The sequence below is a fragment of the Schistocerca cancellata genome, chromosome 8, assembly GCF_023864275.1.
Source record: "Schistocerca cancellata isolate TAMUIC-IGC-003103 chromosome 8, iqSchCanc2.1, whole genome shotgun sequence".
Lineage (NCBI taxonomy): Eukaryota > Metazoa > Arthropoda > Insecta > Orthoptera > Acrididae > Schistocerca > Schistocerca cancellata.
In genome coordinates, this window is record NC_064633.1 from 122,193,339 (window position 1) to 122,265,427 (window position 72,089).

The 72,089-nt window shown below is 42.7% G+C and overlaps 1 protein-coding gene across 1 annotated transcript; it reads left to right on the plus strand.

Moving 5' to 3' along the window:
- Window positions 1–14,801: 14,801 nt before the first annotated feature.
- LOC126095414 (uncharacterized) lies at window positions 14,802–59,173 on the plus strand. The gene is made up of 4 exons (XM_049910212.1): window positions 14,802–14,915; window positions 16,041–16,225; window positions 49,215–49,322; window positions 59,005–59,173. Exons 1-4 carry the CDS (start codon window positions 14,802–14,804, stop codon window positions 59,171–59,173), a joined length of 576 nt encoding a protein of 191 aa, XP_049766169.1.
- Window positions 59,174–72,089: the final 12,916 nt, after the last annotated feature.

Sequence of the window (72,089 nt, forward strand, 5' to 3'; positions counted from 1 at the left end):
TAGGGAGGATCTTGACGAAGCGGAATATTACCGTAATTTACAAGCCCACCAGGAAGATACAGGAATATCTTAAGCCTGCCAAGGACGCTCGCAAGCCATTGGAAAAAGCTGTGGAGATGTTTATGTGGGTACCACTAAAAGAACTATCGCAAAACATTTGGAAGAGCACAAGGCCAATTGTAGAAGAGGATAAATGGAACGATCAGCTGTTGCGGAGCATGCTTTCCAGCCAGGGAACCACAATATTTGTTTCGAGGAGACGCAAGTACTAGCGGCCACGAGCGGATATTACGAAAGGCTCTACAGGGAGGCAATCGAAATCGCCAAACACCCTAATAATTTCAGTCGAAAGGAGGAGGGCGTGAAATGAAACGGTATATGGATGCGGGTGTTGAAGAAGTTGTGTACCACCCGTCCACCACTGAGTGATGGCAACGGCGATCGACGGCAGCGGACAGCGGCCAATTGCACTGACATTTTCAAAACACGTGACGTCACGCCTCGGCGAGGGAGCGCGCGGACACGGAATTTAGCGGCAATCAGTAGCGAGCCAGTGGGTGTGTTGGACCTTCCATCCAGCTACAGACCCCCTTGAAGATGTCCCCCGCAGACGGGTATGAAACGTTGGGAAATGACACAGAATTAATCAACCGACCACGGCATAACACCCCGGATAATTATAATGGACATGACATTTCCGGCAGTGAAAGTCTACATTTTAGATGCGGAATTTGCTGTCGAACATTGCGGAATATTCCCACTTCGGCCCCTACGCTTTGATAAATTTCCGATTGGTGGCAGCGCGAAACGTAGTCTTCAAAATGTCGTGTAGAATGGTGATGCGTCCCAAAAGAGAGTTGTCATTGAATTTCTTTTGGCGGGAAACCAGATCATTGCGGATTCTCGTAGGAGCTTGCAGAATAACTACGGAGATCTGGTAATGATCAAAAGCACAGTGAGTCGTTGGACGAGGTCGCGTAAGCCTGTGCGATCTCCCGCGTGCCTGCGTGCAGCACGCACCTGTGTCTCCTGCAGTGTTGGAACATACGGGCGTTCGCATTCGAGGTTATCGACGGATCAGAGTCAAACACCTCACTGTTCACTTGGACGTCTCCGTTTAAGTGTTGACACACTCGTCCACCAGTTCGGGTAATCAAAGGTGTATGCCCGCTGGTTTCCTCGCCGCGTAACAGAAGACCATAACCAGCAACGAAAGACCATCTGTGAGGAATTGCTTGAACGTTACGAGACTGATCGTAACAATTTTTTTTTTCGAATTCGTATCGAAAAAATGGCAATCCATGGAGTGGTACCACACCATCTCTCCTCCGAAGAAAAAGTTCAGTGCCAGACTGTAAAACAGTGGCGACGGACTTCCAGGACTCTTAGGGGGCTATTCTGTTTGATATTCTCCGTCATTGCGTAGCGATCAACTTTGAAGTGTATTGTGATATCGCCAGGAAACTGAAGAAACGACTTCTGCGTTTTCTTAGACACAAAAATGCAAACAGACTTCTCCTTCAGCATGACAACGCAGGGTCTGACGCAAGTCTGCACATCAGAGAGGACCTCACAAGACTTAGTTCAACTGTTCTTCCTCAGCCTTTCCTACTGCCTGGATCTCGCAGGTTCCATCTGTTCGTCCCAACGAAGAATGTAATCCCCGGTAGCAGTACGTCGATGATGGGGAGATTATTGATGCAGCTCCAACGTTGACCAGTAGAGTGGTACCTACATCTACATCCACATCTACATTTATACTCCGCAAGCCACACAACGGTGGGTGGCGGAGGGCACTTTACGCGCCACTGTCATTACCAGGGTAGCGTTCTCGCTTCCCACGCCCGGGTTCCCGGGTTCGATTCCCGGCGGGGTCAGGGATTTTCTCTGCCTCGTGAGGGCTGGGTGTTGTGTGCTGTCCTTAGGTTAGTTAGGGTTAAGTAGTTCTAAGTTGTAGGGGACTGATGACCATAGATGTTAAGTCCCATAGTGCTCAGAGCCATTTGAACCAATTTTTTTGTCATTACCTCCCTTTCCTGTTCCAGTCGCGTATGGTTCGCGGAAAGAACGACTGCCGGAAAGCCTCCGTGCCCGCTCGAATCTCTCTAATTTTACATTCGTGATGTCCTCGGGAATTATAAGTAGGGGGAAGCAATATATTCGATACCTCATCCAGAAACGCACCCTCTCGAAACCTGGACAGCAAGCTACGCCGCGATGCAGAGTGCCTCTCTTGCAGAGTCTGCCACTTGAGTTTGCTAAACATCTCCGTAACGCTATCACGCTTACCCTGTGACGAAACGCGCTGCTCTTCTTTGAATCTTCTCTATCTCCTCTGTCAACCCGACCTAGTACGGATCCCACACTGATGAGCAATACTCAAGTATAGGTCGAACGAGTGTTTTGTAAGCTACCTCCTTTGTTGATGGACTACATTTTCTAAGGACTCTCCCAATGAATCTCAACCTGGCACCCGCCTTACCAACAATTAATTTTATATGATCATTCCACTTCAAATCGTTCCGTACGCATACTCCCAGATATTTCACAGAGCTAACTGCTACCAGTGTTTGTTCCGCTATCATATAATCATACAATAAAGGATCTTTCTTTCTATGTATTCGCAATACATTACATTTGTCTATGTTAAGGTTCAGTTGCCACTCGCTGCACCAAGTGCCTATCCGCTGCAGATCTTTCTGCATTTTGCTGAAATTTTCTAATGCTGCATCTTCTCTGTATACTACAGCATCATCCGCGAAAAGCCGCATGGAACTTCCGACACTATCTACTAGGTCATTTATATATATATTGTGAAAAACAATGGTCCCATAACACTCCCCTATGGCACGTTAGAGGTTACTTTAACGTCTGTAGACGTCTCTCCATTGAGAACAACATGCTGTGTTCTGTCTGCTAAAAACTCTTCAATCCAGCCACACAGCTGGTCTGATATTCCGTAGGCTCTTACTTTGTTTATCAGGCGACAGTGCGGAACTTTATCGAACGCCTTCCGGAAATCGAGGAAAATGGCATCTACCTGGGAGCCTATATCTAATATTTTCTGGGTCTCATGAACAAATAAAGCGAAGTGGGTCTCACACGATCGCTGTTTCCGGAAACCATGTTGATTCCTACAGAGCAGATTCTGGGTTTCCAGAAATGACATGATACGCGAGCAAAAAACCTAAAATTCTACAACAGATCGATGTGAGAGATATAGGCCTATAGTTTTGCGCATCTGCTCGACGATTCTTCCTGAAAACTGGAACTACCTGTGCTCTTTTCCAATCATTTGGAACCTTCCGTTCCTCTAGAGACTTGCGGTACACGGCTGTTAGAAGGGGGGCAAGTTCTTACGCGTACTCTGGGTAGAATCGAATTGGTATCCCGTCAGGTCCAGTGGACTTTCCTCTGTTGAGTGATTTCAGTTGATTTTCTATTCCTTGGACACTCATTTCGATGTCAGCCAGTTTTTCGTTGATGTGAGGATTTAGAGAAGGAACTGAAGTGCGGTCTTCCTCTGTGAAACAGCTTTGGAAAAAGGTGTTTAGTTTTTCAGCTTTACGCGTGTCATCCTCTGTTTCAATGGTATTATCATCCCAGAGTGTCTGGATATCCTGTTTCGATCCACTTACTGATTTAACGTAAGACCAAAACTAGGATTTTCTGTCAAGTCGGTACATAGAATTTTACTTTCGAATTCACTGAACGCTTCACGCATAGCCCTCCTTACGCTAACTTTGACATCGTTTAGCTTCTGTTTGTCTGAGAGGTTTTGGCTGCGTTTAAATTTGCAGTGAAGCTCTTTGTTTTCCCAGCAGTTTCCTAACTTTGTTGTTGAACCACGGTGGGTTTTTCCCGTCCCTCACAGTTTTACTCGGCACGTACCTGCGGACATGTAGACACAGTAAGGTGGCGTAAGGCCGTCACATTCAATGGAGATGATGTTGAAAACTAGTTTTTTGTAGCCAAAATAGTGGGGAATAATAATGCGTATTGGAATCTTGCATAAAACCAACCTACTTTCAGAAAAAAATACGTTGCATTACAATTTGAACACCCATCGTGTCATGATCACTAACTCGATGTACTCGATGACGTTTGGGGTGTGCAGCTGGTCCTCGTTCGCTACCACGCACGATGTTTCAGTTGGGCACCTGCTAGACATCGTCAGAGTTCGGAAACAGAAGAATGTCTTGGACGTCTCACCTGAAGAAACCTAGTGTGTGTCCAGATGAAACTTGGTGCTTGTTGGCAAACTGTTGCGATAAAATGGGTAACAGCGTACAATGAAATATAATGAGCAGTTACAAATACGGTCAGATATGTATTTTATATTGCGTTCGTCTAGTGACCGCATTTTCTACAGCTGGCAGATGTGACGTCAGGCTGTGGGAGCAGAAAGGGCTCTCTCAGAGCTAGCAGCGTGCACTCTGATTTTTGTGATCAAGAGAGCTACGTCTTTCGGATATAATAGGAACCTATGACTTCAATAATGCGTTCACCACAGATGGAACTTTTATTTCGGGCAGCAGTTATTATTTTAAAACTCAGAACTTGATACGATAGCTGACTGAACTCCTGATATATCATCGAGTATTCAGAACGCCAGAAAATTTTCAAGATTCACACTAAGTCAAAATGTTAATATACAATGTCTATTTGTGGCTTTTTATGTCTTTTTAATACTGAAATTTAGATTATCATTAAGTTACCTTAACTGTTGTTATGCGAAGAGCCACGAAGATTACATTTACGTACGTCTGTACATCTCTTTATATTGACTGTGTTATCCGTGCGCCTCCGACTGGTCATTCGTCTTCCCCTTTTAAGAATAGTGTTGAGACAGGCACAGCAGTTCAGTTTACACAACGTATTCACCTATATCTACATCTACATCTACATGCATACTCCGCAAATCACACTTAAATGCGTGGCAGAGGATTCATCGAAACCACCTTCACATTAATTCTCTATTATTCCACTCTTGAAACAGCTATGCTTCTCCTTGTTTTATTGTGATGATCGTTTCTTCCTATCTAGGTCGGCGTGAACAAAATATTCTCGCATTCTCAATAGAGAACTGATCATTGAAATTTCCTGAGAAGATCCCGCCGCAACGAGAAACGCCATCCCAAATCCTGTATCAAAGTGACACTCTTTCTCCTATTTCTCGATGATACAAAACGTGCTGCTCCTTTTGAACTTTCTCGGTGTACTCCGCTAATACTATCTGGTAAGGATCCTACACCGCGCAGCAGTACTCCAAAAGAGGACGGACAACCGTAGTGTAGCCAGTCTCTTTAGTAGATCTCTTGCATCTCCTAAGTGTTCTGCGAATAAATCGCAGTCTTTGATTCACGTTCCCCTCCACATTTTCCAATTTAAGTGTTTTTTCATTCTAATTACTAGGTATTTAGTTGAATTTACAGCCTTCAGATTTTACTGATTTGTCGTGTAACCTAAGTTTGACGGATTCCTTTTAGCACCTACGTGGATGACTTCACACTTTTCATTGTTTACCGTCAATGGCCATACCGATATCTTTTATAAATCGTTTTGCACTTTGTTTTGATCTACTGATTATTTTACTAGACGATAAGCAACAGCATAATCTGCAAACAACCTAAGATGACCGCTCAGATTGTCTCCTAAATCGTTCATATAGAAAAAGAACAGCAGAGAACCTATAACACTACTTTGGGGAACGCCACAAATCACTTCTGTTTTACTCGATGACTTCGCGTCAATTATTATGAACTGTGACCTCTCTGACAGGAAATCTCTGAGCTGATATTCCATAAGCACGAAATTTGGTTTCAAGCAGCTTGTGAGGTACCGTGTCAAAAGCCTTCAGGAAATTTATAAATACAGAATTAATTTGAAATCTCTTGTCAACAGTGCTCAACACTTCGTGTGAGCAAAGAGCTAGTTGTGTTTCACAAGAACGATGTTTTTTAAAACCTTTTTGACTGTGTGTCAATAGATCGTTCTCTTCGAGGTAATTTATAGTTTCCGAACACAACATATGTAACAAAATCGTGCTGCATATCGAAGTTAATTATAAAGACCTGTAATTTAGTGAATTACGCTTATTGCCTTTTTTAAATATTGGTATGACCTGTGCAACTTTACAGTCTTTGTCGAGAAAGCGGTTGTACAGAATTTTTAAGTATGTAGCTACTGCATCAGAATATTCTGGAAGGAAACTAGTTGGTATACGGTCTGGACAGAAAGACTTGGCTAAATGTGTTACTGCTTTAATAAGGCTAAGTATGTTTTCCCTTTTTTCTCTCTTCTTTAGTTCAAGTTATTTTTCATAATGGTGACATTGTGTAATTAGTGCTGAAAACCTTTCTAGTAATTTAACCTGGGAATTCATAAGAGAATATGACTCTAGTTTTATTCCCTGATATGTTACTACTTTATGTGATAACTGACCTGCATACGAATAAAATCAATCTCATTTAATTTATTTAAGTTTCGGAATACCGAAAGGAGGGTTTGCCATAATTAGTGAAGACAATACTAAAATTAGAGTCCTCACTGTAGACCGAAAACGGGGTACATAGGGAACATAAGTTACCTATAAGTCGATTAACCGTAAGCTCAACCCAGGTACGGTTTCTAGGGGTATTATCAAGATTTACTGATTTGTCTAATAACACCTAGATAGTAGTATCCATCAACTTCACTGGCCATCATGCTTATCACCCATTAACACGGGTTTGAATCTAAGAAGCGGCCCTTAAATCAGCGTAATTTCAGCGTTTATTAAATGCACCGGAGAACTCGGATAATAAAGGTTGACTTCCCGACAGGTATGCGAGGAATTGGAAAGATGACGCACCAAAGGGCAATCAGTTGGGGAATATAATAAATTGTTCTCTCTCATTGCTCGAAAAATTACATTTCCATATATCACGGCATGTAGAAAACAGGGTGCGTTGAATGGGAACTGAGATTATGAATCTTGACAGCGCATTAGAATACCTACAGATTTAGAAATCGACTGTGGATGTATTTCTCGACAATACCTATAGATTTACGAATTTCTCGACAAAGAGAATCACTATTATACATATAGTCGCAACGTATTTGTGAAGCTCAGGATGGTATCTTTTTGTAATTATCAGGACTCTATAATCAAACTCCTCACGGATAATTTCATTCATGAACACTCGTTGGCACTCAAGGCACGCAGGGAAGGCTAACGAACAAAAAATGCACCGTCTCAAGAAAATTAAGAAATATGAAACATTTAACAGGCATACAAGCAGTTATTCTATTTACCAGTTCCTTGCCTACATTTTAAACTTTGTGGTTTTACTCTGGCATCGTTTGGGGAGGACACGTGATGGACTGAACTTCAAATTCTCTTTTACTCAGGAAAAATCCAAAAGTGGACATTTAGTGGAGACATCTGTCTCTACCTTCTGAAAAACACAGCTAAGCTCCACTAGCACATTGGGGCCACGTGACAGGCAGAAGAATTTACATTAACTCGGAAAAAATCTGAAAGTAGACAAATAAGGGACTTTCTGCCCCTTGTCAGTGTTCGTCTGAATCTATAAACCGTGATCTACCTTTCTCACAGCACAGTTAAGCTCTAATATCTCATCACAGCACGGCTTGAAATTAAATTGCGTGCTTATGGAATATCGTGTCAGTTGTACGACTGGGTTCTTGGTCAGAGAAGTCTCCTTTCGTAGTTACTGAGCGAAGTCATAGACTGAAACAGAAGTGATTTCTGGCCGTTCCCAAGGTAATGTTATAGGATATCTCCTGTTCCTGATCTATATAAACGCCTTAGAAGACAATTTGAGCAGCCTTAATAGGTTTTTTCCAGATGATGCTGTCGTTCATCGTCTAGTAAAATCATTAGAAATTCAAAGCTAATTGCAAACTGATTTAAGTAAGATGCCTGTATGTTGCGAAAACTGACTGTTGACTCTAAAAGGGAAAGTCTGAGGTCATACACATGAATGCTAAAAGGAATCCGTTATACTTTGGCCGTAAATTCAACTAAATACCTAGGAATTACATCTACAACAACTTAAATTGGAAAGAACACATATAGAATGTTGTGGAGAAGGCGAACTAAATACTGTGTTTTATTGACAGAACACTTAGATGGTGCAACATATCCTAAAGACACTGGCTACACTACGCTTGTTCGTCCTCTTTTGAAGTACTGTTGTGCGGTGTGGTATCCTTACCAGATAGAATTAACAGAGTACATCCAGAAAGTCCGAAGAAGGGCAGCACGTTTTATATTATCGAGAAACAGGGGAGAGTGTCAAAGACATGTTACAGGATTTGGGGTGGAAATCATTAAAACAAAGGCATTTGTCATTGCGTTGGGATCTTCTTACGAAATTTCAGTCACCAACTTTTTCCTCCTACAGTGAAAATGTTTGTTTTGATGCCGACCTACATAACCAGAAACGATCATCGTAATGAAATAAGGGAAATCAGAGCTAGCACGGAAATACAAAGCGTTCGGTTTCTCCCCGCGCTGTTTGAGAGTGGAATAATAGAGAATTAGAGTGAAGGTTGTCCGATTAACTATATTTCAGGTACTTAAGTATGATTTTCAGGGTAGCCATGTAGATGTAGATGTAGAGGTATACGATATGGATCCCCAAACGCACAAGCAAAGACCTAATGTTTTCCACGTTAAACATGACTCCAAAATGAATCATGGCAATAAGTCTAATACAACATAATCTGTAAAGCCACATAATTTGCTGTCCCGTATGTGCTGTGCAGATGAGCAAAGCCAACTTATCTCACCATCATTCAGAATGAAGTTGGACGCATATGCCCATTTCCATACAAGTCTATATTTCTAGTCAGGTCGGTATGTCGTCATCACCGCAGGAGGAAAAGAGAGTGTGTCTGCAAGCTGGCCACGAGGGCCACGCGAAAACGAACTCTTCCGCCTACTTTCCTTAGTGGCTGGTTTGCGTCAAAGATAACACGAGCGGTCAAGACAAAACGTGCAGTTTCCACACGGAGGTGTATTAGCTATGAATCGCTAAAATCAGTGCGGTACAATTGGCGTTAGGTTGAAATCAGTCGATTTGGTTGTGGTTAACAGACTGATTTGTAATGTATCTTGAGGCCTACGTTAGGCGAAGCCAACGAACGTGAGTGCCTGACAAAGGCTGATGTATCGGATTGACCTGTAGTCTAGATCATGTTTACACTTGCACGCTATTTAACCACTCTATTTCAGCGGAATGATAGTTCTACCAGGGGAGACTGGGGCTAGTTGTTACACGGGATGACTTGTTACACACGAACTTTGAATTAACTACTGGCAGTAGCGCTCTTTCCTATGGTAGCACCTGATAGTACAGTTCTCCTGCCGAACTCGGGTGCACGGGCTGTCATTATTGGAAAGACTGCAAGAGAAAACATTTTCTCTCCGTTTATTTGTAATTTTTTTCTTCCATGAACATTTTTTAACACTTTGAAGATCGGCTACTTGCAGGCATATTGGATTAAGAGGACCGGCCATTTAATGTCAATAATTATAACAATGTACAGAGGACACAATTGTAGTATTAGAACACCACTGGGGAACTCTGAATATTTCGAAATAAGAGAAAGACTTAAGCAAGGAAGCATTCTATCTCCTGCACTTTTTAATGTTGTGATGGAATGAATAGGGCAGTTAAAGATATAGTAAAAGAAAAAGACAATAAGATGATTTTTGCTGATGATATAGTAATATGGAGTGATAAAGAGGTAGATGTACCGTTACAACTTGATGCATGGAAGGAAATAATGGAAAGGTATGGATTGAAAATAAATAAAGATAAGAGTGTAGTAATGGTATTTGGAAGAGAGACAGGGGTCAACGGAAATATTAACTTGAATGGAGAACCCCTCAAAGTGGTCGAAAGCTTCACTTATATAGGGAGTGAAATATCTAAGGATGGAAGAATAACCAACGAAATTAATAGGAGGTTGCAGAAGGGAGGCAATTTCTACCAAACAATAAAACACCTGATTTAGAATAAGGAAGTTTCAGAAAAAGCAAAACTCCTTATGTATAAGAATTATTACTTCCCTATTGTCACCTATGGTGGGGAAACATGGACAATGACAGAAAGGGACTGGAGCAGTTAAGGGAAATACAAGAATGGGCAGAGTAAGGGATGCAGAGATTAGAAAGGACCTTAAACAAGAAAGTATGAGAGAAGAAATTGAAAAAAAAAGAGATTAAGACGGTATGGGCATGTTAAGAGGATGCATGGGTAGAGACTCCCCAAAATTATGGAAGAACTAAAGATGGATGGAAAAAGGCCTAGAGGGCGCACAAGAACACGGTGGAAAAAGGGAGTGAGAATATCTGTGGAAAGGTTATGTGTGACCTGGCAGCAAGTGGAGGAAGAAAAGTGGTGGGAGGACCGAGCGAAATGGAGAGGACTCGTCAGCACCCAGGCCCGGCAGTAGCTGGAGCGGGATCCGGATATAGATAGAGAATTATAACGTTACTGGCACATGTTTAATTAATATATCTTCAAGAGTAATACGTACTAAAAAAAGGACCAAATTTCAAGATTTATTTTTCACATTCACTCTAGTTCTTAGATAGGTTACAAAGTTTAGAATAATCGTTGCAGAAAGAATAATTATCCACCAAAAAGAAAGTATGAGGCAATTTATTGAGGAGAGTGTTACTGTTAGGGGTCCAAAATTTCGTGCTCACTCAACAAACGTGATGCATTTGTAGCAGAATTACGGCGGACTGAGAGACGTAACATAAATTATGTCAGTGTGACCGCATTTTGGCTCAACCATCATGACAGCAGCTCTTATATTCGCTAACATTTCTTTCGAAATTATTCTAGAAACTGACAACAGAAGGCAGTACCTGTCAAGGGGCAGGTAACGAGACGTCCGTACATTGTTCTCATGTAAATGAGTCCAGGTTTCGAGCAGTAGGTGGACCGAACATTGAGGAAATAGCAGCCCGAGGTATACTCTGGCACTGTCTTTTCAACATAGCCCAATCTATGCCTGGGCTCGATCTCCAAAGTGTTTGTTACAATATAGCCTTTTGTATACTAGTGCAAGTGCTGTCATGGATAAGTCGTAACTTGAGTGACAAAATGTTTAAAACTTTTCTACAGTTGAAAATTGATGCTTATCTGTAACCTAGTATAAAATGACAATCTATCGGGGAATTTATTGTAATTTCATCGGGGCTGGTTCTTAAGTTGTAACAATCTGCCCTATGTCACATGCAGTTTCTTATTACGTTTTTTTCTTGTGAAAGCAACATGAGAAATTACAAAAAAGACAGAGACACAATGTCGAGAGGTACACATATCAAAGTGGCAAAAAAGTAATGACTGCTTCCCCACCGAGAAACGTCATTAATTAACAGGGAATAAATTTCATGACTCTACAGCAAAAACACAGTTATCTCTCATTGTAAGGGAGAAAACGAGCCCAAAGACAAAAGGGCATAAGATAAATGTGTGACGAGACAGAGAAAATGACTGACTCTGTATTGAGTGCGCTGAGCCCTATTACAAATCAGTGCAACCAACAAAACGGTATCATTGTATTACAAGTGGAGAACGGGCTCATGATTGTTGTGCAAACTTTGATAAATATAACATTTGCACTATTAAAGCTCTGATAATGATACAGAAGTTAGTTTATCAGAATAGGGCCTCTTGAAAATGTCAGATTACTAGTAATTTGTAAAAACAAAACAGACCTTGTTATAATATTGATACCATATTGCACCTAAGAGAAAAACAACAGTAAATGATACATAAGTACCCATTTTTGATCAACTGCTTAGTGGGCTACAGTATTTGTAACAACCTGCTACTGCAACAATATGCCTCATTGTGCGTTAACTTGTTACAATGCGTATAACCAAAAATAATGTCAAGTCAGTGAGAATCCAGTAGCTGACCATGAGGAACATTCTAAGATATTTCGCAATAAAATACCTTCTTGTACAAAAATTATGTAAAAAAATTATAATTACTAGCCACGGTCTCCTACTCATTTTAGTGTACTAACCCAGCAAACATGTAGGTGGCTACATATCTTTGAGGCGGAAGGTGCCTATCGTCTTGTATATGGTTGTGATCGTTTTGCTTTCGAGTGCATGACAACAATCTCAGTATTTCTCATTGGTCACTGGGACTGCTCTCAGACATGCAGCAGCCAACTATGTACGGATGACACGAGCAGATCGGTTCTTAGTTAGTTTCATGTTCCGAGCATCATTGTGCGATTAATCTTAATTATGCGTAATGAGTCATTTTACTTTCACATCGCTCATTCATCTATAAATACTAGAACTCGCAGAACATTTACGCTGTTGTCTTTGAATACGGATGTGAGTAAATCTTTCGTATCCGCTGCGTTTCACAGATAAGAAAAATAGAAATTCTGCTGCGGAATGGATGGAGTTCTCGAGATAAAATTTTTGAGGTTTTTTTCATATTTATATTATCTGCCTGATCAAAAATTTTGGTAGCATCATGTACACCCTTCTTTGTGCTAATGACAACTTAATATGGAGTAATAAACGTAATTTTTTTCTCCCCACATTGCAATGGTATACATCATTGTTGCTTTTGAATTGCGGTAGATAATTTATTACAAACTTCATGAAGTTTATTACAAACTTCATGAAGGTATAAATGTATTACGAGGCAGCAGTCGAAGTGCGTAGCTCTTTCAACAGACGTCTGCAAGATGATAGTGGGCGAGCACCACATATTATTCTCACAATACTTTTTGAGTAATGAAGACTTACTTCTTGAAGTTCAGCTACCCTAGAGCTTTATTCCACTTGACAGCGGATGGAAATACGCAAGACAGATCATCCTACTGATTTGTTTCCGCACAATACTGCCAACGATTCGAAGTGCAAATGTTGTTTTAGGATTTCCAAAATATGTAACTTTACAGTTCAAATTTTCGTCGACACAGAGATCTAAAATTTTTGACACTTCTGCTGATTATTATTTTCTTACCATGTGTTACACTTGTAAACCCCGCTGCTTGTGTAACATAAGATGTGTGTATGTATGAGTGCCTAATGTGGTCTTCACAATGGAATTCTCGCACATACGGATGATTAAGATGACCCTGCCATTGACAACCTACATCTAGGGATTTCCCCAGACGAAGTTTCTATCACATTGTTGTTTTACTCCACTTCATTTCAGCACATCAAATCAAATATTCCTATCGGGATGCTACTATAGTCTATTCACCGAGAGCTGGGACGAAACATAAACAGTGTCACGTGAGCGACTACGCTCGTTTCCAGAGAAAGCATTCGGTGTTCACGTGATACGTAGGGGTGTGGAAAATCCTTGGCGCACGTTTTGCAGCTGGCGGCGTTCGGCTGGCTGCCGAGCTGTCACAGCGGACCATGAGAAACCTGGGCAACAATGTACGAAATAAATTTAACAATAATGTTAAAATAATGTTAAACTGAGTTCATTCTGTCGAAGCAGATTTCTTTCATTCAGGTTGCTAACAAAACGCTCCATTCAAACATAATTAATTGTTAATTGTAACAATAATACCAGTAATAATAATAATGATAAAGGACGAAACAAGGTACACTCTTTCTTTCCACTTTTTCTACGACGTGGAGGATGTACTTGTTCCAATCCTCTGCAGTCACTGTTCTTACTGCTTCTTCTAGCAGTACTTCCGGCATTTTGTATGTTTTGTTTTTCGCTGCAACATAGCCTTTGATTCTGGCCCACACTAACTCGATGGCGATTAATTTACAGTGGTACGGAGGAATTCTGAGAACAGTTTTCCCTGCATTCTTCGCCATTACATCTATTGCGTATTCGTTGTGCGCTGTTCTGTGATTTTTAATTATATCTTAAAGTTATTTCTTCGACATACCGTCTTCGAAATCAATGTTTTTAAATTTTAGCCACTCTGATATTTCGTGCTTATTGGAATTCGCATTGGGAACTTTTTATTTTCTCCGAGAATGGTCCGGCGCGTTATCAAGAACAATAACTGCATTTTCCTGAAGCCGAGGAAGAACATCTTGGAACCACTTCTCGAAGGTTTCGGCGTACATCTTCTCATGATAATCTCCACTTTTCTTGGATTCGAAAGTCCACAAACTTCCTTCAACGAACCCTGCTTTGCTGCCAATGTGTGCGATAATCAGACGTTTCCCTTTACCTGATGGGCCCTTGCTTCCGGTGGATAATCCGTACAGAAACGCTTGTTTTGAGGAATTTATAGCCATTTACCCAGACGTAACTTCGGGTATGTCCTGCGTTCACCCACGTCTCGTCCAAATAGTAAATGGGTCTGCCTTTATCTCTCAACCGTTTAATGGTTCGAAGATAACACCGCCTCCATAAAACGATGTCGTCCCTGTCTATTAGCATGCTATCGCGCCAACGCCGGACATATTTGAAATTCATTTCTCTCAATAACTCACAAAATATAGTTCTCCGAAAATTGCCCAGATCTGCATCTTCGTTCACGACTGTAAGCACTTTGTCAATTGTTGGCAATTCGTTACGAAAAAGAAATCGTGTATTTGCCTTCGTATCGCATTTCTATCGAAGTCATCAACAATTTCGGAAAGTTTCTGTCGTAATAATCCTTTCTTGGGAGACTTCAAAGAGTGTGTGGCCTTGTACTCACTTATCACACGATACACTGAAGAACGTCCAACACCTGTAGCTGCAGCTGTTTTCGAAAGAACGTCACTCATCGCCTGCTCTGGATGTAACAGTTCCGTTTTATACACATTAAGCACCATGTGCTTCTCAGAAGAACTTAATGATTTCTTCTGTGCTCGCTTCTTTGGTGGACTCAGAACTGACACGTCGACCTCGCTCGCTGAATCCGTGGCTGACATAATGAGGACAGCCGTATGTGATGCTAATGAAATAAGTGAATATATAAAATAAGAAACCATGCGATGCTATTGGATGCGCACATAAACAGTGAATGCTCGCCGTAACTACAAACACATATACTTACTCCAATAATCAACAACTAGTCTTTCAAGCGTCTTTACAGATTAACTTAAGATATCCTGAAATCGCCACTGTACAACACCCATTAACGAGCTCACACGTGCAACTGAGACGACCACACTGACAGAGCGCCGCGCCTGCGAACCGCACAATGCATCGCCCATAAAGGACAAACGGTTGCACCCATCGCATTCGAACAAACTACAAAATTAAATTCAAACCTTTCTGAAACTTTTGTCGCTTACGCCCCCACAAAAAAATTTAAAGGGGAAAAGTTTGTCGCTTACTATATTTCGGATTATGATTTGGTAAAAGTTCTGCATCAGACGTGAGATTTTAATTTATTACTTCACTACTAATAACTCTATTGGGTAGAAAATTAGCAGACGTCATCAACATATGGTACTGAAGGCAATTATAAAATCATTTTGCTGTGCGACACACAGTTTAGGAGTTATGGCGTGATAAATATAGAGTAACGCGAAAAACAACTTTTGCTGAAAGCTTAAATATTTCTCTTTTTAAGTGACAATAAATTTTAATGAAATGAAAAAAAGGTGTCGGAAGGTAGTTCTCGGATCACTTTATCATGTTCAGGTGCCAAATTATCAAAAACCAGACTTTCATTTTTTCATTTGTGATGCCCCTGCCTTGTACACCCCTCGACGGCAGCGCTATGGACACGCGCCTTGCCGTGTTTACAGTACGTCTCTTGTTTCGGTGAATGGAGTATAGAATGACTCACATTGTGGATACTGTAAATTATTTATCCTCAAGAAACATGGAGAATGCAAAAAATTGTATAATATATATGAACTGTACAATATCGGATTCAGCCCTACCTGTAATCTTTCTTTAGACTGTGTTTCCTTGAAACGTTTTTTTTCTCAGTTCATGTAAAACAGCACCCAAAAGTATGCCTCCACCCTTCCATTTAAGACGTCGAGCGGTAATTAAATGCAGATTTTGTTCATCTAGATTAGAACGTATCAGAGGCTTCTGTTTTTGTGGCAGTAGCTGATCCTGGGTTTGGCCCTGCCGGCCAACGTGCAGGGCCAGGACTACACGGTGGGCGCGACCATGAAGATCGACTACGACCTGCCCAGCAACGCGACACAGCTGTTCGGTCAGGCGGCGGAGCGGGCCCTGGGCAGACTCACACGGTGGCAGCTGTACGCCACCGCCGAGGCTGCACTGTCCAGGTGAGGAGAGTCACGTCCAGCTTACCTAGTCTGCTACCTTTATTATATTATGTTTATACTGTGTCGGGTCTTGGACGTTCGCTTAGTTTTCCTAATCTGACGTAATGTGCACTTCCCGAGAAAAAAAGAGAAGTGTACAGAAGACATGCTCTGGTGTCTTCGTACAAGTACGTACCTCCAATGGGTGTCTACACTCCTGGAAATTGAAATGAGAACACAGTGAATTCATTGTCCCAGGAAGGGGAAACTTTATTGACACATTCCTGGGGTCAGATACATCACATGATCACACTGACAGAACCACAGGCACATAGACACAGGCAACAGAGCATGCACAATGTCGGCACTAGTACAGTGTATATCCACCTTTCGCAGCAATGCAGGCTGCTATTCTCCCATGGAGACGATCGTACAGATGCTGGATGTAGTCCTGTGGAACGGCTTGCCATGCCATTTCCACCTGGCGCCTCAGTTGGACCAGCGTTCGTGCTGGACGTGCAGACCGCGTGAGACGACGCTTCATCCAGTCCCAAACATGCTCAATGGCGGACAGATCCGGACATCTTGCTGGCCAGGGTAGTTGACTTACACCTTCTAGAGCACGTTGGGTGGCACGGGATACATGCGGACGTGCATTGTCCTGTTGGAACAGCAAGTTCCCTTGCCGGTCTAGGAATGGTAGAACAATGGGTTCGATGACGGTTTGGATGTACCGTGCACTATTCAGTGTCCCCTCGACGATCACCAGTGGTGTACGGCCAGTGTAGGAGATCGCTCCCCACACCATGATGCCGGGTGTTGGCCCTGTGTGCCTCGGTCGTATGCAGTCCTGATTGTGGCGCTCACCTGCACGGCGCCAAACACGCATACGACCATCATTGGCACCAAGGCAGAAGCGACTCTCATCGCTGAAGACGACACGTCTCCATTCGTCCCTCCATTCACGCCTGTCGCGACACCACTGGAGGCGGGCTGCACGATGTTGGGGCGTGAGCGGAAGACGGCCTAACGGTGTGCGGGACCGTAGCCCAGCTTCATGGAGACGGTTGCGAATGGTCCTCGCCGATACCCCAGGAGCAACAGTGTCCCTAATTTGCTGGGAAGTGGCGGTGCGGTCCCCTACGGCACTGCGTAGGAGCCTACGGTCTTGGCGTGCATCCGTGCGTCGCTGCGGTCCGGTCCCAGGTCGACGGGCACGTGCACCTTCCGCCGACCACTGGCGACAACATCGATGTACTGTGGAGACCTCACGCCCCACGTGTTGAGCAATTTGGCGGTACGTCCACCCGGCCTCCCGCATGCCCAATATACGCCCTCGCTCAAAGTCCGTCAACTGCACATACGGTTCACGTCCACGCTGTCGCGGCATGCTACCAGTGTTAAAGACTGCGATGGAGCTCCGTATGCCACGGCAAACTGGCTGACACTGACGGCGGCGGTGCACAAATGCTGCGCAGCTAGCGCCATTCGACGGCCAACACCGCGGTTCCTGGTGTGTCCGCTGTGCCGTGCGTGTGATCATTGCTTGTACAGCCCTCTCGCAGTGTCCGGAGCAAGTATGGTGGGTCTGACACACCGGTGTCAATGTGTTCTTTTTTCCATTTCCAGGAGTGTATATGATTAGAGTGAGAGGTAGAATGGCCACCGAGTATATTACTGTCGTTAGGGTTTAGTGTTATTAGAGTAGTAGTGCTGTTACTAGAGCCGGAAGGCTGTTAACAATGTCAGACACTGAGTAATCACTGTGAAGGACATGAAGATCACACATACTCGCGTGAGACAGCGTTATCAGCAACTGACATACTTTGAAACGAGTCTCCTCCTAGGTCTCCATTTGGCCATATGGTCGAATTGGAGAACGTCCAGATTCGTGGGACATTTGGATGTGACAGTGCCCCGATGTTGGAATGCAGTGGACGTGGAGCAGGCGTACTCGCCCTCACGGTCGACCATGTCTCACCTCCACAACGGAGGACAGCCGTATTGTGCACCAACTATTGTAACCCATTCACACCTGCATGTCCCAAAGGAGAACAAATAATGGATTCCCTGCACCATTCTGTGTTGTCTCACACCACTGGTCAGAAATGGAGCAGTAGGACTAGAAAATTATCGTCCCATGCATAGGCAGCGGTTAACACAAACTTTTGCGTTTTGAGTGGTGTCACAGTCGGGCAGCATGGACTGCCGACGGATAACGTCGCATTGCGTTCAGCGATGAGTTGTGGTTCTACACGATCTCGGCGCCTATGGCGGTGACTTGTGGAGACGTCCCATTCTTCCAATGTTTTGGAGAGGCGTGGCGTTCTACTCCTGGCGTCACGATATGAGCAACCCTCTGGAATGACTTCAGGTCACGGCTGTTTGTTTTTCAACAGGACAACGAATCGTCCACTCATGCTACGTGTGTCTATCATCTGTCTGCGTGTTACTGAAGAACTCCCGTAGCTAGCAAGATACCGAGATCTGTCCCCAAAATAACATATGAGGGACCAGTTAGAATGTCAGCTCCGTCCAAGTGCCAGTAACGGGGGTGTCGAGGATTATCTGCAATTGTTGTGGGTCAGATAGACACAGTATACGATTCAACGGCTTTATGACGATCTGCAATTGAATCAGCACACACACACAGTCTAAAAGGGAAACATTGTCGCACTGGTAACTGAGCCCTGCAAATTTGACTTTATATTGTAATCGCTGAAATAACCTCACAACCCCACTTACCTCATGAAGTTTCATTTCGTTTCCTCCTCTCCTTCAAGGACCTTCACTTTTTTATAGCAGACAATGTAATCACAAGAGTTACCAAATCTTTGTTGCCTCACGTCCAGTGTACAAGATTAAACGGAAATCCACGGGCTAAATTTCCAGCTGTCGTTCAGTAATGTTTTCTTATTGTTCCGGTGTAAGGAACTCGTGGTCTTCGGCCTCTCGTTAGCAAAGTAATAGCATAACTACGATTTACTCCCTTTGTTACAGCAATTCCCTCTGATGGTTGTGTGAAAATATCTTCACAACGGTGAGAAAGCCTACTGTATGCAATCAGTGTAACATGGATCGCATGTCCCGTAGGCATCCATGTACAGATGCAAAACATCTGTGATGTGACTGCAGTCCCAGTTTAATGTGGTTTTACTGCTCTTCGACAGTATTCAGTGAACCCACACCCGAGGTGTACATGGGTCAAATCATCATCAGTGAATCTGTCCACACTGTTCCGCATGACAGTTAAAGTACAACTAACACGCCGGGAAAACAAATCTGATACGGAAACGGTGGTGTACTGAATGAAAGCGGAAGGGTGAGGAATAAAGTGACATTCCCATCGTCAACAGCAAGTACCTCGAATGGATGGATGAAGTTTTTTTCCGAACAAGACATACACGACATATCGCCAGCATTTGCCCTCTTCTACAGACATTTTCGCACAAATACAGCTACAAAAATAAGTGGCGGTAGGAAGAATAGGAAATACAATTACTCTAAAAGGAGCAGACGGAGACCACGGTTTCCTTACACCGAAATACTTAGAAAATATCACTGAACAAAATATCAGTGTACTTCCTTCCAAAGGCAAGTGTAAAATAAAAATGTTTTCTTTGAGTGATTAGTAGCAAAACAATCATCTTGCCCTAAAACGTTGCAGTGGTCTCTTTCAAGTTTACACTAATAACCAAGAACCTTATACATAAGTACACGGAGGTCTCTGAGGCAGATTAACACCGATATTTTCTCTACTTACCTGTGTAATGCTTCAGTGTGGATGCTTCCGTTCTCAGAAATCTTACCGTCTGCCACATCAAAGTATACTAAATTTTACTAAAAATCAAAATGTGTTCCGAAATCTCGCTTTACAGCCCAATAGTTAAGGTCAATTTTCTTCAGCTTCTTAAACAGAACAGAGGTGACAGATTATAAATCTTATTTCAGTCCCAGTAGCACAACTGAAATGTCATTATTTTGGCGTATCTTGGTGGTGGTTTTGCGGGTTCCGCTAAATAGCTCAGGAGTCCATTGCACGCAGGAGTCGGCTACACGGGCAGCGAGATATGCGTGGCGTGGACTGGGCGGATTTTTAGGTTAGACGGTCCCACAGAAACATAAAAAGGGCTTCAATCTCAAAGGGCGCAAGTCAGACACAGGAAGAAAATAGATCTGGGAACCATCAGTATAGCAACTGTAAAATGCCGTAGCTGCGTTGGGACAACACCAAGGGCTAATAGAAAGCACTGATACTCAAATCATTATAGGCACTATCAGCTGATTGAAACCAGAGAAAAGGTCAGCCGAAAATTTTGACAAGGAACTAACAGTGCTCAGAAATGAAAGGATAAATACAGTTGGCGGTGGCGTGTTTGTTTCTGTTAGAAGTAGTTTATCGTGTAGCGAAACTGAAGTAGATAGTTCCTGTGAGTTAAAATGGGCAGAGGCCATTCTTGGCAACCGGAATAAAATGACAGTTCCATCCTTTTACCGACCTCCCAACTCAGACGATACAATTGCTGGAAGGTTCAAAGGAAACTTGTGTCTCATTTCAAACACATATCTGGCTCATACAATTACAGTTCTACACCTACCTGTACACCTATACTGTGCAAACTACCGTGGAGTGAATGGCAGAGGGTACGTCCTATTGTACCAACTACTAGGATTTCTTCCCGTTCCTTTGATGTATAGAGCGAGGAAAGCATGATTGTCTAAATGCCTCTATCGTGCTGTAATTATTCCAATCTCATCCTCAGGATCCATAAATGAGCGATATGTAGCAGATTGCAGTATATTCCTAGTGTAATCATTTAAAGCTGATTCTTGAAGCTTTTCTCGAAGACTTTCTCAGAATAATTTACTTCTGTCTTCAAGAGTCTGCCGGTTCAGTTTCTTCAGTATCTCTGTGATACTTTCCAACCTGTGACCATTCGTGCTGCCGTCCTCCGTATACGTTCAATATCCCCTGTTAGTCCTGTTTACTGTGGGCCCCACACACTTGAGCAGTATTCTAGAACCGGTCGCACAGGTGATCATTAAGCAATCTCTTTTGTAGACTCACTGCTCTTCCCCAGTATTTTACCAATAAACCGAAGTCTACCATCCGCCTTACCCCCGACTGAGCCTATGTGGTCATTCCATGTCATATCCCTGCAAAGTGATACACCCAGGTATTTGTATGAATTGCCCGATTCCAGCAATGACTCACTGATATTAAAGTTGTAGGATAGTATGCCTTTTCGTTCTGTGAAGAGTACAGCTTTACATTTCTGAACATTTAAAGCAAGTTGCCAATCTCTGCACCATTTCGACATCTTATCAAGATATGACTGAATATTTATGTTGCTCCTTTCAGACAGTACTGCATTACAGAGAACTGCATCATTTGCAAAAATTCACTATTAATATCGTCCGCAAGGTCATTAATATACAACATGACCAGCAAGGGTCCCAACATACTTCCCTGGGGCACAACTGAAGCTACTTCTACATCTGACGACGACTCTACATCCAAGGTAACATGCTGCGTCCCCCTACCAAAAATCTTCACTTGATAACCCATATGATCGTACTTTTGACAGTAAGAATAGGCGTGGTACTGTGTCAAATGCCTTTCGGAAATCAAAAAATACTGCATCTACCTGAATGCCTTGATCCAAAGCTTTGAGTATATGAGAAAAGTGCGAGTTGAGTTTCGCATGATCTATGATTTCGAACTCCATGGTGGTTGGCATGGGAGGAATCATTCGGTTCGAGATACCTCATTATGTTTGAGCTCAGAATATGTTCTACCGGTAAGATTCTACAACAAATCGATGTCGAAGATGTTGGACAGTAGTTTTGTGGACCACTTCTGCTACGCTTTATTGTAGACTGGTGTGACCTGCCCTTTCCTCCAAGAACTGGGAACAGATTTTTGCTCGAGGGATCTACGATATATTATAGCCAGAAAAGTGGCTAACTCAGCCGCAAAATTCAGTATAGAATCAGATAGGGACTCCGTCAGGCCCCGGAGCTTAATGCAGTTTTAACGGTTTCTGCTATTTCTGAACACCACTGACACTAATACTTATTTCGCTCATCTTTTCGATGAGGCTATTCTCCTGGGTTTTCCTTTGTAAAAGAAAATTTGAAAACGAACATTTCAGCTTTTGCTTTGCTACCCTCAATTTCAGTTCGTGCCTCATTCGCTAGGGACTAGATACTAAGTTTGGTGGCACAAACAGGTTTCACATACGGCCAGAATTTCATTGGGTTTTGAGAAAGATCATTTGACAATGTTCTGCTACAGTAGTCACTGAAGGCTTCACGCATCACTCTCTTGACGCGTTTCAGTCAGCATCTCTCTGTCTATAGCCTTATGCTCTGTTTTATACTGCATAATACAGGAATCTCTGTTTCTTTAGAAGTTTCTTTACAGTGACTGTACGCCATGGTGGATCCCTCCCATTTAGAACTGTTCTATTGGGTAGGTAGCTATGCAGCGCATGGTAAATTACTCTTTTAAACTTCAGCCATTATTCCTCTACATGCTCCTGCCCTGTGCTGAAATTTTCAAGTTCCTGACTGAGATATGACACTAATGATTTTTTATCTAGTTTTCTACTTGTTTTCTGATTGTTTTAGTTGTCCTTTGTACTTTGGTAATAACTGTCCCCACTACTACTGGTACCAGTTTCGACGTTGGCATCTTCAAAGAAATTAGGTCTATTTGTTGCCATTAGAACCAATATATTTCCAACATGGGTGGGGTTCCGAACTATCTGTCCTAGGTAGTTCTCAGAGAAGGCATTTAGTAATGTTTCACAAGAAGTCTTATCACGCCTGCAAGCAGCTAAGGGTGTTCATTTCATTGTAATATAATTGGGGAACTTACGTTTAAGTGAAGTGAGGTTTTCTCTAAAATTTTCTGTTACAACAGGACATGAGTGTGGAGGGAGACAGGAGGACCCAGTCATCATATTAAGCCCATCCTTGATACTGAGTTTTGCCCATTGTCACACGCAGCTTCAGTTTCTGTCTCGGTGTATTTGAGTTTCTTGTCTACTGCGACAAATACACCACCTCCATTTCCCATCTTTCATTATACATTTAAATTTTCCCGAAAAATTTCAACGCTGTCAGTTTCAGCTTTCTGTACCCAGTATTATGTGAGTTTCACTGCTTTTCAAAACTTCAAACCATTAGGATTTTAATACTCTCACTTTGCTCTTCACCTGTCTCGATTTTTTGCGCCTTGCAGAGCCCGGGCTATTCCACTGGGACTATTGTTGCTTTGTCTCCCAAACACTTGTTGAGCCATTGCAGGGATCTCTGCAGCACTTTTCCCGAGATTCACACAGAATTTGATACACACGCTCTGTTCTGTTGGCGGATCCATTGTAAAATCGCCACACACCAAAAACAGAGTATTACGGAAATCACTGTGGATACGCAGCACATCCTCCCAGCTGAATGCCACTCCGCAGATATGCTCTCGCCAGCTAGACGTACAAAGATCTACTACTCCTACTTTCCAGATGGCAGCATCAGTCCCGAAAATTTTGGATTCCACCACGTATAGTGCACACCTCACCCATTTATGGGGACGCTATAGTACTCAAATTGCAGCCTAGCTTCTCGCGGAACCTTCGAAGTCTCTGGTTTAGTCTTTCCACTCGACTCAGAACCACAGGGTCACGATCATTTCTGGAGACAATGCTGCAAATTACGAGGTTCGTTGAAACACCATAAGTAAGGCTGATCATCTCAACCTTCTCTGACAGTCGCTGGCATGACACAAGTATGACCTGGGGCCCCATACAATAGGCATCATTTGTTCCAACGCGCGCCACAATCTGCAGCTAGTTGCACCCTGTTCCCTCAATGGCTGCCGAAATAGCTGCTTCACAGCCTGGTGTCCTTTCCTGTCCCTTGCTGCCTTTTCTCTAAGGGTACCATCATTCGCTTTACGTTCGAATTGCCGACGACTAATAGATCCCTACCCTTCTGCGTTTGCCTCCTCTTGACACGGCCAAAACAAGTATCCCCAGAACAATTGAAGTGAGTCCCATTGGCACAGTTTCAGTGAAAGACAGCACCTCAAACTTGTCGATTAGGGGGATCGATACAGCAATCTGAGTCCTCCCTGGTCCACGTCCATCCTGCACAGGACGCCTAGCTCTGCCACCGACACGCCACCTGCAGTCAAGTGGAAGAGTAATGACAGATCCTGTACTTTCTGCAGAGGAAACATGATCTACAGCAGCAGATAGTACTTAAGGTACCTTTGGTACCGGTAACATACGTGCCCGACTTTCGGGAGCTCTTCCAGCACAACAACTCGCAGCAACCGCCAATCGTTTGGCACTAGTCAGGGCGATTTCAGGCTGGTTACGAATTCAACAAACTCATCCTGTGTTCGAGGACAGCATTTACAGGATGGGGGGGCCTACAGTTTAGCTGATGCTGTCTATTACAGGACAGTGACCCAATAAATAACTTTAAATTAAGCTCGCTGGTTATGTTTTAATCTATTTAGCTACGAAGTTGCTAATTCCCTATAAGAATTGAAGCAAACACACAGAAGGAGATTTCTATTAAGGGAACAGAAAACCTGTGGTAAAAATTACTGATTTCCTGAAACTTTTTGAGTTTAATTATAGTTATTAGCCAACTAGAAAATAGCGTTAATTTACGGTAAACGTATATCATATATACTCCACTTTAAGGGAAAACTAGATGTAACACAATTTGTTAGTTGGACTATGTGCTACAGTAATTAAATTACAAACGCCGACTTACTACTGTAACTGTACGGACTTAGCACGGCATTCGCGAATCTTAGAAATTTCACAATATATCACAATAAAACTGGTACTGATACAGTCAACGAAATATTATACAGAAGCAACGGGAACAGTAAAATATGTGAATATGACTTAGATTTACCCTCGATATGTTGGCAAAAATAAATGTCTAAATCCGGAGGTAGCATAAAACATCATCCGAAATTGGACTAAGACATTCTCTAAAAATTATTTCGAGCATTTAGTTCATGAACCCATTCGTATAGTAAACGGCTGTGTAACAAATAATCCTTAGCTAACAACGAGCATCAAAACTGATACAGGGATTGGAGAACACAGGGCTGTCGTAGCGAGAGTCAATACCGTAACTCCCAAATCCACCAAAAATGAAAGAAATACATATCTATTCAAAAAAGCAGATGAAAATTCGTTTGACGCCATCTTGAGAGACAATTTCCATTCCTTTCAAATTAACAATGTACGTATAGAACAGGGGTGCCCTGAAGTCAAAGAAACACGGGTTGTTCAAAAAGTCTCTCCGCAGTGTCGTATGATTGTTAGCCGCACGTGCCGTATGATTGTTAGCCTGCCTGGGTTACTTCCCTTCAAGTGGACCCTCCCAACATTCCTCTGTTTCGTTTATCTCAGCCAGCGTCAGCAGTATCGTTGGTGTGTGTCGTTAGGTGTTGACATGAACGTTTTAGTTCCTCTGTTCGTTTGTTTCGTTTTTGTCACTGTTAAAATGCTAACCTTTGAAGAACGTGTGTTTTTAGTCGAACAAGTGTTCAAATCTGGCGGTAAATACACAGTTTAACTTCTTCAAACATTTAATTCAGTTTTCCCGGAGACAACCCTTCCACATCGCGATGCTGTGTGAGATTTGATTAACAAATTTCGAAGTACGGGTTCAGTGACAGATACACCGAGAAGTAGTCGTCCTAGCGTTTTGTCTGAGGATAAACTACTCGATATTTCCGATAAATTGTCCATGAGTCCGAACAAGTCAATAAGAAAACTCGCCCAGGAAATCGATGTTAGTGTCGGACCGGCGCACACAGCTGTAAGGGAAAAATTAGAACTTTTCCCATACAAACTGATAGTCGTGCAAGAACTGAAAAATATTGATCATGGCAAGAGACTGCATTATTGTCAATGGTTCAAAAATTTCGTTCAACAAAATGGAAGGAATATCCTTAATGAAACGTTTTTCACTGATGAGGCGTCGTTTCATTTATCCAGGTACATGAACTCGCAAAATTCTCGTATGTGGAGTACTGCAAATCCATAGTGTATTCATGAGGGACCACTTCATTCTGTGAAAATAGGAGTTTGGATTGCAATTTCTAGACGTCGGATTGTGGGTCCCATATTTTTCAACAAAACAATAAACGCAAACGATACTGCAGTGATATTCTCTACCCAGTCATAGGAGAACTTGTGTTAAGCGAAATACTGAACGCCGGCCGCGGTGGCCGTGCGGTTCTGGCGCTGCAGTCCGGAACCGCGGGACTGCTACGGTCGCAGGTTCGAATCCTACCTCGGGCAAGGGTGTGTGTGACGTCCTTAGGTTAGTTAGGTTTAAGTTGTTCTAAGTTCTAGGGGACTTATGACCTAAGCTGTTGAGTCCCATAGTGATCAGAGCCATTTTTTTGAAATACTGAACGATTTTTTCAACACGATTGTGCAACCAGGCATACAGCTCGCGTTTCAGTGTCATTGCTGTTTTTTGTGATCACATAATATCACGGGGACTTTGGCCTCCACGATAACCTGACCAAACACCACCTGACTTTTTCTTCTGGGGTCCAGTGAAAGCAACTATCTATAAAAGCCGTCCAAAATCCATCGATGAGTTGAAAACTGCAGTATCCACTTTCAGTGCTTATGTTACAGAAGAAATGTTACAGTTAGTTATTGGAAACATGATTAGACGAATTTAATTGTGTATTCAATAACAGGTGGGACACTTTCAGCATTTAATGTGAAAATTTGTAAGTAAAAATGAATATTCAATAAATTAATAACTTGTATACACTGAGTTTCATTTCGATATATTCACTGCGGCATACGACACGCGCGGCTAACAATCATACGGCACTGCGCAGACACTTTTTGAACACCCCGTAGTATCGACAGCAATCGAGAGATCTGCACCAGACAAATTAACAAAAGCCCAGGTGATCCCCCACGGAACGCAGAATAAGGAAAGAACATTGTTGCAGAAACAACGAAAAAAGCATGCCAAAATTCAACTAAAGCAAAATCGCCAGTTTTGGGGATTTACAGAAGCTCGACGTTCAGCGTGTACTTAAGTGCGAGGTCCTTATAATAGTTTCCACAACGACACTTTGTCTCGAAAGCTGGCAGAAAACACAAAGAGGTTCTGGTTGTATGTGAAGTATGCTAGCGACGTGAGACAATCAAGCCTTCTCTGCGCCATAGCAAAGGAAATACTATCGATGGCAGTGCTGCTAAAGCAGAGTTACTTAACACAGCCTTCCGAAATTCAATCACCAAAGAAGACGAATCAAGAACAGCTGCCAGCGTGAATAACTTAGAAGTAGATATCTTCGGAGTAGTGAATTAACGTAAATCGCTTAATAAAAGCATGTCTGCCGGTCCAAATTGTATACCAACTAGGTTCCTTTCAGTGAATGCTCATGCATTAGCTCCATACTTAACAATCATAATATAACCACTCGCCCAACGAAAGATCCGTACCCAAAGACTGGAAAGCTGCACAGCTTACATCAATATTCAAGAAAGGCAATAGGAGTAAACCACTAAATTACAGGTCCAAATCATTAACGTCAATGTGCAGCAGGAGTCTGGGACATATATTCTGTTCGAACATTATAAATTACCTCGGAGAGAACGGTCTATTGACACATAGTGAACACGGATTTAGAAAACATCGTTCTTGGGAGACACAACTAGCTCTTTACTGACACGAAGTGTTGAATACTATCGACAAAGGATTTTAAATTTATTCGGGTATTTCTAGATTTCCAGAACGTTTTTGACGCCGTACCTCACAAGCTTATGCGTGCTTATGGGTTCGCGATTTCCTGTCAGAGAGGTCACAGTTCGTAGTAACTGACGGAAAGTTATCTAGTAAAACAGAAGCAATATCTGGCGTTCCACAAGTAAGTGATATAGGCCCTCTGCTGTTCTTTATCTACATAAACGATTTAGGTGATAATCTGAGGAGCCGTCTTGCAGATGATGCTGTCTTTTATCATCCAGTAAAGTCATCAGAAGATCAAAACTAATTTCCAAACGATTTAGACGAGATATCTGTATGGTGCACAAACTGGCAATTGACCTTAAGTAATGAAAAGTGTGAGGCCATCTGCATGAATAGCGAAAGCAATCAGTTAAACTTCGGTTTCACGATAAATCAATCAAATCTGAAGGCCACAAATTCAACAAATTACCTTGGAATTACAGTTACGAACAATTTAAATTGGAAAGAGCACACAGAAAACGTTGTCCGGATGGCGAAACAAAGACTGCGTTGTATTGTCAGAACACTTAGAAGGTGCAACGGATCTACTAAAGAGACTACCTGTACTACGCTTGCCGGTCCTCTTCTGGAGTACCATTGCGCGGTGTGGTATCCCTATCAGATAGCATTAACGTAGTACATCGAGAAACATCAAAGAAGAGCAGCACTTTTTGTATTATCGAGAAATAGGGGAGAGATTATCACGGACATAATACAAGATTTGGAACGAACGTCATTAAAACAAAGGCGCTTCTCATTGCGTAGGAATCTTCTCACGGAATTCCAGTCACCAACTTTCTCCTTCGGATGTGAAAACATTTTGTTGACTCCGACCTACATAGGGAGAAATGATCATCATAATGAAGTAATCGAAACCAGAGCTCGCACGGAAACATAGTGGGAAAAGCAGGCGCCAGGTTGAGATTCATAGGAAGAATTCTAAGAAAATGTGACTCATCGACGAAAGAAGTAGCTTACAAAACGCTTGTTCGTCCGATTCTTGAGTATTGCTCATCAGTATGGGACCCTTACCAGGTTGGATTAATAGAAGAGATAGACATGATCCAGCGAAAAGCAGCGCGATTCGTCATGGGGACATTTAGTCAGCGCGAGAGCGTTACGGAGATGCTGAACAAGCTCCAGTGGCGGACACTTCAAGAAAGGCGTTACGCAATACGGAGAGGTTTATTATCGAAATTACGAGAGAGCACATTCCGGGAAGAGATGGGCAACATATTACTACCGCCCACATATATCTCGCGTAATGATCACAACGAAAAGATCCGAGAAATTAGAGCAAATACGGAGACTTACAAGCAGTCGTTCTTCCCACGCACAATTCGTGAATGGAACAGGGAAGGGGGGATCAGATAGTGGTACAATAAGTACCCTCCGCCACACACCGTAAGGTGGCTCGCGGAGTATAGATGTAGATGTAGATGTAGATACAGGTGTTCGTTTTACCCGCTCGCTGTTAGAGAGTGGAATAATAGAGAATTAGACTGAAGGTGGTTCGATGAAACCTCTGCCAGGCATTTAAGTGTGACATGCAGAGTAGCCAGGTAGATGTAGATGTTTCTTGAAGTTCTTTACATATTCTTCTTATTGTCATCACAGCAGTCTTTAGGTGCGTAAGAATGCTGATTGATGCAGAAAGATATTGGGGTTCTCTAATGTTGAGTATTAATACGAAAAATGAAAGACGCAGGTGAATTATATATTCGAGACAAAGTTGACGTCATGTGATACCTCTTAATAATATGTATCTACGAACATATGGGCTTTCTATGTCATCGTAGCTGCTCACGCATAGTAACACCGTTTTCTGGCGGCTCTGGCAACTGCTGCAACGAAGCTATTTCTAACAGGTCGCGGGAACATACTGTGAATGGTGCTTTGAAAAGCAGCTCTCGAAGTTAGTGCCACACAACTCTGGCCGCGTGTGCACACCACCAGCGGCCCCGGCCTGACCACACGCCGTGGAGACTTCCTCGCTGCTCCATCGCAACTGAGCAACTGCCTACTCCAGTACGTAGACAGCATTCATCCGCTCAGTGGAAATCACAGAAGCTACACACACTTCCACTTGCACCGATAACTCCGACAATCCTAAAACCAATCACCGTGGAACAACAAGAAGAAATGACAAGTCACACACACAGAGTTTCCATAAGTGGTCGGCAACCAGATACATATCGTCTGACGAGACGTCCGACCGAACGACCAACTAAGGTCGTCCCCAATCAAGTTATGAGTGTCGGCAATGGTCGATCGAGTCTTGGCCGTCCGGAGCTCACTGTAACTCCAACCTGACTCAACACGATGTTCGTTCGGAGCTCGGAGAGACGACGACCCGGGCACACCGGCTCAGACCCAACCATGCAGAGGTAACTCTTGCCCGTTGGCCACGACATCTCTGCAGAAGGTAGGAACTGACCCATGTCCGGCAAGATGACCAACTGACAAGACCCAGAAACGGTCAAAAGACTAAATACACATCGCCCATTGAGACGACCAACCGAACGACCACCCAGCGGTCGTTCCTGCTCCAATCTCCTTCTGTCAGACAGTTCATGTGTGTGGCCAGCTTTCGCCAAGTACTGTCTGTCCGCGCCTCACTGGCGCTCCATCCCCCGACTGAACTCCCGACACACGACGACCCGGAAGTACTAAAGGTCGCTCCAGAGATAGTGCGACAGTGCACTTATCGATAAGCGCTGCTGATGCCGCTCACAGTCAAGCAAACCAGCAACTTAGTGACGCCAAAAAAATCGAATAAGAAGAAGGCGACAGAACCATAAAAACAAGATGACGAGCAATAAACGGCATGACCGTGAGCCGCGCACAGCTCACAGACATCAATGTCATTATTTAAAATTTTCCTGGCACATTTGTCTGATGTATCTTAAAGTGTAGCACACCCAGAAAAGACCAATAACACATGTGAAAGCTTAGGTTTTCTCGTAGCTTGTTAATCTTCAAGACCAATATTACGAGGATGAGTCGAATGAAAACCTTAAATTTTTTTTAATATTATTTATTGTGCAGAAGTGGTACATAGCTGTATCACTTTTCAACATAATCACCCCCTGCTCAGTGCAAGTCTTCCAGCGCTTACAAAGTGCATTAACTCCTTTAGAAAAAAATTCTTTTGGTAGTCCACGCAAGCACTCATGCACCGTGTGGCATACCTCTTCATCAGAACATATACATGCTGCAATGTCATTCAGCGTCACTCGGCGGTTTTCCTTCACTATGGCTTCAACTGCTGCAACGTTCTATGGAGTCACAACTCCTTGTGCCTGACCTAGACGAGGAGCATCTTCCACTGAAGTCACACCATTTGCGAACTTCCTACTCAATTCGTAGACTTGCTGCTGTGACAAACATGCATCACCATACTGAACCTTCATTCGTCGATGAATTTCAATTTCACTACGCAAAAACCGAATACCAGAACGCTGTTCTTCCCTGGTGCAAGTCGCAAGTGGGGCGGCCATCTTTATACTGATACTGCGACGGTATGTGTACATCTGCACTATGCTGCCACCTACAGGCCATTCTGCATGCTGTTTATAGCACGCTTACCAACTTACAGGATAACGGCGCGAAACTTCGATTTGTTATTACAAATTTAAGGTTTTCATTTGACTCACCCTCGTATAACTGAAAGCTTAACTTTTCTTGTAGCTGTTCTATGTACATTAATTTAAACTTTTGCTGTTTGTGTGTTCACACTAATTAACAGTGATGTTGCTATTGGCTGACTATGTCACGCTTCCTATGCTCTGAATATCTGCTGTCATTGGCTGGCGAGATCAGGTGACATAAGCTGTGACTGGCTTACACAAGCGCATTTCAATCTCGATTTCAATGCTTCGAAACAATGTTTCGAATCTATACTTTCGTAATACGAAAACAAAAATATGCAGCGTATCGTAATGTGAAGATACGCAGCGCAAACGTTGCTGCATATCATAGATCTTCCCAAAGCTTTTTTTCTTCAATTTTTTTCGTTCTGTGTGGTTCAACGTTGCTGCATAAAGTTCCACACTGGTGTATAAAGTTCCACGCTGGTATATAAAACCTTTATCATTCAAAAGATTGATATTTTTACAGTCTAAGGGAAAAAATGAAATGAAATGTCGTACGGCTAAGGCCTCCCGCCGGGTAGACCTGTTGCCTGGTGCGAGTCTTTTGTCGACGCCATTTCGGCGACTTGCGTGTAGGCAGGGTATGTATGATATGATGATGAAGACAACACAACACCCAGTCCCTGAGCGGGGAAAAATTCCCAACCAATCCGGGAATCGAAAGCGGGCCCCCTTGCACAGCATTCTGCCGCGCTGACCCACTGAGCTGTCGAGGCGGACAGCCCAAGGGAAAATATACTGCCACTCATCATAGAAAAAGTGTATTTTTCACCTTGGAAGAAGTATATTTTCACGTGGGAAAAAGTTTGTTTTTACCCAGGAAATCTGGGAATAATCCATGATTTTGTTTTCTTGTCCACGTATACACTCTTTACAGTACATGTCTCAAAGACACTCTTTTACATAACAAATTGGTTATTTAATAATAATCTTTTCTGAAGTTATTTTGAAAGTTTATAATTAACAATTTTACTGTCATTGTTTTAAAAGAAATTAAAAGATGGATAACCAAATGTTGAAATCAATCCAATATACGAAAAATAATTAAGTTGATTAAAATTATAAAATTATTATTATTTACGTCAGATTCACGTTTGAAAACGTGTTCTGGATATGAATGTATAAAATTATGGTCCAAATGGCTCTTAGCACTATGGGACTTAGCATCTGAGGTCATCAGTCCCCTAGAACTTCGAACTACTTAAACCTAACTAACCTAAGGACATCACACACATCCATGGCCAGGGCAGGAGTCGAACCTGCGATCGTAGCGGTCGCGCGGTTCCAGACTGAAGCGCCTAGAACCGCTCGGCCACAACGGTCGGCTATAAAATTATGTTATTGATGTTAAAAGTATACGAAATGCGAGAGTACAGTCTTTTATCTTGTCTGTATCGTATGGTAAACTGATGAAGTCTACTGAATAATTATTTTCGTTAAGTGTATCGAAAATGCAACACATAGCGACAGATGATCCATTGATCAGTTCCGTTGGCGACTGCAGTGTAAATACTTACAACCGAGCCATGTCCCAGTATAACTCACCTTTAGATTTTTCAATTGTCAATTTGTTATATTTAAGAGCTGTTACCAATCCCAATAGGATGAGTGTACATTTTCTGCTTTAATTCATAGTTTATCAGTGGGTTTTCTATTTTTGCACAAAGCAAGACGATGAGAAAAGCAGTAGCACCACACCTTCATATCAGTACCATGTGTCTTTCCTCACTTCAAAATCATCTAAGTTCTAAGTTTTACTAAAACGACTGAATTAGTTCGAGATCTCTACACATATCATTCGTGAAGAAGCATTAATGAAGTAGAAATTTTTCCTTTTACTAAAATATCTAAATGTATAGCAGTGTAGTTTGTGGCTCTTTCAGTTTACTACACACGGTAAAACAATAAGACTTTGACCTTTGTTGTCTCATTGAACTTACGTAAGATAAAGCAGTGCTTTGAAACGAATCAGTTGGTAAAAGGATTGTAAGGATATCTCACATAAAGTTTTTCTTAATCAGAAAACAATCACTTATTACCCATGAAATGAAAAGAATTAAATTTAAAATACAGATCTCAACATCTACATATACACTTGTAACATTTTAACGTACATAGGTTCTGTTTTCTTCGCAGATGACAAGTAGAAAGAAAGCTAATCTCCTTTTACAAAATCATATGAAACAACTAATTATCTTCCATTATTACAGTTGACAAATGACCTTCAGCGTCCAGTCAGAAAAAAAACTAAGCTGCAGGCCAGCAGGATTATTCGATGTTTTCCAATTTTCATAAGACGATAGGACGTGTGTTAAGACATCCAGAAGAACCTCCCATGGTACTATTGGGAGCTGCTGAGGACAAAAGTAGTAGGCGAAGAAAAGAGATTGAAATGCACACAATAAATAATAAAGAACGTTTGGTGCAAGTGGTACGCTGAGATGAAGCGGTTTGTACATGAGAGGAACTGGCCGCGTCCAAACAGTGAGAAGACCGGTGACCCCAGATCGGCCACTGTTGCCAGATCGTGAAGTGAGCTTCAATATGGCCTGCCTACACCGTTGTTCTTCCATCCAAAGCGTCTGAAATAGTATTGATCTGGTTTTCATTGCTTCGTACCATTGACAGCTTCTGAAGTTGACTCACTTCGATGGTGGCTTTCACATACACCAAGGTTTAACGCGCCAAAATCGTCGGTACTTCACCTGTCCTGTGGTAGAAGAGTCTGTTCGAAAATTAATGGTATTTTTGCCTTAGAGAAGTATCAGCCTGTATGCTTAGAGAATTTAAAATAAATAAATAGTTGAGATACAGTTTCATAACAACTTTCACATCATTTCTTTTATAGAAAAAAAGTCAATTAAAATGCTGTTAATGCAATCAGTGACATACATAATACACTATAGACAGTCGAATGGAAAAATTTACAGATGATATTGCTTATAAGGATAGAATACATCACTGTATAACTGTATGTGGTGTTGTTACCTTGGAAGTGTGGGTTCTGGGTGACGAGTGAACTGCTGTCCAACCACTTTAGCAATGGCGGCAGAACTTAGAGATGTAGTCGCTCCTAATACGCACTGAAAACACAGAAAAGCCACGTCGCATTTCGACCGCTCCCAGGGAGAGATCACAACAGAACCCAAGCTGCGCACATTCCTCCTAGTGTCATGTGCATATACATTAGTGTGACCCTTAGCAACATTTTTGTTGTTAGCTGTATTCTTATTTTTGGAAGCGAACTTGTTGTTGCTCGCAATCCGTTAATCCCTTCAAAACAATAAAAAAAAGAGTTGTCTAAAATTTCTGCTCAATTCGACAACTATCAGGCTATCACCAAACGCCTTGAAGTTGGAAAATACCAGACCCCTTTGTGTATCTTTTAATTCCGTTAGAAACTGACACAGTCTTCCAAATTTTCTTTCTTATTCTCATCAAAAAACATTTTGAGCCCAAATTTCCATTAATAATTTCCAAAAATTCATGAAAAACATGTGAAAATTACATTTTTGTTAATAATAAGTACAACTTGTATTAGAAAAACGCATTTAATGTAGAATTTATATAGAAGCAAAATATGATGTATGCGAACAGCAGTCGGGAATTTTGTACGCTGGCCGACGAACTGCAAAGCAAATTTTTTAAACATTTGTGAGACTGTATTTTATACTACATTGGCTTATACATTTTTCTGAAAACAACTGTCGTCCTACTTTTTCAGTTGTGAAACCGGGATCATCCTTTGTGACTATGTAGACTCCCAGGAGTATTAACAGATCAAATTCTTGAGCGGCCTAGCTTTCCTCACCTGATAACGGGGACTAAGTGGACCGCGGAAATATTGTGTGCAGACGACAGTTTCATCCGGCTGAAAATCTGACAAGAATTTAGTCAAGATTATCCTTTCATGTTAATGGATCTTTGTTACTGACAGAAAATCTGTAGAAAGTTTCACCAAGCGCTACAAAAGACACACCTTGATGTTAACAAGGGAAAGAGAATCAACTTTGGCACAGACTGTACCTTTGGCCTTGTTTTTCTTTCCTTCTGCGTTTTCGTCATCTTTATCTGCTTACTGGATACCCTGTGTGATAGTTTTCAGTACTTGTGAGTCCTGGAAGTAGGTTACCGTGGTAGTTCAAAACTAATTTTCGGCAGTCGTTAAGATTAAATTTATATCTTATACCTATTTGCCTCGTTTCCCTAACATTTTTCTTGGGGGAATTGATGATAGAGCATGCGTTTAGGTATCAGGGAGCAACTTCCATGCTGCTAGAGAGAACTTTAGAGGATAAAAACCGCAGGAGAAGACAAGGATTGGGCATATTGAACAAGTAATTGAAGACGAACAGTGTAAGTGCTTCTCCGAGATGAAGAAGCTGGCACAAGACAGGAATTACCAGCTGCTATTGTAATCATTCCAATTGTTGATACCTTTCGTTCTTTTAGTTTTCAGAAACCGAATGAGAGTTTTCCTTATGGATAACATATTCTATACACTACTGTTGGCACTCTGCGTGTTCCTTTTTCCATGTTCTGATGAAAACTGCCCTTCCTTACATTTAGTGGAATTGCAAATGGTTTCCTTACAAACTACCCTTTCTTAGTTTCAAAACAGTGTGTTATTCCTGGATTACGAAACTGGTCTGTGGAATTTCACACTTTGCAGTTAATGCTGTGTCGTTCTCTTTTATGTGTATTCCTGTCCGTAGCTCGTGGTCCTGCGGTAGCGTTCTCGCTTCCGGCGCACGGGGTCCCAGGTTCGATTCCCGGCGGGTCAGGGATTTTTCTCTGCCTCGTGATGACTGGGTGTTGAGTGTTCATCATCATCATTTCATCATCATTGACTTGCAAGTCGTCGAAGTGGCGTCAGCTAAAAAGGACTTGCAATACGGCGGCCGAACTTCCCCGCATGGGGCCTCCCGGCCAACAATGCCGTACGATCATTTCATGTGTATTCCTTTGTTTTGGGAGTAGTGCCAAAAACAGTGTTCTTAAGAAGAACATTTTATATATCTACAATGAGCGAAATACATGTTTTCTACTCTTAATGTTTACAGTATAACCACTTAAGATTCTCCTAAAAAATGACCACATCTGGCGAATGAGCTTTCCAGTTTACAGTGTGCTCAAGACATAAGAACAAAAATAATTGCGACAGTTGTTGATTAGCGATGTTTAGTTTGCAGTCAGATCATGCGTGTGCTATTGATAACTGAGCCTCTAATCCTAGTTACAAAAATTGGAATAAAGCTCATTGGCTCATACATTCAGTATTCTGGCCTTTGACATCAACTTGTGCCCTCACTTCTGCACCCACTCCAGAAACACAATGGCTATGGAAATGTTTTCTTCCGCCCACCTGTATAATATAGACTCGGTAATAGTGCAGAATATGTTTGATAACTCTGTGATCATCTAGTTACTTCCTGGATGGCACAGAACTATCCTACCAAACGCATCTGATACTTTCTCGTCATTTCCATTGAATGATCTGTGCGATTTTCACCTAACTTGTGACATCGGGTTATTAGTTTATGGTTTTTGGTCCAGGAAAACCATTGCACACAGAAACTAGTTAGTTTCATCATTTACGTTGTGAGTATCTATATTAGTCACCACTGGGACAATGTGAGAGAGAGATAAATGACGCAATTCTTCGCTAGCTACATGTTCGCGCCATACAGTGAAGATACGAGGGTCACTCCAAAAGAAATGCACACTATTTTTTTAAAAATCCATATTTTATTCTACATGTCTGAAAGTTTTACAGTGTGTAGATACATCCTTTAGGAACAATATTTTCATTTCTCCACATAATTTCCATCCCTCTCAACTGCCTTACGCCATCTTGGAACCAGCGCCTGTATACCTGCACGGTAAAATTCTGGACCAACCTGTTGGAGCCACTGTTTGGCAGCGGGCAAAAGGGAGTCATCATCTTCATACCTTGTTCCACGAAGAGAGTCTTTTCGTTTCCCAAAGAGATCATAGTCACATGGAGCCAGGCCAGGACTGTAAGGCGGGTGTTTCAGTGTTGTCTATCCGAGTTTTGTGATGGCTTCCATGGTTTTTTGACTGACATGTGGCCGTGCATTGTCGTGCAACAGCAAAACATCCTGCTTTTGGCGATGTGGTCGAACACGACTCAGTCGAGCTTGAAGTTTCTTCAGTGTCGTCACATATGCATCAGAATTTATGGTGGTTCCACTTGGCATGATGTCCACAAGCAAGAGTCTTTCGGAATCGAAAAACACCGTAGCCATGAATTTTCCAGCAGAAGGATGGTTTTGAATTTTTTTTTCTTGGGTGAATTTGCATGATGCCGCTCCATTGATTGCCTCTTCGTCTCTGGTGAAAAAGATGGAGCCATGTTTCATCACCTGTCACAATTGTTGCAAGAAATTCATCTGTTCCAAAAGTTCGCTGCATACCGTTTTTCTTGTTTCTTTGTGAGCCACTGTCAACATCCTGGGAACCCACCGGGCACAAACCTTTTTTAACGCCAATACTTTCAGTATTTTGCACACTTCCTTCCCCTAGCCCAACGTAGCGTGACAATTCCTTCAGTGTGATGCGTCTTTCAGCAGTCACCAATTTGTTAACTCTCTGCACATTGTCTGGAGTGTGTGCAACACGAGGCCTGCTGCTGCGAGGACAGTCCTCAATATTGCCGTGCCCGCTTTCATCACGTAACCTGCTTGCCCACCGACTAACTGTACTGCGATCGACAGCAGCATCTCCATACACCTTTTTCAACCTGTTGTGGATGTTTCCCACTGTCTCGTCTTCACAGGACAGGAATTCTATGACAGCACGTTGCTTCTGACGAACGTCAAGTGTAGCAGCCATCTTGAAGACATCATGTGACGGCGCCATTCACGGGAACATGTTGAACAAGTTTGAAAACAAGTGGGAAGGATGTATCTACACACTGTAAAACGTTCACACATGCAGAATGAAAACTGTACTTTTACAAAAATAGTGTGCATTTCATTTGGAGGGACCATCGTACCAACAGCTCCCTCTTCCAATCTTGATGGAGCCAGGCTTTTTTCCTTTTCTACACAGAGCTATAAGCAGCTAGATAGAAAATTAATAAGGAAAAACTTCACAAAATCCTCCACCGTGAGTTTTCCCGCTATTTTCAGTATGTCGTATGTGTGGCTGAGAAACAGTATTGCATGCTTTTTAATGGCTGTAGTTTTCGCTTCTGAAAGGGTAATTGTAGGTTTTTTGTGAATAGACAGTTATGGTACAATATTTTGTGCTACTAGATATCCATTCTGTCTGAGTCTGATTCAGAACAGCACCTAGATACAGAGTGGTTTCAATGTTCAAAGTGCATAATGTCTTATTAATTTGTGACGATTTAGGCACTTCATCCTTAATTTATTATGCTACTTTGCTACTCATATGTATCAGTAAAATGTTTAATTTTCACAGTTTTTCCAATAGTTTATTATACACAACAATGAACACAAGAGAGAAATTAATCATAATAACAATAATTTTCTCACTTTTTTAAGCAGTTTCTCAGTGGTCAGGTATATAATACTTTCCACACTTGTAGAAAGCTACTGATTCTGTGGTATCACGAATCGACACAACCCTATCAGCGTATCAGAGTTGGTAACAGAATTAGAAGGTTCTGTCCATTGCCTGTAGCAATCGTGTAAGATCTGGCGGACCTAATGGTGCACACCCACTGAGCCACGCCTCCAGGAGCTCTGCACTTCAAGCGCCCTGTCTTGCCACAATATAGGATGGCCTGCGGAAGCGACTCAGTACATTCCTCCTTGGAGGCTCTTCCTGTTGACATTGATAACAGGACTATTTCTTGTTGCATCATTTCTAATGAGTGTTCGTACATTTGGGGAATACAAGTTAAGTAAATCTCCTGTCTGCTGTGTTACTTTTTCTCTGATCATTTCTGCTTCTGTCCAGCTTTCCTACAACGACAGTTGCTGCATCACTGTGTAGCCCTTAATTTACCTTTGTGTACAAAGTGGTACACACCAGATTCGGAGTGAACACTGTCATATTCAAAGTGACTCTTCGTCCTGAAACCTTTCTTCTTGACAGGTCCTTCTGTGAAATCAGTTGATTGCAGGCGAGCGTTAACGCGCGGTAGCAACACTCGATGCACTGTTCTTGGTCCTTTTTCTTGCACTGCCACCGAAAGGGGTCTCAGTCATTGGCAATAAGAGACAGCTTCCATGGACACACCTCTCGGAAGCAGTTCATAGTACACAACAACCTTATTGAGTCACGATATCCAAAACATTGTATATTCAGACTCCCCTCTTGTTTAGCCATCAATTTCTTCTTATGAGGTTAATATTGTAATATCCTGCTCACTCGTCTAATATACGTTGCCTAGGAAGCTGTTTTCTTGGATCGCTAGACAACAATTCAAGCAAATCACATTAACGGAGTTTATTACAGTAAGTTAAATTGACAATACATTACTGGCCATTAAAATTGCTGCACCACGAATATGACGTGCTACAGACGCGAAATTTAACCGACAGGAAGAAGATGCTGTGATATGCAAATGATTAGCTTTTCAGAGCATTCACGACAGGTTGGCCCCAGTGGCGTCACCTACAACGTGCTGACATGAGGAAAGTTTCCAACCGATTTCTCATACACAAACAGCAGTTGACCGGCGTTGCCTGGTGAAATGTTGTTATGATGACTCGTGTAAGGAGGATAAATGCGTACCATCACGTTTCCGACTATGATAAAGGTCGTATTGTAGCCTATCGCAGATTGCGGTTTATCGTATCGCGACATTGCTGCTCGCGTTGGTCGGGATACAACGACTGTTAGCAGAAGATGGAATCGGTGGATTCAGGAGACTAATACGGAACGCCGTGCTGGATCCCAACGGCCTCGTATTACTAGCAGTCGAGATGACAGGCATCTTATCCGCATGGCTGTAACGGATCGTGCAGCCACGTCTCGATCCCTGAGCCAACAGATGGGGACGTTTGCAAGGCAACAACCATCTGCACGAACAGTTCGACGACGTTTACAGCAGCATGGAGTATCAGCTCGGAGACCGTGGATGCGGTTACCTTTGACGCTGCATCACAGACAGGGGCGCCTGCGAACGTGTACTCAACGACGTACCTGGGTGCACGAATGGCGAAACGTCATTTTTTCGGATGAATCCCGGTTCTGTTTACAGCATCATGATGGTCGCATCCGTGTTTGGCGACATCGCGGTGAACGCACATTGGAAAAATTGTATTCGTCATCTCCATACTGGCATATCACCCGGCGTGATGGTATGGGGTGCCATTGGTTGCACGTCTCAGTCACCTCATGGTCACATTGATGGCACTTTGAACAGTGGACGCTACATTTCAGATGTGTTACGACCCGTGGCTCTACCTTTCATTCGATCCCTGTGAAACCCTACATTTCAACAGGATAACGTACGACCGCATGTTGCAGGTCCTGTACAGGCCTTTCTGGATACAGAAAATGTTCGACTGCTGCCCTTGCCAGCACATTCTCCAGATCTCTCACAAAATGAAAACGTCTGGTCAATGGTGGCCGAGCAACTGGCTCGTAACAATGCGCCAGTCAACTATGGTACCGTGTTGAAGCTGCATGGGCAGCTGTACCTGTACACGCTATCCAAACTCTGTTTGACTCAATGCCCAGGCGCATCAAGGCCGTTATTACGGCCAGAGATCTGGTTTGATGCGGCCCGCCACGAATTCCTTTCCTGTGCTAATCTCTTCATCTCAGAGTAGCACTTGCAACCTACGTCCTCAATTATTTGCTTGACGTATTCCAATCTCTGTCTACCTCTACAGTTTTTGCCCTCTACAGCTCCCTCTAGTACCATGGAAGTCATTCCCTCATGTCTTAACAGATGTCCTATCATCCTGTCCCTTCTCCTTCTCAGTTTTTTCCACATATTCCTTTCCTCTCCGATTCTGCGTAGAACCTCCTCATTCCTTACCTTATCAGTCCACCTAATTTTCAACATTCGTCTATAGCACCACATCTCAAATGCTTCGATTCTCTTCTATTCCAGTTTTCCCACAGTCCATGTTTCACTACCATACAATGCTATACTCCAGACGTACATCCTCATAAATTTCTTCCTCAAATTAAGGCTGGTATTTGATATTAGTAGACTTCTCTTGGCCAGAAATGCCTTTTTTGCCATAGCGAGTCTGCTTTTGATGTCCTCCTTGCTCCGTCCGTCATTGGATATTTTACTGCCTAGGTAACAGAATTCCTTAACTTCATTGACTTCGTGACCATCAATCCTGATGTTAAGTTTCTCGCTTTTCTCATTTCTACTACTTCTCATTACCTTCGTCTTTCTCCGATTTACTCTCAAACCATACTGTGTACACATTAGACTGTTCATTCCGTTCAGCAGATCATTTAATTCTTCTTCACTTTCACTCAGGATAGCAATGTCATCAGCGAATCGTATCATTGATATCCTTTCACCCTGAATTTTAATTCCACTCCTGAACCTTTCTTTTATTTCCATCATTGCTTCCTCGATGTACAGATTGAAGAGTAGGAGCGAAAGGCTACACCCTTGTCTTACACCCTTCTTAATACGAGCACTTCGTTCTTGATCGTCCACTCTTATTATTCCCTCTTGGTTGTTGTACATATTGTATATGACCCGTCTCTCCCTATAGCTTATCCCTACTTTTTTCAGAATCTCGAACAGCTTGCACCATTTTATACTGTCGAACGCTTTTTCCAGGTCGACAAATCCTATGAAAGTGTCTTGATTTTTCTTTAGCCTTGCTTCCATTATTAGCCGTAACGTCAGAATTGCCTCTCTTGTCCCTTTACGTTTCCTAAAGCCAAATTGATCGTCACCTAGCGCATTCTCAATTTTCTTTTCCATTCTTCTGTATATAATTCTTGTAAGCAGCTTCGATGCAAGAGCTGTTAAGCTGATTGTGCGATAATTCTCGCACTTGTCAGCTCTTACCGTCTTCGGAATTGTGTGGATGATGCTTTTCCGAAAGTCAGATGGTATATTGCCAGACTCATATATTCTACACACCAACGTGAATAGTCGTTTTGTTGCCACTTCCCCCAATGATTTTCGAAATTCTGATGGAATGTTATCGATCCCTTCTGCCTTATTTGGCCGTAAGTCCTCCAAAGCTCTTTTAAATTCCGATTCTAATACTGGATTCCCTATCTCTTCTAAATCGACTCCTGTTTCTTCTTCTATCACATCAGACAAATCGTCACCCTCATAGAGGCTTTCAATGTATTCTTTCCACCTATCTGCTCTCTCCTCTGCATTTAACAGTGGAATTCCCGTTGCACTCTTAATGTTACCACCGTTGCTTTTAATGTCACCAAAGGCTGTTTTGACTTTCCTGTATGCTGAGTCTGTCCTTCCGACAATCATATCTTTTTCGATGTCTTCACATTTTTGCTGCAGCCATTTCGTCTTAGCGTCCCTGCACTTCATATTTATTTCATTCCTCAGCGACTTGTATTTCTGTATTCCTGATTTTCCCGGAACATGTTTGTACTTCCTCCTTCCATCAATCAACTGAAGTATTTCTTCTGTTACCCATGGTTTTTTCGCAGCTACCTTCTTTGTACCTACGTTTTCCTTCCCAACTTCTGTGATGGCCCTTTTTAGAGATGTCCATTCCTCTTCAACTGTACTGCCTACTGCGCTATTCCTTATTGCTGTATCTATAGCGTTAGAGAACTTCAAACGTATCTCGTCATTCCTTAGTACTTCCGTATCCCACTTCTTTGCGTATTGATTCTTCCTGACTAATGTCTTGAACTTCAGCCTACTCTTCATCACTACTATATTGTGATCTGAGTCTATATCTGCTCCTGGGTACGCCTTACAATCCAGTATCTGATTTCGGAATCTCTGTCTGACCATGATGTAATCTAATTGAAATCTTCCCGAAACTCCCGGCCTTTTCCAAGTATACCTCCTCCTCTTGTGATTCTTGAACAGGGTATTCGCTATTACTAGCTGAAACTTGTTACAGAACCCAATTAGTCTTTCTCCTCTTTCATTCCTTGTCCCAAGCCCATATTCTCCTGTAACCTTTTCTTCTACTCCTTCCCCTACAACTGCATTCCAGTCGCCCATGACTATTAGATTTTCGTCCCCCTTTACATACTGCATTACCCTTTCAATATCCTCATACACTTTCTCTATCTGTTCATCTTCAGCTTGCGACGTCGGCATGTATACCTGAACTATCGTTGTCGGTGTTGGTCTGCTGTCGATTCTGATTAGAACAACCCGGTCACTGAACTGTTCACAGTAACACACCCTCTGTCCTACCTTCCTATTCATAACGAATCCTACACCTGTTATACCATTTTCTGCTGCTGTTGATATTACCCGATACTCATCTGACCAGAAATCCTTGTCTTCCTTCCACTTCACTTCACTGACCCCTACTATATCTAGATTGAGCCTTTGCATTTCCCTTTTCAGATTTTCTAGTTTCCCTACCACGTTCAAGCTTCTGAAATTCCACGCCCCGACTCGTAGAACGTTATCCTTTCGTTGATTATTCAATCTTTTTCTCATGATAACCTCCCCCTTGGCAGTCCCCTCCCGGAGATCCGAATGGGGGACTATTCCGGAATCTTTTGCCAATGGAGAGATCATCATGACACTTCTTCAATTACAGGCCACATGTCCTGTGTATGCGCGTTCGTGTCTTTAATGCAGTGGTTTCCATTGCCTTCTGCATCCTCATGTCGTTGATCATTGCTGATTCTTCCGCCTTTAGGGGCAATTTCCCACCCCTGAACCTCTATCCGCTCCTCCGCCCTCTTTGACAAGGCCGTTGGCAGAATGAAGCTGACTTCTTATGCCGGAAGTCTTCGGCTGCCAATGCTGATTATTTATCAAAATTTAGGCAGTGGCGGGGATCGAACCACGGGCATCCCTCTAGATCTATGCTCCCAAATTGCGTGAAAATGTAATCACATGTCAGTTCTAGTATAATATATTTGTTCAATGAATACCCGTTTATCATCTGCATTTCTCCTTGGTGTAGCAATTTTAATGGCCAGTAGTGTACTTAACTTTGTGTATTCATAAATGTGTGTCGCAAGCAAATGGCGACATGCAAGTAATCAATGTCCTTCGGTATACGCAATTTCAATGCAAATAAAACGAAACAGTTCATAGGTCACTGCTGTAGCATTTGTATGACGGCTAGTCCTCCTCTGCGGCCGCGGCTAGGCCGCGCGGTGCTTATATTCTCTTCGTATAGATGTCACTCCAATCGTGGTGCCGGGTTCGTCAGCGTACTATTGGCTGACGTCGGTTCACAGCCCTCCCTGCTCTTCCGTTCTTCATCGCCGTGCCGGCGCCTATCGTTACGCTGAAACAAACACTAAAGCGTTAACAATACTGCATAGGGACACCCACTTGAACTTTCCTGCTTTGAATTATGGCTTGCAGTACTCCTACGCATTGCGCATTGAATGCAAACGTCGCACTAATGATAAATGGTATGACTTCATCACATTTTTCTAATTGTTGGGACTTCTTGAACATCTAGAATAATTTATGTCATCTCTCTTGAATCGGAAAAATCATTTTATGGCGTGATTTCTCTAACAAAACTCGATCTAACCACGACACAAATATTTATAACGGCCTACGCTGCCTTCAGCCCTCTGCTAAACGCAAAGCGGACGACGTGTCGCAAGTGTTAGATTTTGTTCCGCTTGAGACTGTTTTGTAACACTTAAACCTTTAAGTAAGCAAAATTCAAGACACAACTGAAAGATAAATCTAGAATGTAAAAAACGATAATTGATAAATACACTCATAGTAATCTTCTCGCCGTCAAGCCTAACATAAACGTTTCGAATTTACATACCTACTCAATTTGGCTGCAGCTGTGACGGTAGTTCGCACATTTTGTTATTCCTCACGACATATGCTGCGGGAGGAATGGCGGCACCATTGCTGTTAGTGCATTGTGTTCAGTAGGTTTATTGAAGTTATTTCAGGCGGAAAATAAAACTACAATAATAAACAGTTACATGCTTGCCAACGTAAGAGCAGTAACGATGCCAATGTGTGCGGCACCACCATTACTTGATCGGATGTCGGCTGGCGTCAGGCGGCCCGTGGCTTGTGGCCCTAGCGTGCTTCCGAGCATAATTTGTTCTAATATTGATGCACCCTGGAATTCTTCTGTGCAAATCTTCCTCGAAGGTTCAGTATTACTGATAGGCTGAAAAGTGAACCAAATCGTCTTTGAATTTGGACATCGGAATGGTACTTCTAGCAAACTAACAATTCTGGCTTAAAAAAATTTAGTGGTACGAGGTGACACGAACTCATGACTTTGCGTCTGTAGTGTACGAATTGCTGTCACTACGCCACAAGTCGGTACAGTACTACAACATCGTTGGAAGACAACAACACTTCCTCCAGAAACTTCTGCATCCTGCAACATTGCCAGACTGTATAAATGGCTTGACTTCTGAAGAATCCTCAGGGACGGCCAGTTTTATTGGCACATTAATCGTCTGTCGCTCGCGTGGATGACACTCGTCATCCACATGACTTTCCCGCTCAATTTTGTCTGACAGGGCGGGATTGAGACCGCGCCATTTTCAGTACCTTTCTGTTAACTCTCCAGCAGTTAGCTCCAATCATTGTTGGCTTTCAGTCACATCATAATAGTCTGGAGGACACCAGCCATCCGCGCGAGCTTTGCTGCCACAATCTGAAACAAAGTAAGTCTGTATTACTTTATTGCTTTCCTAGATTCAATCGATCTTTCATGTGCGTAAATGTGGGCTTACTGAAACTGACTGCAGTTACCTTTCGTGTTACCTAGTATTATCTTTCTTTTTAGATAGTGGAGGAAATGTTAAAAGCAAAAAAACCTCGGACAGAGTTTAGTAGAGATCCTAATGTATGGTTGGATGATTCAATGAAGATGTTCACAGTGACAGCGCTGACTCAGAGACTGAGGACTGTGTTCATGGAAGCGGTCACGATTCAGGAACAGAACAAGAAGTGCCAGAGAGTGACGAATATGAGTCACAGGAAGAAGTAACGCAAGAGGATGCCTTTCTTTTAGGGAAAGATGGAATAACTAAACGGCGGAAAAATAAATATCCTATCATTGTTAGAAGCAGATCTTGTAATATCATTACGCATTTGCCTGGACCAAAAAATCAAGTTCGTATAAAAAAGACAGAAATAGAAATTCTGAATTTGTTCTTGGATGGAAACATAATAAGCATTATCGCAACATGCACTAATATATCCATCAGTGAAGTTGATGGTAACGTCTCTAGGGAAAGGGATGCGATAGAGATCAGAGCTTTCATTGGTTTGTTATATCTGTGTGGATCTTTGAGATGTTCTAGGAAGAGTATATCGAAATTGTGGGATAACTCAAAGGGAAAAGGACTTTAATCATGTTATTTATGCGTAAGTGGAAACCGATTCAGGTTTCTGTTGATGTCTTAGGTTTGATAATATCCGTGATAGAGGTGTTCGCAGAGAGACTGACAAGTTGGCTCCTATCAGAGAAGTAGTTGAACCTTTCACGAACGATTGCCAAAAATTTTTTCCACCTAGTGAATATCTTACTGTTGACGAACAGCTTTTGGAATTTAGAGGAGACTGGCCATTCATTCAGGCAATATATCCCTAGCAAACCACCAAATTATGGGTTAAAAGTGTTTGCTTTGGTTGATGTAAAAACAGCTTACACTTTGAATTTAGAACCGTACGTCGGTAAGCAACCAGAGGGACCATGTAATGCTAGTAAATCAGTTGAAGATACTGTTCTTCGAATGGTCAAACATTGGAATGTATTATACTGTGTACGAATATTAAATTATTATATTTAGATTTAATAAAAAATCATAAAATCAGTCATAAAGACCGTTCAAAGTATACAAATAGACCGCTTGCTTTGTGGATGACGCCCGTCATCCGCGCGAGTGACCATCTCACGAATTTTCGCGCGAGTAACGGAGGGTTAAGTGAACGACTCAGCTATAGTAAGTACAGTGACCCACAGGCAGCCAAGGTTTGTGTCAAAACACTGTACCACCACCTTTCAGTCAAAGCGACATTTTTAACAAATTTTGTATGCACGGGTTGTTCAAAAAGTCTCTCCGCAGTGACGTATGGTTGTTAGCCATGCGTGCCGTGTGCCACAGTGAACATACCGAAATGAAACTCACTGAAATAAACGTTATTAATTTATTGAATATTCATTTTTACTTACAAATTTTCACATTAAATGTTAAAAGTGTCCCCCCTGTTGTTGAATACACAATTCAATTCGTCTAATCATGTTTCCAAACACAAGCTGTAACATTTCTTCTGTAACAGAAGGACTAAAAGCGGATACTGCAGTTTTCAATTCATCGATGGATTTTGGACGGTTTTTATCGACAGTTGCTTTCGCTGCACCCCAGAAGGAAAAGTCAGGTGATGTTAGGTCAGGCGATCGTGGAGGCCAAAGTCCCCGTGAAACTATGCGATCACAAAAACATCAGCAAGCAGTGACATTGAAAAGCGAGCTGTATGCGCTGTTGCACCACCTTGTCGAAAATAACCAGTATTTCACTTAACACACGTTCTCCTATGAATGGATACAGAATATCACTGCAGTATCGTTGTGCTTTTATTGTTTCATCGAAAAATAATGGGACCCACAATTCGACGTCTAGAAATTGCAATCAAGATTCCTATTTTCACAGAATGAAGTGGTTCCTCATGAATACACAATGGATTTGCAGTACTCCACATACGAGAATTTTGCGAGTTCATGTACCCGGATAAATGTACGCCTCTTCAGTGAAAAACGTTTTAGTAAGAATATTCCTTTCATTTTGTTGAACGAAATTTTTGAACCATTGACAATAATGGAGTATCTTGCCATGATAAGTATTTTTCAGTTCTTGCACGACTCTATGGGAAAAGTTCTAATTTTTTCCTTCCACTTGAAGGGAAGTAAACTAGGCAGGCGAACAATCATACGACACGCGCGGCTAACAACCTTACGGCACTGCCGAGAGGCTTTTTGAACACCCCGTACAAATAGATTTACTTTTTATAAGATTACTCTTCGGTTGCACAGGTAAAAAATTTTCAACTTTTCAAAAAAAAAAAGAAAAATTTTTTACCTGTGCAACCTAAGAGCTGTATTTTCAAATAATATTATAAATTTCGTCTATTTCTGCATTATCGGCCATGTTCAAAATTGTAAATAGATTTACTTTGATTATATGAGGAACCTGTATGACATGGTCACTTTAGTGCGCTATTTCAAGGAAAATATCATATGGATGTGGCTGCCCAAACGTGATTTTCGTCCCTCATACTTCTACTGAATAACCGTTTTCATTCGTTTTCATCTAATTGTTGCTACCGCAGCGTCACGAGCTACCTCTGCGCTGTCCTGATTATCTTTACAGTCTAGTAACGTGTAGCTCCCACATTCGATATGTGATGACTACTACTATGATTTTTGTAACTTTACCAACCTGCTCGTTTACAGCATGGGAGTGGACGGACGAGCGTGTGTGCTGCGCGCCATATGTGAGGCCGCCGAGACGCCACTGCGCCAGGACTCGCTGCTCGCCGAGCTCAGCCACTTGCTGCTCACGTGAGTCCCTCCTCGTCCTGCTGAACTCGCTACACTGTCACGGCATTGATGTTTCACATTAGACGTAATTAGTCTCCTACTTGTATTTTACAACATTCAAATCAAAAACTGAAATTTGTAGCACACTACCATATAAATGAAAATATAACTGCACATGAAATATTCCGTTCTATTGGAAAAGCTTGCATATATCTCCTCCTACCATCCTGTCAGATATATCTCAATGTTCAGCAAGAGCTTCGAAAGCACTTCCAACAACATTCCTGTACATACAAAACATTGCACACACCCCTCCCTGTCAACCTTCGCCTTTTCCATCTTGCCACAAAAGTGACTCAATTCCTATTTCACCATTTAAACAATTGAAAAATGCCATCTTTGTATCCCTCGGCCGCTAAAGAGTATATGATTATGTGTAGCACTCTGGTCTCCTTTTCAAATTATGGACCGGTGAACTTTCAATAAAGAATTTCCGCCTCAATGGATCCTTTATATCTACCGACCATACCATGTAACCATAAAACCACCAGCTCCCTCATCTTACACCCCATTTCTGGTGTGGAAATAGACCCTGTATTTTCTTTACTCCTGTAGCACCTTCTAGAGGAAGAAAACATCAAGTGATTGTATCAATAGAGACTCACACCGGAATGCAAATGGTAGAAACTAGAGACAGTATTGAAGAAGAGTGGGAAGATTAAAAACAGCAATGTTGAAAATAGCCAACGAGGTACTAAGGAAAAGTAAAGCATCAAACTGGAATAGGGGTATGAAAAAATGGAATACAGAAAAGATTAAAAACAGCAATGTTGAAAATAGCAAATGAGGTACCAGGGCAAAGTAAAGTATGAAACTGGAATACATGTCTGAAAAAATGGAATACAGAAATAGCTAATAATATTAAAGAAAAACACAACGTTTATAACACTTATTCATAAGCACGAATAAATGAAGCCTGGGAAAAATACGAACAGATAAGAAACAAAACAAAGAATTTTAAAGAAAAGATACCATAGTAAATCCTAGGAAAGATTCATTGCTAACATTGAACACGACATTCCCAGAAGACAGAATATAGTGTTTAAACTTACGAAGCATACAAATAAAATGGAAAAAGATGCTGCAAATACTAACATAATAATAACAGAAAATTATTGGACACAGTGTTACAAAAATGTATGGTATGATGAAGATAGTGAAGAAAGTTATTCCATAAAAATCAATAATAATAAATCTGTAGATCAAATAGACAACAGAATTAAAAGTAACCTTAAATTAACAAAAAATAGGAAATCTACTGGCCTAAATGACTTTAACGCTGAATTAACCAAATACAGGGGAACCATTTTAGAATTTTGCTTCCTCCATTTTTTAAATATGTGTTGGAAGAACTGTTCTGTACCTGAAGAATGGAATACAGGTTGATAAGGTAACAAGACCTCTTTTGTGAAACATATTGGAAATAAAAGGTTTTCCAAAACAACTTTTTAATACCATAAATACTCTATATGTAAATACAAAAATAGTTATGAGTTCACATTAGAAAATGTCAGATGAAATATTAATAAATCAAGATGTTCGACAAGGTGCAGTTTCTAACCTACTTTATATATTGACGACCTAGTTATGAAGTGGAAGGATGAAATACACTTAGGAATTTAAATAGTATTTAGTGTACCACTAAATACTCTGTTAGGTGGTGCTGACCAGACAATTATACAGAAAACAGAAGATTGTTTACAAAGAGCAGTATAGAGCCAAAACGCAGTATATTACAACTTAAATATATCTGTATATAAAAGAAAGATAATGGCTTTCAAAGGAAAGAATCCACACAGATCGAAAATAACAATAAATGAGAAAATCTTAGAACAGATATCACGCTTCAGTTATCTAGGATGTAATGTTAGTTTTAACTATGACGGAGACACTACGAAAAAGATTAATAAAATCAGAATATCTTCGGATCAATTGGAAGAACTTTGGGAAGAAACAACAAGAAAGAAAAAACGAAATTTTATAAGGTTATGGCTGTACCTATTCTTGTGCATAGTTCCAAGTCATGCACAGTAACAAAAAAAGAAAAATCACGTATGCAAGCAGCAGAGTTGAAGCTCTTGAGATATTTAAGAAGCTGTAATAACGTTGATAAAACGAGGAATGAAACAATAAGATCAGATTTTAAAATGATCAGATAGAAGAGAACAGAGCGAAATGGAAGGATGATGTTGACAGAATGAAAGAAAATATAGTGCCTAAAACGATAATAAATCAGCGGCCGACTGGAAAAAGAGAGCTAGGTAGACCTCATAAGAGATGGATGGATGGATAATAGAGATCGGAAAAGATGATTACAGTGCCTAATCCTTGGAAGGAATTGACGATGATTCATGAAAAGAATGTAATACAGCGACATAAGTTACTTAGGGATGAAATAAACAGGAAGCGCAGGGGAGATATGGCGGGATATCTGTAGGAAAAATGCGAAGAAAGCGAAAAGAAACGGTCGTCAGCAGTACGCATTTCACGCATAGAGACAGCGAGGCAACCTTTGGTGAAATTAAAACAAAAGGGCGTCAACATTAAGAGTGCTGTGGGAATTCTACTGCTAAATGCACTGAAGAAAGCGGATAGGCGGAATAAGTATACTAAAATTGTTACAGATCCCTGAAATACCGACTATCATATGAGGCAGAAGGCATAGGAACCACACCTTCGAAATTTCTAAAATCTATTGAGGCAAATGGCAACCATACCACAATTCAAGTTGGCTTGTAGTACATCTGAGTCTGGAGACTTTCGGAAAAATACCATCAACAACATCCTAGAAATTGGACGGAGAGATAACAGCGAGAACTGTGGCACAATCAGATTAATATCTCGTGCGTCCAAGTTGCTGACAGAATAATGTAAGGAGCAACGAACCGCCACTAAATTTAGTACGAAATATTCATCTAATTAGAACAGATGAACACTACTGGCCATTAAAATTGCTACACCAAGAAGAAATGAAGATGATAAACGGGTATTCGTTGGACACATATATTATACTATAACTGACATGTGATTACATTTTGTGTTGTGTGCTGTCCTTAGGTTAGTTAGGTTTAAGTAGTTCTAAGTTCTAGGGGACTTATGACCACAGCAGTTGAGTCCCATAGTGCTCAGAGCCATTTGAACCATTTGATTACATTTTCACGCAATTTGGGTGCATAGATCCTGAGAAATCAGTACCCAGAACAACTACCTCTGGCCGTAATAACGACCTTGATACGCCTGGGCATTGAGTCAAACAGAGCTTGGATGGCGTGTACGGGTACAGCTGACTAGGCAGCTTCAACACGATACCACAGTTCATCAAGAGTAGTGACTGCCATATTGTGACGAGCCAGTTGCTCGGCCACCATTGACCAGACGTTTTCAATTGGTGGGAGATCTGGAGAATGTGCTGGCCAGGGCGGCTGTCGAACATTTTCTGTATCCAGAAAGGCCCATACAGGTAAAGGTCGTGCGTTATCCTGCTGAAATGTAGGGTTCCGCAGGGATCGAATGAAGGGTAGAGCCACGGGTCGTAACACATCTGAAATATAACGTCCACTGTTCAAAGTGCCGTCAATGCGAGCAAGAGGTGACCGAGACGTGTAACCAATGGCACCCCATACCATCTCGCCGGGTGAACGCCAGTATGGCGATGACAAATACTCGCTTCCAATGTGCGTTCACCGCAATAACGCCAAACACGTATGTGACCATCATGATGCTGTAAACAGAACCGGGATTCATCCGAAAAAATGACGTTTTGCCATTCGTGCACTCATTCGTCGTTGAGTACACCATCGCAGGCACACCTGTCTGTGAAGCAGCGTCAAGGGTAACCGCAGCCGTGGTCTCCCAGTTGATAGTTGATGTTGCTGCAAACGTTGTCGAACTGTTCGTGCAGATGGTTGTTATCTTGCAAACGTCCCCATCTGTTGACTCAGGGATCGAGACGTGGCTGCATGATCCGTTACAGCCATGCGGATAAGATGCCTCTCATCTCGACTGCTAGTGATACGAGGCCGTTGGGATCCAGCACGACGTTCCATATAAGCCTCCTGAACCCACCGATTCCATATTCTGCTAACAGTAATTCGATCTCGACCAACGCGAGCAGCAATGTCGCGATAGGACAAACCGCAATCGCGATAGACTACAATCCGTCCTTTATCAAAGTCGGAAACGTGATGGTACGCATTTCTCCTCCTTACACGAGGCATCACAATAACGTTTCACCAGGCAACGCTGGTCAACTGCTGTTTGTGTATGAGAAATCGGTTGGAAACTTTCCTCATGTCAGCACGTTGTAGGTGTCGCCACCGGCGCCAACCTCGTGTGAATGCTCTGAAAAGCTAATCATTTGCATATCACAGCATCTTCTTCCTGTCGGTTAAATTTCGCGTCTGTAGCAAGTCATCTTCGTGATGTAGCAATTTTAATGGCCAATAGTGTATTTGAAATATAAACTATTCAGTTAAGACCCAACGCAATTGGGTTTTCCTTCTTCAAAATACAGTTGATGACAGTTGTATTACTAAACGACTATTGCAGAACCCAGTTGCAATTGCAGGTGGCCCACATGACAGTTTCCAGGAATCACAAAAATTTTACTATCAATATTTCGCCCAATTATTGACTGACTTTAAAAGTTTATAGTGCTGTCATAATCTAGTTACTGACAGATGTAATCTTACGTTAAAAGTTTAACACAATTACACAAGTATTACAGTGAAAAATGAAACGATCGCATGTCATTGATGGCCGGAGTTTCCAGCCGAGGAAGTTCAGCCGCCGAGTTGCACAATTACACAAGTATTACAGTGAAAAATGAAACGATCGCATGACATTGATGGCCGGAGTTTCCAGCCGAGGAAGTTCAGCCGCCGAGTTGTAAGTAGTTGACCCCATTTTGGGCGACTTGCACATAGAAAACAATGAAATCATGATAAGGCCAATACAACATTCACTCCCCACGCGGAGAAAATCTGCGGCCCCACCGAGTATCGAACCCGTGCCCGCTGCATGACAATCCGGTAAAGGGGCCGATAGTATTTCACTAAGAAACTGTATCTGGTCTTAAGGATGTATAACTAATGTCACGCAGAGACGCGGATTTTATACATCCAGTGTTTGAGAATAAGATCTCATTGGGAATTCCAACAAACTTTTATACACTCCTGGAAATGGAAAAAAGAACACATTGACACCGGTGTGTCAGACCCACCATACTTGCTCCGGACACTGCGAGAGGGCTGTACAAGCAATGATCACACGCACGGCACAGCGGACACACCAGGAACCGCGGTGTTGGCCGTCGAATGGCGCTAGCTGCGCAGCATTTGTGCACCGCCGCCGTCAGTGTCAGCCAGTTTGCCGTGGCATACGGAGCTCCATCGCAGTCTTTAACACTGGTAGCATGCCGCGACAGCGTGGACGTGAACCGTATGTGCAGTTGACGGACTTTGAGCGAGGGCTTATAGTGGGCATGCGGGAGGCCGGGTGGACGTACCGCCGAATTGCTCAACACGTGGGGCGTGAGGTCTCCACAGTACATCGATGTTGTCGCCAGTGGTCGGCGGAAGGTGCACGTGCCCGTCGACCTGGGACCGGACCGCAGCGACGCACGGATGCACGCCAAGACCGTAGGATCCTACGCAGTGCCGTAGGGGACCGCACCGCCACTTCCCAGCAAATTAGGGACACTGTTGCTCCTGGGGTATCGGCGTGGACCATTCGCAACCGTCTCCATGAAGCTGGGCTACGGTCCCGCACACCGTTAGGCCGTCTTCCGCTCACGCCCCAACATCGTGCAGCCCGCCTCCAGTGGTGTCGCGACAGGCGTGAATGGAGGGACGAATGGAGACGTGTCGTCTTCAGCGATGAGAGTCGCTTCTGCCTTGGTGCCAATGATGGTCGTATGCGTGTTTGGCGCCGTGCAGGTGAGCGCCACAATCAGGACTGCATACGACCGAGGCACACAGGGCCAACACCCGGCATCATGGTGTGGGGAGCGATCTCCTACACTGGCCGTACACCACTGGTGATCGTCGAGGGGACACTGAATAGTGCACGGTACATCCAAACCGTCATCGAACCCATCGTTCTACCATTCCTAGACCGGCAAGGGAACTTGCTGTTCCAACAGGACAATGCACGTCCGCATGTATCCCGTGCCACCCAACGTGCTCTAGAAGGTGTAAGTCAACTACCCTGGCCAACAAGATCTCCGGATCTGTCCCCCACTGAGCATGTTTGGGACTGGATGAAGCGTCGTCTCACGCGGTCTGCACGTCCAGCACGAACGCTGGTCCAACTGAGGCGCCAGGTGGAAATGGCATGGCAAGCCATTCAACAGGACTACATCCAGCATCTCTACGATCGTCTCCATGGGAGAATAGCAGCCTGCATTGCTGCGAAAGGTGGATATACACTGTACTATTGCCGACATTGTGCATGCTCTGTTGCCTGTGTCTATGTGCCTGTGGTTCTGTCAGTGTAATCATGTTATGTATCTGACCCCAGGAATGTGTCAATAAAGTTTCCCCTTCCTGGGACAATGAATTCACGGTGTTCTTATTTCAATTTCCAGGAGTGTACATCATATCAAACCATTACCAATTTTTTTCCTCGCTGACATCCCTTGCGAAACGAAGAAAGTAGAGAAGTTTGTCGCTTTTTTTGGTATATTTGGTTGTAGCGTACATCACATGACATCCGTAGAAGTTAGTTGTTTATCCTTTCACTCAATGTTTTATTACACAGGCCAGCCAGCTCTCTGACCGAACACGCTGGGCTACCGTGCCGGCATCGCTTAGTGACTAAACCTTAGTCCCTTTCTGCTGCTCACGAAGTGAATCTTCAGCATCAGACATGAAGTTCTAACTTATTACTTCATCCAACCGACTCTGTTCGCAACGCAGTTTTCAAACACTATCCACATATAACACTGAATGTACTTGCAAAGCCGGCCGAAGTGGCCGCGCGGTTCTGGCGCTGCAGTCTGGAACCGCGAGATCGCTACGGTCGCAGGTTCGAATCCTGCCTCGGGCATGGATGTGTGTGATGTCCTTAGGTTAGTTAGGTTTAACTAGTTCTAAGTTCTATGGGACTAATGACCTCAGCAGTTGAGTCCCATAGTGCTCAGGGCCATTTTTTTTTTTTTTTTTTTTTTTTGTACTTGCAAAATTAAAGCATTTCACGACATATATGATGTCATAAACATTGAGAAGAGCGAGAAACTAGTTTTTGCGTGAAATGGAACGCTAATTACACACTCTGTACTCATCCAGTGTTTCGCAATTAGGAACTTAGCGATTTCAAACAAGCTTTAAGCATAATTTTATACATTTGCTAAACTTTTCTTGTTTACGTGCGTAAGGTTCGGATATTTAACGCTTCAACTACACTACTGGCCATTAAAACTGCTACACCAAGAAGAAATGCGGACGATAAATGGGTATTCATTGGACAAATATATTATACTACAACTGATATGTAATTACATTTTCACGCAATTTGGGTGCATAGATCCTGAGAAATCAGTACCCAGAACAACTACCTCTGGCCGTAATAACGACCTTGATACGCCTGGGCATTGAGTCAAACAGAGCTTGGATGGCGTGTACAGGTACAGCTGCCATTGCAGCTTCAACACGATACCACAGTTCATCAAGAATAGTGACTGGCGTACTGTGACGAGCCAGTTGCTCGGCCACCTTGACCAGACGTTTTCAGTTGGTGAGAGATCTGGAGAATGTGCTGGCCAGGGCAGCAGTCGAACATTTCCTGTATCCAGACAGCTCCGTACAGGACCTGCAACATGCGGTCGTGCATTATCCTGCTGAAATGTAGGGTTTCACAGGGATCGAATGAAGGGTAGAGCCACGGGTCGTAACACATCTGAAATGTAGCGTCCACTGTTCAAAGTGCTGTCAATGCGAACAAGAGGTGACCGAGATGTGTAATCAATGGCACCCCATACCATCACACCGGTGATATGCCAGTGTGGCGATGACGAATACACGCTTCCAATGTGCGTTCACCATGATGTCGCCAAACGCGGATGCCACCATTACGATGCTGTAAACAGAACCAGGATTCATCAGAAAAAATGACGTTTTGCCATTCGTGCATCCAGGTTCGTCGTTGAGTACACCATCGCATGCGCTCCTGTCTGTGATGCAGCGTCAAGGGTAACCGCGGCCATGGTCTCCGAGCTGATAGTCCAACCTGCTGCAAACGTCGTCGAACTGTTCGCGGAGATGGTTATTGTCTTGCAAACGTCCCCATCTGTTGACTCAGGAATCGAGACGTGGCTGCATGATCCGTTACAGCCATGCGGATAAGATGCCTCTCATCTCGACTGCTAGTGATACGAGGCCGTTGGGATCCAGCACGACGTTCCGTATTACCCTCCTGAACCCATCGATTCCATATTCTGCTAACAGTAATTCGATCTCGACCAACGCGAGCAGCTATGTCGCGATAGGACAAACCGCAATCGCGATAGGCTACAATCCGTCCTTTATCAAAGTCGGAAACGTGACGGTACGCATTTCTCCTCCTTACACGAGGCATCACAACAACGTTTCACCAGGCAACGCCGGTCAACTGCTGTTTGTGTACGAGAAATCGGTTGGAAACTTTCCTCACATCAACACGTTGTAGGTGTCGCCACCGGCGTCAGCCTTGTGTGAATGTTCTGAAAAGCTAATCATTTGCATATCACAGCATTTTCTTCCAGTCGTTAAATTTCGCGTCTGTAGCAAGTCATCTTCGTGGTGTAGCAATTTTAATGGCCAGTAGTGTAATTTGTAAAGAAATCAGTCGTTTGAAGTTGTTTTATACTTGCGCATTTGATTCTTTAAAGGATTGTGGCTGTGCTGGTGTCGATTAAAATAACCGTTATGTACGGATTTTTGTTATGCGCGCTCTCCTTACCCTTTTATAATTAAGTTCTTTCATGACCTTCATCTTTATTTTCAAAGTCTTTAGTTGGTGCAATCTTCTTAAATTTATCTCTTTCGGGACCCGCTATGTCACGTTTCTACATTGTAGATACATTTTATGTGGTACTATTCTATTACTATTATTATTATTATTAAATGTGTGTGAAATCTTATGGGACTTAACTGCTAAGGTCATCAGTCCCTAAGCTTACACACTACTTAACCTAAATTATCCTAAGGACAAACACACACACTCATGCCCGAGGGAGGACTCGAACCCCCACCGGGACCAGCCCCACAGTCCATGACTACAGTGCCTTAGACCGCGCGGCTATAATTATTATTAACAGAAGTTGTAGTAGCAATACCGCTAGTATTAACGTTATTACTTCTTACGCCAGTACTGTAATTCACATAGACACATTCAATTTAATTCTACAAATATCATTGTATTACTATTTATCTTATTAAAATTCCTCAAATAACTGTGATGTAAAAAGTATTGTACTTTATCCAATCTAAGAGAGGACATAAAGGACAAAATCTGATCAAGTTAAAAAATATATTGTTGTCCTATAAGTCTCATTTCATATATAAGCCTCCTTTATGCTGTTGCAGTAGCGTGTTTCATCATTTAAGTGTCCAGAAACAGCAAATATCCGAGATACAGGTCAGTATTCTTACACTGTGTGTTTCAGACCGTCGACGACGGATTCGGGCAGCAGTGAGGGGCGGCGCTACCTGGCGGCGGAGCACGCGGGGGTGGCTGCCGGGGGTGGGGGTGGTGGAGGCGAAGGCTGCGCCGCGCTCTACAGGGAGTGCGCTGCAAGTCCGCTCCACTACCTTACCGTGCTGACGTCATCGTAGGCCAGTCTCGTGCACAAGTGCGAAAGGCTGTCAACCTGAAGCTGCTGGTGCCTCGACTTGCACCCTGCTTCATACCAGCCTCCAGTGATAACGTAGCTGTGTAATTAAGAAAACAGTTCTAATTAAAACGTACGCAGAGATATCATGTTGCAGTTCCTCATTACCTCGTAGATACTGCATGTTTCAATGCCAAGAATACTTAACCAAAACAATAGATAACATTGTAGGTATGACTACGGTTTGATAATGTTTTTAAAAAATACTATAGAGATGTATGCATTAATTAACTTTTTCTTTGTGCAGATGAATTGAAAGTAAGCAGTGTGGTAAAAAAAGTGTGTTTAACTTTCTACGGAACACAGCACTCAGAATTCCGTAACTACCATGTAAGCACATCAGAAAAAAAAATTTCCACTCCCAGAAGACATCGCTACTGTCACGTAAAAGTGCCATAGCCTTGAGAATGAACTCAGCTCGGCAAGGAAGAGAATTCACGACTTTCCTCGTGTAGGCAACACCCTGGTCAACGGATCCCGTACGGCTACCAAATGCTACGTTTCACCCACTGTTCCACATGGTTGCAGATAATTTCAATCGTATTCAGATCGAGTGATTAAGTGGACCAGCCGACATGATTCCAGAGTGATCGTGAAACGAAGAACGTACAAGTATCCATAGCTCACTCTTCATGAAGACGTAGAAGAAAGAGCAACACTTGGTCATCGAGAACGTTAAACTAAACAAAGTTGTTGACGTTTTAAAATATTACTATATAAGCCATCAATAGTGCAAATCTTGTGCAAGATAATAATTTCAGATAATTTTCGTGTCCAAATCTCTTCAGTTATTCACTTGAAACATCACGTATATTAATATTACACATTGAATGTACAAACTTTAGATCACTAAGCCTGGGAAGAATATCTGGCGTAGTTAAATACACGATAATTTTGTTGTGTGATTATTGCAATTTTACTTTAATAAACTTTACACCAATCACTCTGTGCAATCGAAGTGTGGTTTCTATATTGCTTGACCATGAACCAACTAATCTCAGATTCTGTTGCCGCAGAAATACAACAGAGCGTTTTCTTGCACTAAATTATTCAATGCAGATTAAAAGCAAATGATTAAATCGAATGCCATTTCACAATATTCTTGATAGTGCGAAGCGCAGCGCACGTTAAGTATGAGCATATAAGTGCTCTTAAACGCCCGCGGTCAGAGATTATACAGGGTGTTTCAAAATTAATATACGGGTTTTAAAGCTTTGTAGCACATATTGCATTCATCTTACAATGATAAATAATACACTAAATGAAAGAGAAACACAAACAGTTTTTCTTACAATTATTCAGTCTGAACACCGACTGCACATCGAGTCGATAGGTGAGTTGTTCCGAAACCTCGATCAATGTGTCAGGAGTAAGTGTTGCAATAACACTAAGTTGGATAGATCAGCTGGTATCGGAGGCACAAAAATGGTTCAAATGGCTCTGAGCACTATGCGACTTAACTGCTGAGGTCATCAGTCCCCCAGAACGCAGAACTACTTAAACGTAACTAACCTAAGGATATCACACACACCCATGCCCGAGGCAGGATTCGAACCTGCGACCGTAGCGGTCCCGCGGTTCCAGACTGTAGCGCCTAGAACCGTTCGGTCACCTCGGCCGGCTCGGAGGCACATACACATGATAGCGTCAGATCGTGTGTGAACGTGGAGGTAATGCATAAAATTCTGTGTCAACCGGCCCCTTGCGCCCAATCCACCCGTCGGATAAAACGTCGTTTAACCAGCCGCGTACTGAGTTACGCCAGTGAGGCGTCGCAACATATTGCTTCTAAATATAGATGTCTTGTTCAGCTTCTTGCAATTGAGGCACGGGCCACAGCTGTAGCACTTCAAGATAAGAAACATCGGTTACAGGTGATTCGCCGAAAAGGAAAGGCCCATAAACTTTCCACGGCGATATTTCTTGGGGCTAAGCGTGGAAGACTCGCACTCGTTCAACACGTATTTCAGCCACTCTGTCATTTTCCATACTCTTCCCATAGTGCACAGGTATACAAACAAAACTGTTTGAGTTGCTCTTTCATTTGGTGTATTATTTACAATGTTGAACGTAATAAATGCTACAACGCCTTAAAACCGGTATGTTCATTTTGAAACACGCTGTATTTATCTGTCGCGGCAAAGTCTTAGGACATTTCCTAGGTCTTTACCGCCGTGTTCTCCCCTTGCTACCCACAATGACGGTTCGCTTCAACGCATGAATCCAGGATGCGCTTAGCCTGAGACTTGCATATTTCTTCAAATTATTGTCATGTTTCTGAATTTCTGTCACTTCTCTGAACAAGAGGACGTGATAGCTCTTCTACACAACGAGAACCTACGTGTCGACGATTTTTACTATGCAGTCTATCTCACAAAGCGTGCGCCCGCCACAATCGATTTCTCCATCTGTCCCGACCTTGCAATACCGTTTGTGTTGTGTGATCCTGGTATACATGGATCGTCCAGTTAGTTTAATGTTCCACGGGTGATTTGTATCAGGAATGCTCATAATGTGGAAGTAGTCTTTTGCATTCATAATGCGCATTCATATTCCTACCCACCACCTAGTGCATACTACAAAAATAAAAATTTTTCTACAGTACAGAAGAAGCTGCCAAGGAGTATTTTTCGCAAATCTTGCTTTGCTTCCTGTCAGTCATTTGGTAAGCGACCAAAAATTTTGGTGGCACCATCGTATATCCCTTTTTTGCTAAAGAAAACCTTCATATGAAAGAATGAATATCATTTTCCCTTCTGGTATTGTAATAAGGCACATCGTTATCATTTTTGAATTGCAGAGCATTATCTACAACAGACTTCACGATAGAGTGAATGTACTGTGTAAATATACCAATTACTTAAACAGATGTCTACAAGATGATCGTGGGTAAGCATCACGTATTATTCTTAGAGCACTTTTGTTGACAAATGAAGACTTTATTTCTTAAAGAGTAATTACCCCAAACATTATTCCATTTGACACTGTTCAATGAAAGACGCACAATAAATCAACTCACTGCTGTGTCTGTACCAAGATTTGCGATGATTCGAAGGGCAAATGTGGCTGTACTGTGTTGTTTTAAGAGTTCCAAAATGTGTTTTTTCTCAGTTTAAATTCTCTTCAACATGGACCCTCAAAAATTTCGAAGTGTCCCCCATGGATATTAATTCCTCACTGCGTGTTACACTTATCATTTGTATATTACACCTAGACGTGCTGAAAATACGCTGTGTCTTTTTTGAAATTGAGAGTGATACACTTCGAGGTAAACCGCTCAATAATAGTTTCTTTTATTTCTGTATGTAGGTTTGGATTGGTTACAATGCTACTGTAGGCTGCAAAAGGAATTGTGCTTGGTTATACAAACACAGAAATGTAATTTTCTTAATTTCAGATGGAGAAGTGGTGAGACACCTATACGACTGAACTTTATGACAGCTGCTTTTTCAACATGCTGCTTTAACTTTTCTCTTGAACTATTTGTCTCTATACTTTCTGTTGCATATAAAGAAGTGATTATTAAATATATCTGCTGCCTGTGAATGATCCGTTTAAAGCAATAGTGATGTTATCCTGCTCTGTGGCCTTTTGTCCTATCTCATGATTCACTACATTCGATATAAAATTAAGCCCGTTATCGTAATTGCTGATTTCTGATATAATGCACATGGTCCTTGATTATTTAATAACTTTTCTTAATAATTCTGAGCAGTTATTGTTGTGTGAAAATACTGTAGGATCTTCAATTGTTCTTGCCAATAGATACATTTCCCTTTTCTTTCATGAGATGCTGTAATCCAGGTAGTAATCCGTGGATTCTTGCGTGAGTATTTAATGTCTTTCCTGATTAGCTTATGTAGGACGAAATTTTCAAATGTTGTTGTTGATGTTGTGGTCTTCAGTCCTGAGACTGGCTTGATGCAGCTCTCCATGCTACTCTATCCTGTGCAAGCTTCTTCATCTCCCAATACGTACTGCAGCCTACATCCTTCTAAATCTGTTTAGTGTATTCATCTCTTGGTCTCCCCCTACGACTTTTACCCTCCATGCTGCCCTCCAATACTAAATTGGTGATCCCTTGATGCCTCAGAACATTATCCTCGTTTTGCTTTTGTTGATGTTCATCTTATATCCTCCTTTCAAGACACTGTCCATTCCGTTCAACTGCTGTTCCAAGTCCTTTGCTGTCTCTGACAGAATTACAATGTCATCGGCGAACCTCAAAGTTTTTATTTCTTCTCCCTGGATTTTAATACCTACTCCAAATTTTTCTTTTGTTTCCTTTACTGATTGCTCAATATATAGATTGAATAACATCGGGGATAGGCTACAACCCTGTCTCCCTTCCCAACCACTGCTTCCCTTTCATGCCCCTTGATGCTGAAATCTCTAAAACTAAGACACAAGTGATGGGTGCCGAATCGTGGCAGTGTCTGTCCATTGTGCACTCTCGTTGCACTCCTCCTCCTTAAATTAACAATGAAATGAAATGATCGTATGTCATTTATTGACCGGGATATCCCCTTTCGGGGTTCGGCCACCTTAACAAAACCCAGCACATAATAAAAACGTATGTATGTTCCACATCTCCTTCTAACCCTCTGGATCGACTGCAGCCACACTTGGCACACGTATCACTCATTGTCTGTGAATGAATCGGTATAAATGTAAGAATCACCGGGTGGGGGTGAAAAGAAACGCAACACACGACGCGCGAATACCCACACTCATTCATCCAGGATTTGAGAATGATAGTACTTAGTGACTTGCAACAAACTTTGCACATAATTTAAAATCTTTATGAAACTTTTTCTCGCTGACGATACCCACACGATGATGAAAGCAAAAAAGTTTATCGTTTACTGCATTTTACATGCAGTAAAACTGCCGCATCAGGTTTGACTTTGTAATTTATTATTTACTACTAACTATATCGAGTACGCCGGTCGCGGTGGTCTAGCGGTTCTAGGCGCTCAGTCCGGAACCGCGCGACTGCTACGGTCGCAGGTTCGAATCCTGCCTCGGGCATGGATGCGTGTGATGTCCTTAGGTTAGATAGGTTTAAGTAGTTCTAAGTTCTAGGAGACTGATGACCACAGATGTTAAGTCCCATAGTGCTCAGAGCCATTTGAACAATTTGTATCGAGTACACATTCTGCTGGTAGTATTTGCATATACCGCTGAATGCACGTGCAAAATTATATCACTCCACGACACATAGTTCAGGGAATATGACGTCTAATGCAAGGTGTACATGAAGTCCGGGAACATTTTCAATTATTTATTGCACAAGAGCCAAACATTGTACAGATATCATATACAGGTCATTTTGAAGAAAAACCCTGACAGATTTTTTCATGTACACCGCCACAGCGTAGTTTGGTAATTTGCCGATAGTTAGCGCTAGTTGCAAACATGGCGAGTTCAGGTCCGGAGCAAGCTTTGTGTGTGTTGGAGTTCGACAAAAGCAAGTGTGCCACAGCTGTTCAACGGATGTTTAGAACCAAGTACGATAAGAAGCCATCAATAAGGGAGGCCATTAAGCACTGACACAACAAATTCGTTACGACGGGTTGCTTGTGCCCGGCAAAGAGAAGCGGACGTCCCAGTGTGAGTGAAGTGGAGGTGGAGGGCGTACGAGAGACATTCATAAGGAGTCCAAAGGAATCGGTGCGTCGTGCATCCCGTGAACTCGAAATAGCTCCAATGACAGTGTGGAAAGTCCTGCTACAGAAGCTGTCTACGAAACCATTCAAATTGGAGCTAGTGCAGAAGCTCAATAACGACGACAAAGACAAGCGTTTTGAGTTTTGTTCGCAGTTGCAACAATTGAATGAGGATGGGGATGGCATTGTTGATCGCTTAATTTTTAGCGACGAAGCCACTTTTCACACTAATGATAAAGTGAACAGGCATAATTGTCGGACCTGGGGTACGAAGCATCCACACGAATGCATTGAATTTGACCGTGATTCCCCAAAGGTAATTTTTTTTTTGGCCTTGTCACGTCGAAAACTGTACTGGTCAGTCATCTTCGCCGAAAGCACTGTCATTGGATATTCTTACTTGGACATGTTGCAGCAATGGCTGATGCCTCAAACGCAGTCGGACTCTCCGTTCATCTTTCAGCAGGATGGGACTCAACCCCGTTTTCATCGTGAAGTTCGTGGGTACCTGAACACGGAGCTGCAACATCGATGGATCGGCTGTGCTAGGGAAGGGGACAGCTGTTTCATGAAATGGTTTCCCTGATCACCAGATCTCACTCCATGTGACTTTTTTCTGTGGGGACGTATTAAAGATGTACCGCCTCTACCACGAGATGTAGAAGAGCTCCGGGAGAGAATATGGGAAGCGACTACCGCAGTCGACGATGTAATCAGCTTGGAACCTGCTATCAGTTCCTTGAAACCCAGAAAGGCTGCGGGTCCCGATGACGTCATTAATGAATTTATACAGAACATAGAGCGCATAGCTAAGGAATGGTTCTCACAACTCTGTAATTTCTGCTGCTCTAACAAGACGGTACCTAAGCTATGGTTGAAGGCCAAGGTAGCAGCTATCCTAAAGCCAGGTAAATCAAGAGATGTTGCCAAGAACTATCGTCCAATACCGCTGCTGTGTTGCCCTTTCAAACTATGTGAACGTCTTAGCTTGAATAACATCGGACCACAACTAGAAAGCCAAATCATTCCACAACAAGCAGGAGCAAGTCTTGCACTGACCAGGTCCTCTGCCTAACACAATACACAAAGGACGGTTTTGAGAAGAGAGAAAAAACTAGTGTGGTGTTTATCGACTCATCAGAAGCATACCACACGATAAACCACAAAATCCTCCTGGGAAAACTTTTCAAAATGACTCCCACAAGGTAGTGTTTTGTCCCCTTTACTTTTCAATCCTGTAAACAAATGACCAACCAGTTGGACCAACGACAAGTATTTTTATCTATGCTGATGATGTAGCCATTGCCTGCCAGTATAGATCAATTAAACAGATTGAGAGAATCTTAACAAGATGCCTTAGAAGTACTAATTGAATATTACAGCCGGCCGGGGTGGCCAAGCGGTTCTAGGCGCTGCAGTCTGGAGCCGCGCAACCGCTACGGTCGCAGGTTCGAATCCTGCCTCGGGCATGGATGTGTGTGATGTCCTTAGGTTAGTTAGGTTTAAGTAGTTCTAAGTTCTAGGGGACTGATGACCTCCGATGTTAAGTCCCATAGTGCTCAGAGCCATTTTTTTAATATTACAACAGGAACGAACTCCGACCGGATCCAGCAAAGACACAGACTTGTTTATTTCATCGGAACAATAAGGAAACAAAGAGGGAATTACAAACACTGCCCAAACCCAGTTTATCTTGGAGTCACGTTAGGTCGAACATTGTCTAACAAGAAACATGTAGAAAAAACTATAGCGAAAGTCAACGAATGGAACGGTATGATCCGAAAACTTACCAACTCGCATTGGAGAGCAAATCCTGAAATTCTATGTGCATCATCCCTGGTACTGTGCTTTGCCCAAAAGCTAGATGCATCACTGAATGACTCATCTCAATTAATTATGGGATGCCTGAAGCCTATAAACCGTGAAGTCCTTTATATGTATTCTGGAATAGCCCCCCCTCCCCCCCCCCCTCCCCCACACACACAGGACGGCAAACGTTAGCGATAGCTGAACGAAGCAGGCAGTGCGAAGATAGAAGACATCCCCTGTACACACATCAGTCAGCGGTGGCAAGGCTTAAATCTAGGAAAGATTTCGTAAAACTTCCACTAAACGAAAGTCAATCTAAAACCATAGAATCAATGTGGAAACAGAAATTGGATAAAAGCAGCCTGAAAAGTTGGAACATTAAAGAAAAACTTCCTGCTGGATCACAATTGTAATGGAGAGTCTGGAAGAGCCTCAATAGACTTAGGTGTCAAGTGGGAAGATCGCCTGATCAAGTGGGGATACGCCGGAAAAGAGTCCTGCCAATGTGGAGGAATGCAAACGATGACACACCTGTTCTTCCTTGCTGGCCCCATGCACTTTCCAAGACCTGTGGTTGGCCAACGACATTGCAGTGAAGTGTGTCGAATGGAGAGAGATATGAGCCTTGCTATAGACAATAATGAAGACTTACGATATGTGAAGATCATGAATGTGTGTATGAATGCTATTATTTAGTTGTATTTGTCACCTAGTATATGCAGCCTATAAATTGATTACAGATGTAGCTCACACACGATTAAATAAAAAAAAGCTGATTACAATAACGAAGAAGAGAAATAATTAGGTGTAATGGAATAGAAAATTTTATTAAAATAAGTTTGGTGAAAACAACATCGTGATACAAACGGAGAATCACGAGATATTTGCATTTTAATTCAATTTATCTGAATCAACGTGAGACAGATATGAGTGCAGACTGCCATGGTCATTTAGCAGACTGTTGTTGGCCACAAAAGCGAATGGTGATGCGGACTCAACTCACGCCATCAGAAAGACTGGAAAGCTGGTGACTTTATACTGTGTAATAAGTAAAAATACTGCATAGTTTGAAAAAGCGGACACATCTTCAGTACGACCTGGTAAAGGAGTTCAAGGTAGGTTAGTAGGACAGAGTAAAAATGCTGCAGGATGAAGTCACACTTTGTCATAGTTAAGAGATGGGAGAATGTCTACAACGAAGAAGGCAGTGTAAGTTATCGTACACAGTCCAGTCACACAGATGTGATCACCTGTCAGAAGCCTGCATAACAACGGTTTTGCAGGTTGGACGAGCAGGAAAACGAGTTAGTGAGGTTCTGGAAGGTAGCGGCAGGGATGTGGAGCCTTGCTGACTCCAGTGCTGTGGCCAGAGGCGCCTCGTTTCTCGGCTGAGGATCCAAGGCGCTAAGAGTCCGATCGCGGTGGTGCCACAGATTCTCGGTTGGGGTTGAATCCATCTAGTCTGGTGGTCAGGGGAATACGGTACACTCATGCAGGCGCTCTTCGAGCCATCCACGTATACTGCGAGCTGCGTGACATGTTGCTGTGTCTTGCTGGTGACATCATGCTGAGGAGTGGACATGGTCCCCAGAGATAGATGGTACCTGTGTCGATCCATTCTGCCTTCCATAATGACGAATTCGCCCAGGTAATCCCGCGAAGATATTCCCCAGACCATAACGGTCTCTCCTCCGGTCTGGACCCTTCCGATGATTGTTTCAGTCCGGTACACCCCAGCAGCCATCTCTCTGGTGGAGAGTAAAATGTAGCGTATTGCGAATACACAGACAGAAAGACTCTCTACTGTCGAACGAATATTTTCAAAAAATGGTTGAAATGGCTCTAAACACTATGGGACTTAACATCTGAGGCCTGACGACATAAAGGGAAGAGGAAATTATGCCAGGTCCGGTTCGAATCTACGAGGTGGATAGACGGCTGAGGCTGGTGTTTCAAACGTTCTCAGCTGCTTCCTCTCGTGTTTCACGTTTACTTGGGACTTTCTAATGGCAAACGGAACAGAACACAACGGTTGACAACGAGAGAAAGTAACGATGTCCAAACACAAATCAACAACGTGCCATACACAAACCGCATTTATCAGGAAGCAGAAGTATAACAGGGGTGCGTGGCTCAGCATCTACATCTTCATCTACATCCATACTTCACAAGACCACAACCTCCGTTCCAGCAGCGAATACTTCACGTGGAGAACGATTGCTGGTAAACCTCAGTGTGGGTTCTAATCTTCATGGTCTTTCCGAGAAATACACGTAGCAGGAAGCAATATATTTCTGGACCCTTTTAGGGACGTATGCTCTCGGAACCTCAACAACAAACCACAACGTGACGCAGAACGTCTCTCTTGCAGCGTCTGGCACTGTGTTTGGTTGATCACCTCCGTAACGCTTTCGAGCTGTCTAAATGAACCTCTAACGAACCACACTCTTCTTCTTGGGATCTTCTCTATTTCCTCTATCAGACACGTCTGGTACGGATCCTACACTGATGAGCAATACTCAAGTATTGGTCGAACGAATATTTTCAAAAAATGGGGCTTAACATCTGAGGTCATCAGTCCCCTAGACTTAGAATTGCTTAAAACTAACTGAACCTAAGGACATCACACACATCCATGCCCGAGGTACGATTCGAACCTGCGACCGTAGGAGCAGCGCTGTTCCGGGATGAAGTGCCTAGAATCGCTCGGCCACATTGGCCGGCGAACTAATATTTTGTAAGCTACTTCCTTTGTTCATGCATCCTACATTTTCTGAGGATTCTTCCGATGAATCTCAGTCCGGCATCTGCCTCAATCGTCCTTTAAGGGTTCGTTCCCTTTCAAATCTCTCCTTACGCACATTCCTAGATGTTCCATGGAAGTAACTGCTTCCAGGGATTGTTATGCGATTGTATAATCATACAGTAGAGGGTCTTTCTGTCTGTGTTTTCGCAATACATTACATTTGTTTATGTTAATGCTGAATTGACATACCCTGCACCAAGCCTGCAGGTCCGCCGCTCGTGGTCTCGCGGTAGCGTTCTCGCATCCCGAGCACGGGGTCCCGGGTTCGATTCCCGGCGGGGTCAGGGATTTTCACCTGCCTCGAGATGACTGGGTGTTTGTGTTGTCCTCATCATTTCATCATCATCCAGGAAAGTGGCGAAATTGGACTGAGCAAAGATTGGGTAATTGTACGGGCGCTGATAACCACGCAGTTGAGCGCCCCACAAACCAAACATCATCATCATCATCACCAAGCCTGCAGGGAGTGGCAATTCAGCATTAACATAAATGTAGCGTATTGCGAATACACAGACAGAAAGACCCTCTACTGTCGAACGAATATTTTCAAAAAATGGTTGAAATGGCTCTAAACACTATGGGACTTAACATCTGAGGCCTGACGACATAAAGGGAAGAGGAAATTATGCAGACCTGAAGAGGATGGCAGAAGACCGGACAGCCTGGAGAACAACCACGTGGAAACCTGCTTTTTGGCAGAACACTGATGATGATGATGATGATGCACCAAGCCTGATTTCTCTACAGATCTTCGTGCATTTCACTACAGTTTTCTAGTCTCGCGGCTTCTCTATATATAACATCATCCGCGAAAAGCCTCCTGTTAGTTACGGACGTCATCTTCCATGTCAATTCTAGACTATATGTAAGCGTGGGTGCGCTGGGGCTCGAAAAGCCACATACATGATCTTGTAAGTGAGCCGTATCCACAAAATTTTTAGTTTGATAAAAATAAAATAAAGACTTTGTTACAAAATAATGAAGTATCAAAACACTGAGAGGGAAGTTAAAACTTCTGACCTTTAAAACATATTTGTTTGTTTCAGATGTCTTTGTGCAAAGGCAACCAAGCAATAGACTCCCCCGTTTCTTGGCTTTGCCTTGCCAGATAAGGCACTCCCAGGAATAACAGTCGCACTATACTGCTAATGAAATCCCGTCTTTTCGGCTTTTCATGTTTCCTTACAACTGACTCGCTACAATACTCCCACTCCATTCGTGAGCAATTATTTTAAAATATCTGCTTGCCAATATTGAGCAATAATAAAGAATAATTAGAGATACAAGGAAGCCGATTGTTACAGACTACTCGGTAGTAATTTTTGTAACGTAAAGAGAGTGGTGTTTAAGATTTCAGTGAAACTGTTTTACATGGTCTGGGCTGTTATCGTACTGTTTGTTGAGACAATGTCTTTGAAGCACGCGGAGCTTATATTATAGAATGAAGGGGTGTGCCTCCCCCTCCCCCCTCCCATCCACCGCACTGCAGGCGGCACAGTAATGCTTTCTTTACGCCCCTGTGTCTGTGGGTTCTCCAAATACATTTGAACCTCAGTTATTGTTGCTGTTAAGTCAGCTGTGTTACCGATTGAGCTAGGGCAGTCTCGATGAGTGCTTATAGGACCGTTATATTTTACTTTACCACAGCACAGATCTTTATGTCACAGGCAGTGTCCATGAAAGATTATAAATGAAAGATAATCATTTAAAAAAATATCGAGACTCCCCGAAAACATATACATTATTCCGCCACTGATATGTTCGCACAGGAATTTAGGAAAGTCAGCGCCTTTGGTATGTGTTAAAAATTAATGGTCCTGCAACATCCTTGCGGCACGCGTGAAGCTACTTTATGTCTGAAGACTTCTCTACGTTCAGACTGGCATGCTGTGTCTTGCTTGTTGGAAAGTCTTCATTCTAGTCACACAATTGTTCTGATAAACCGTACGCTCGTATTTTGTTCATTAGTCTATAGTGCGGAACTATATCGAATGCAGTCATAGCAGACCTACCTGTCAGTTATGAATCTTCGAAATACAGCAGAACATCATCGACCTATTAAAACTCACCTCCTCATACCTGCTGTGCTGCTGCCACCACGTTGTGATCCACCATATGAACACTGATGCTGAATTATGCTGCAACAAGAATGCACTGGTATAAGTTGGTACACCCTTAAACGAATGACAGACAAGCCTGGTAAAAGCTTAATATGGTATATTGTTAAGGCCCAGTATCCTTCAATTTTGTTGTTGTACATTCGTTGTGTATTGAACTGTGGACCAGAAACGACGGAGAGGCTTCGTCTCGTCCGCAGTGGTTCACAACCCACAACAAGCCACAGCAGTCCACCAACCCCACTGCCGCCCGACACCGAACCCCCCCGTTCGGCTCCCAGTGGACGCCCCCTCACCCCCATCCCCCCCCCCCCCCACCGGGAACGGCTCATACCAAACGAGTGTAACCCCAAATGCCAAATGTTTGTGTAATTATGGTGTATGAGTACATGGAGAGTGTTTGGGCAGCAATCGCCGACATAGTGTAACTGAGGCGGAATAAGGGGAACCAATCCGCAT

What these genes read in the sequence shown, in the direction of transcription:
- LOC126095414 (XM_049910212.1), top strand. Translation starts at nt 14,802, where the DNA reads ATGTGCTTCTCAGAAGAACTTAATGATTTCTTCTGTGCTCGCTTCTTT. An exon ending in CTGACATAATGAGGACAGCC is followed by an intron (nt 14,916 to 16,040) that starts GTATGTGATGCT and finishes TTGTGGCAGTAG; the next exon opens with CTGATCCTGGGTTTGGCCCT. An exon ending in GCCGAGGCTGCACTGTCCAG is followed by an intron (nt 16,226 to 49,214) that starts GTGAGGAGAGTC and finishes GCTCGTTTACAG; the next exon opens with CATGGGAGTGGACGGACGAG.